General features: G+C 38.9%; 1 pseudogene; it reads left to right on the top strand.

Moving 5' to 3' along the window:
* Positions 1-40,968: 40,968 nt before the first annotated feature.
* Positions 40,969-52,175, top strand: LOC149125064 (7-methylguanosine phosphate-specific 5'-nucleotidase pseudogene; annotated as a pseudogene).
* Positions 52,176-72,089: the final 19,914 nt, after the last annotated feature.

The following is a 72,089-nucleotide window of genomic DNA, read 5'->3' as shown; positions in this document are numbered from 1 at the left end:
GTATCTTTTTTCTGGTTTTGGAATTAAGGTAGTGCTGGCCTCATAGAAGGAGTTTGGAAGGATTCACTCCCTTTTACTTGTTTTGAATAATTTAAGAAAAATTGAGTTTAGTTATTTTTTAGAAGTTTGGTAGAATTCAGCAGTGAAGACATCTGGTCCTTGGCTTTTCTTTTCTTGGGAGTGTCCTTTTAACTGATTCAGTCTCCATCTTGGTTATTGGAATATTTATGTTTTCAATGTCTTTGTGACTCAATTTTGGTAAATTGTAGGTATTCAGAAATCTATCCGTTTCTTCTATATTTTCCAATTTGTTGGCATATAACTGTAGTAATTTCTGATGATTGTTTTTATTTCTATAGTATCTATTATAAGATCTTATTTTTCATTCCTGATTTTATTAATTTGGGTCTTCCCCCCACCATTTTTTGTTAGTTGGGTCAATAGCATGTCTGTTTAGTTTATTTTTTAAAGAAATTGGCTCTTCATTTTATTGATCTTTTTTCATGTTTTTTTTTTTTTTTAAATTTCAGTTCTGCTTATTTCTTCTCTGTTTTATTATTTCTTTGCCTTACTAATTTTGAGTTTAGTTTGTTCTTTTTTCTAGGGTCTTGATATGTACTGTTAGATAATTTATTTGATGCTTTTCCAATTTCTTGATATAGACACTTATTGGTATAAACTTCCCTGTTAACACTGGTTTTGCTATATCCCATAAGTTTTGTTATATTGTCTTGTCATTGTCATTCATTTCTAGGAATTTTTTATTTCCATTTTAATTTATTCTCATCAGTCATTTCTACAGTCAATAATTTCACACTGATGCATTTGATGCCATTACAAATTAGTACATCAAAATACTACAATTTTAGACCGCATATCATTTTAAAATATGTTAAATGTTGGAACAGGAATTTGGCCTTGTGTTTAAGATATAGGTTGGGAGGCTCCATTTCATATTAATATGCCAGGGTTAGAATCTCAGTTCTGCTTCCAGTTCCAACTTCCTTCTAGTGCACACACCATGAGGCAGTAGATATTTCAAGTGATATTTTAGACTTCCCAACTGGGAGACCTGGAGTATGTTTCTAGAACCTGGCTTCTGCGTCTGGGGAGTAACCCAATGGATGAAGCTCTCTCTTTGTCTCACTCTCTCTTTGTCTCTATCACTTGCATATAAATAAATTTTTTAAAAAATATCTTATTTATTTAATAGGTCTATTTTGAAAAGATGCAGAACAAAACCCCTGTACTTTTACAGTACTATTGTTAATAAAAATCTTTTTTAACATAAAAATGTTATTATTTATTAAAATTAAACATTTGAATTACTTCTTAAGATAGATGTGAATTCAATGAAATGAAGGTTAAAATCAGTTCTGGTCTTTCTTTGTCTCATAAGTGAGGACTACTGTTTCTATGGCAACTGTAGCTGGAGAAAATAACTATTATTTCGAGTATTAAAATATCCATGATATTACAAAATCAGAATATTTTGCATTTTAGTAATAGAAACATTTTAACATTTAAAATATATTGTATAGTGTGCACAACACATGTTTTACAGCTTCTTTTGTCTTAAAATGAATGATAAACTCAGTGATCATCCAAACATCTACTATATGTTATTTTTAAGAAAAAATACTTGATCATTATGGATACTATTTGGTAGTACTTTGAAAATAAAAAAAGCACCTTCGACCAAAATTAGCTGTGTGACACTTCCATGAAAGAGACAAAACATGACAACAAAACAACATTATCCAAAAAAAGGAGCTGATGATAGATATGACTATTTGTGTCAGGATAATCTCTATACACAACTTTTAACAGACTAAATACAGCACCATTGTTTTTGTGTACTCAAATCCTGTAAAAGGCTGTGTTTCATTTAACCAGATATGACCTGTGATCTGCTAAATGAATATGACCTACATCCATGCTGCTCTACAGGAGCTCTTGCTTTACTTCCACATCTTCTGTGGTACCCGATGGAAACCACAACTGTCTCCTTGAAAGACATGAAACTATGTCTCTGCAGCAGCCCCCACAGCTGCATATCGACTACTCTCTTCCATAGTCTGATGGTTATATTTCCTTATATGCCTCTCCACCACTCTAGAGGGGTGAGGCTCTTAGGGGGAAGCCATGATGGTGGTTTTATGAGAAGAATATGCTTGCTCCTCAAGGAGCTGTATATTTTAAAAAGTTGAGAAGGGTGAGTTGACTGGTTGTTAAAACAAGGAGAGATTTGTCTCCTTTAAAGGAGTCTTCCTTCCTTGGGTATTTTACAGCTTTGAGCATTTAAGAAGTCATTTTCTTATTACTTTGGTTCAAAGGCTTTGAGATATATGAACAATACATCAAGCATCCTTTCCGTCCACTTTAGCTACTTTCTACTTTCTCTATTCCTTTTTTCTCATTTGTTAATAATGAATTGAGAAGAGAGACTGTGCCACATCCTATGGAAAGTCATCCCAGCTGGAATAAAACTGACATCTTGGAGTGGAATCAGCAGAGATTTTTAGCTAAAGGCTAAAGTAAACCTCTATACTGAGGCAAGTGTTCCTATGTAAAATCAGTAACTCATTTAGGGCAATGCTTCTTTGACCTAAAACATATCCCTCTTTGACAAAGTAATTCTTAATGAATCACATGAGTTAGCAAGGTACCACATGAAAGAACAAAACCAGAACCCAATCCAAACAAAACCAAATAAGATTATGTTAACAACTTATCTCCAAGAAGCTTACATTAGAAAACATTTAAGGGGATGTGCTTGATTTCTGGGTTGCAAGCTTTATTTTCCACATCTATGCTGACTGGTAATTCAGAGTGGGATATTTAAGTTCTGTCTGCTGCTTCTTACACTTTCACTTTCAAAATGGAATATGAGAAAAAACCATATTTCTGATGCTTTAATCTCTTTAAAGAGTATATTATATAGGATAGGCATTTGATGCAGTGGTTAAGATACTACTTGAGATGCCCACATCCCATATCAGAATGCCTGGCTTTGAGTCCCAGCTCCACTTCAGATCCAGCTTCCCGCTAATGTACAACCAAGCAGATGACAGATGATGGCTCAAGTACTTGGTCCCTGCCACCCACAAAGCATGGTGTGTTTCAGTGTCCTGGCTTCAGCCTGGTCCAACCTTGGTTGTTCAGGGCATTTGTGCAGTGAACCAGTAGATGAAAATTTACTCTCTGTCTCTTTTTCAATAAATAAAAGTGAATAGAAAACTTAAAAAATCAGTTTATTATATAGAAAAAATATAGTTGTATTAGAAAATATTGAAAAATATAAGGAATAATGTATTAATTACCTAGGGTACCTCAGTGCAGAGGTAAGTGTTGTTACTGTTCTCAGCTGAGATTATATTATGTGTGTTGTGACCTTCTGTATCACACACTTTTAGATGACATTATAGTCTGAGGAGCTTTTAAGCATATCTAAAAGCTGGGTATATTTCAATATATATATTTTATCTTAACTTACTAAATGAACAACATATTTTTAAATATTTAGATTGCTTCTGATTTGCAGATGGTGGAGAAAAAACTTGTCATTGTAAAATATATTAGAATGCAAGAAAATACATATAGGAAGCAGAATCAGTGTTTTTGTTCTCTGCTTTAAACTTAACATACAGAGCAGGAACTCAATGTATATCGGTTAAATGAAAGAAAAATTAATACATAAACTTGATTATTTCTTCTTAAAGATCCTGATAGAATAAGATTTCTGCCTCCTATGTGAAAATGAAAGAAGGTCATGAATTCATGTTAGTATTGGCAACTCAAAGGTGGTATTTCTAATAGAATAGTGCAGAATTCCTACAGAATGAAAGGTGCAGAGTAAATTGAATTGAGACCTAATAGGGCAAAGAACCCAAAATAGACAACTAAGAGGACAATAAAACATGGGAGTTTTCCCAGTGGAGTTCTGAAATAATCTCAAGGTCAGAGAGTATATTCCAGGGAGATGTAACAAAAGAGAGTGGAGCAGCAAGATCAATGTCTTCCTCAGGATGCCTGACGCCTGCATTGGTACAGAGGTGAGAACAGCGTGTGAAGGGAGAGTTCTGGCAGAAGGGCTTCCAGACTGTGCATGACAAGAGGAAAGCTCTTACTTGATGGTTGTATTTTGCCACACTTTGGAAACAACTGTGGAATCTAGAGTGTAAGGAGTCCACATCCCACACTGTAAAATTCTGATTTAATAGTTTTGGGATTGTTTGAACATTGAAGTTTTAAATTTTAAGATATTCCTCTCTAAATAACTACTTTTGAGTTACCAAGATACCTTTCTACAACATATCCACTTAGACATCCCAAGCACAGTCACTGAAAGGCTCTTGTATTCAGAACTGTATTCATTTACAGTTTAATTCTCTAGGGGTTATGAGTTAAACACATCCAGCCATAAAAGTATTCAAACATAGGCCTTATTGTTTTACAGAAATGAACAGAAAATAAAGAATTATTAAACCCATCAAAGGAAAAATCCTGGTGAACAGAATTAATAAAGGAAACAAAAGAAAATATTAAAATTCAGTTAATATTCCTAGTGAAACATAACACCAAACAAAGAAACCAAAACAGTTGTTCTGAAAATAAATCATAAAAATTTAAAATGTGATTTCTAGAAGTAAAAATATATGACAATTAAGTAGATCAAATATTTTGAGAATAACCACAGAAGACTCCATTAGTGACCAGCAAGACCAAGCCAGGGCAAAAGCCTGGTCTACTGTGCCTTGTGATAAAAGTTGGAAAGCCTGAGAAAGTAGAAATGTGATATATGAATCTAGAAGTTCCAGAATTGATCTGGAAGAAAATAAGCTCTGAGACAGAGAGAGAGAGAGAGAGAGAGAGAGAGAGAGAGAGAATCTTCCATTGCTGGTTCACTCCCCAAATGGCTGTAATAGGTAGGGTAGGCCAGGTAAAAACCTTGAGCCTAGAACTCCATCCAGGTCTTCTACATGGGTGGCATGCACCCAAGTATTTGTGCTACCATTTACTGCTTTCCTAGGGTCACTAACAGGGAGTTGGGTCAGAAGCTGAGCAACTGGGATAAGAAGCAGCATTCCAATATGGGATGTGGATGTCATAAGCACCAACTTACCCTGCTGTGCCACAACAACTGCCCCAAGTTGTCTCCTTTTTGGCAATTTACTGCCATGCAATATATTTTTATTATCTTGATCCAAAACTCTGAAACTTTGTTTGCTCTCTGCATGACACAACTCTTTTTTTTGAGATTTATTTATTTATTTGGAATAGTTACAGAGAGAGGGAGAAACACACACACACACACACACAGAGAGAGAGAGAGAGAGAGAGAGAAGGAGAAGGCATGGGAGAGATCTTCTGTCTGCCGTTTCACTCTCCAGATGACCACATGGCTGGGGCTAGGCCAGGCTGAGGTCAAGAGCCAGGAGCTTCTTTCAGGTCTTCAGTGTGGGTTGTATGGGCCCAAGTACTTCAGCCGCCTTCTGCTTTTTCTCTCAGGCCATTAGCAGGGAGCTAGATTGGAACTGGAGCATCAGAGACTCAAACCAGCACACATAGGAAATGCCAGTGGCATTGCAAGCGCAGCTTTACCCTCTAAAGTCACAACACCATCCCCATGACACAGCTCTTACTACTCACCATGTCAATGTTTTTATCTTGCTAAATATTAATATGATAATAGTGTTCTTTTCTTATTTATAGTGACATTTCACAACATAAAGGACCAGACCCCAAATATTGTTACCATACATCTTTACGTAAAACTGAGCTTGCTTATAGCTATTGGCATTTTTGAGTGCAGGGTCTACGAATAGACACAGAAATGGGAAATTCTGGCTGTCACAGATTTATTTCTCAGCTTGAAACTTTCTTTCGTTTGGATAATCTGAAGAAACTCCAGACTTTATAATATAAAGACTTCTCCTCTCTTTATTTGTGTTTGATGGAAGAAGAATATTGAATCTTGCAAATAAATATAATGAAAGGTCAACCTTTATTTGCTTTTTGTTCCATTAACAATGAAACAAAGCTTTGTGCAAACAGGGAGTCATTAGATTATTATGGAAACTTTTGGTATGAAGTATATAATGAAAAGTTTCTTCCTCTGCACCGGCTGTTTTCTCAGGAGATTTTTACGATGTTCAAGTCTCTCTAGAAGTATTAATTACTTTATAAATATGGAGTGCTTGTGACAGGCACAGTGTAATGTCTTTTATTTAAAGTCCAGAAACAGTTTTTTAATGAGGATTCAGTCATTATTCCCACCTTTTTGATGAGGAACCTGAAGAAGCTGCAAGAGATTATATAGCAGAGATGCGATTTTAACTCATTACTATCTGTCCTCCCACTGTGTTCTCCTGCCTCCTTTAAGCTAAGTGCAATGTCTGTTTTACAGGTCTGATTAGGAACCTCTCCCAAAGAGATTGTTGCTGAAGAGCTTCTCAGCTATAAAGAAGTTTCTAAGAGCCCTATTTAGGTTCATGAGCTACCCTACAAGTTCAGATCTCATTTTGAAATTTTTTATTGTTCACCCAAAACATCAAAACAATTACCAAATCCTATTGCTTACTGTCTTCCATTGAAGAACATTCATTTTTTGAAAGCAAGCAGCTTTTTGGTTCAGTTGTATCTCTTGTGTCTATGAAACTGCTTTGCCCAGAGGAGTTACTCAACAAATATTTATTAATGCAATGATGTTTTCCTTTTATTTCTGACACTTTATTCTTTTCATATTAATTGGCATTGCTACAAATTTAGTTTTGTCAGACTTTGTTTTATATCTTTGTCAAACTAATGTTTAAGAATGTTATCCTATTATAGTTTTAGTGATCTGTGATTATTTAAAACTTTGTTGTATAAGGGTAAAATGGTCATCTTTCCATTTGATTATTGTTCATTGCCCTTACCTATATTTCCGCTGAACTAGAGTCCTATTATTGAAATGTTTCTTTAAAAGACTTATTTATTTATTTGAAAGTCACAGTTAAGAAGGGAGGGACAGTAAGATCTTCCATCTGTCGCTCCCCCTCTTCGTGGAGGAACGACACAGGACCCTGCGCTGTTCTTTCGTCTGCTCGGCCCTCCCCGGGTTTGCTGCTGGTTCTTCCCGGGTTGGCTACCGTCCCTTCCACCTCCGTGGAAGGGCGATTCCCCCTGCCACTTTCCCCACTTCCGCGGGGGAGCGGCACACCCCGGCCGGCTCTCTCGGGGGCTGCACAGGTGTTCCCTCAGATGTTCCTGGTGCATGTTGTCTCTCTTCTCCTTTATAGTCCTCTTCCACCAATCCCAGCTCTGCTACCCACACGCCGAGTATGCTGCTCTCCTCCAATCAGGAGCAGCTCCTGTCAAGTTGGTGAGAGGCAGCTGGGTAGAAGCTGTTTCCTCCTCTCCCAGCGCCATATTGTGGGAGAGCAGATGCATAGAATAAGTCTTAATTCCAGTAACTTAGTCTAGTCTGAGTTGCTCCCCACAGATCCCCCTTTCTTTTTATTTTTGGCGTTGATACGTGCCTGTCTTCGGTGCCCCGTGGCACACACTCTGCTCTGCTTGCTAGAGTTGCCCACAGGTGCTTACAAGCCCTACCAATCAGGCAAACCGAATCCGGGTCCTCTCTTCGCCGTGTTGTGAGGAGGTTTTTAGGCGCTGATGTGTGCCTGTGTTCGGTGCCCTGCAGCGCATGCTCTGCTCTGCTAGAACTGCCTGCAGGTGCTTACAAGCTCTATCAATCAGGCAAACCGAATCCGAGCCTTCTCATTGCCGTATTGTGGGGAGACTTATTGGTGTTGATAACGTGCCTATCTTCGGTGACCTGCAGCTCATACTCTGGTCGAGCTGCCTGCTGGTGCTTATCGCCTAATCAGGCAGACCGAATCCAAGCTCTCTCATTGCCATGTTGTGGGGAGGCCTTATTTTTCTCTATTTCTGTATCTCCGGGCATTCCTATTTCTCCTATTTTACTTCTATCTGCCAACATTCCTATTTCTCTCATTTTACTTCTATACTTCTGTTTCTCTTATCCCCGCGGCTTCCCGGCGCCCGCCCCGAGGCTGCTTCTCGGCACCTCTCCCGCGGCGCCTTCCCCGCTCTGCGCGGCTTACCGGCTTCTATTCGCGCCCCGTGCACTCTCCCCGTTCGTGCCCTGCGCGCTCTCTGCGCACGGCAGCTTCCGCGAATCACACAGCCTAGCTCACGTTTCCACCACCGGTATTCAGTCTAAGTTCCCCAGGCTAACCTGGCGAATTCAACCTAGCTCATGTCTGCGCCTTTCGGTTTTGCTTCCTGTCTTTTGCTCCCCTGGCTAATCTGACGGATTCCAACCTAGCTCACGCGTCTCCGCCTCTGGTTTAGCGTTTCGCCTTTTGTTCCCCGGGCTGACTTGAAGAATTCCAACATAGCTTACGTCTCCGCCTCGGCCTGCCCCCGCGGCTTCATCCTCCCTAACGTATTTTTCTCTACCCGGTATGTTTCCTAACTTTTCTTCCAACAATATTCCCCTCTCATTTCTCCTGGCTTCTCCCCACAGTCCGTATCCAAGTCTATTTGTTCTAGGTTTCACTTTCGTTTTCAACCTTAGAGATTTCTCCCAGCTTTCACTTTCGCTTTCAATCCTAACGTCCAATCCTAACTTCTTTCCCACAGTCCGTATCCGAGTCTATGTTTCTTCTAGGTTTCACTTTCACTTTTAATCTCCTAGCTTCCCCACCATAGTCCGCATCCGAGTCTATGCCTAGGCTTTCGATAGCTTCTTCCGGCACCTTTTCTGTCCGGCTTTTCCCTAGGCTCTTTGCTAGTCTCTCTCTCCGGTATTTTCCCACTTCTTCCCGTTTCTTCCCTCCTAGGTTTTCTATCCGAGTCATGGCACCATTATGTCGCTCCCCCTCTTCGTGGAGGAACGACACGGGACCCTGCGCTGTTCTTTTGTTTGCTTGGCCCTCCCCGGGTTTGCTGCTGGTTCTTCCCGGGTTGGCTACCGTCCTTTCCACCTCTGTGGAAGGGCGATTCCCCCTGCCACTTTCCCCACTTCCGCGGGGGAGCGGCACACCGCCGGCCGGCTCTCTTGGGGGCTGCACAGGTGTTCCCTCAGATGTTCCTGGTGCATGTTGTCTCTCTCCTCCTTTATAGTCCTCTTCCACCAATCCCAACTCTGCTACCCACACGCCGAGTACGCTGCTCTCCTCCAATCAGGAGCAGCTCCTGCAGCTTGTCAAGTTAGTGAGAGGCAGCTGGGTAGAAGCTGTTTCCTCCTCTCCCAGCGCCATATTGTGGGAGAGCAGATGCATAGAATAAGTCTTAATTCCAGTAACTTAGTCTAGTCTGAGTTGCTCCCCACAGCATCCACTGGTTTATTCCCCAGATGACCGAAACAGCCTTGCTTAGGCTAAGCAGAAGCCAGGAGCCAGGAGCTTCATCTGGTCCCCCATATAGGTGGCAGGGGCCCAACATTTGGGCCATTAGCAGGGAGCTGGGTCAGAAGTGCAGCAACCGGGACATGAACTGGTGCCATATGGAATGCAGCAATGATGTTTTACTTATGTCTTCTTTTCAATTACTGTTTACACTAAAGCAGATAAATCTTCCACTTTTCACCTAGGCACTTAGGTTGATCTTCCAATCTTCAACCTCCTCATTCTCCAATCTGCCAAATACATTGCTGTCCCGGCTGCTCCTCTTCCGATCCAGCTCTCTGCTGATGGCCTGAGAAAGCAGTGGAAGATGGCCCAAGTCTTTGGACTCCTGCACCCATGTGGGAGACCTGAAAGAAGCTTCTGGCTCCTGGCTTTGGATAAGCCCAGCTCCAGCCGTTGCAGCCATCTGGGGAGTGAACCGGCAGATGGAAGACCTTTCTCTCTGTCTCTCCCTCTCACTGTTTGTAACTCTGTCAAATAAAAAAAAAAAAGAATTGTGTTCTGAGAAACTGGAAAAGTGGAATTTTAATATTTTAATTTACTAAGTTGAGGAAAACTTTAAAGAAACAATTTTCAAAGGTAAGATGAAGCTTTCAATTAGGCATGTTAGATTTGAAAACCCTATTTGATATCCAGATACAATGTGATTATAACCAAATACAAGGATCAATAGGGAGTCACATGTAGAGTCTGGCATTTAAGAAATAAATCCAGGCTGTTAGTAGACACTGTTAGTACAGTCAGTACTTTTTGTCTGTGAGTTCTGCTTCTGTAGATCAGTCGATAATTTGAAATATTAAAGAAAGTGTGTCTGTACTGAACATGTACAGATGTTTGCTTGTAATTATTCCTTAAACAATATACTAAAGCTATTTATGTGGTATTTATATTGTGTTGTAACAGAAAGCTGGATTTGAGAAATTCCCTTAGTCCAAAAAGGCACCAGAGGCAGGTGGAGGATCAGCAGAACCAGTTTATTGAAGTTGATGGGCCCAGTGGAATCACTTCCCAAGACTGGATAGCCAACCAGGTTCTTTAAAATATTTATAGTTTTATCAGCATCATGCATTAACAGGTACAACATTGGTGGGCTTAGTTGTAGCCTGTGGGACTCAGGACTACCCAGGAGGAATTTGAGATCACCCTACGGGGAACTTAAGTGAGGTGGGGGTGGGGTTGCAGAGAACAGAGGTTAGGACACCTACCCAGACACGTCTACACCTATGGGGAACAGAGATTTGGATGAGTGCCCAGATATGCCAATACCTATGGGGAACTGGAACAGGGGTTACAGTAAACAGAGGTTAGGACATTTGCCCTCCTCAGGGGTCTTGTCTCTCTCGTCTCTGGTCACAGCCTAACTTCATCTTCAGTGTTAGGTATTGCAAGAAATTTAGAGATGGTTTCTAGTTTACAGGAGGATATGTGTACATTCTATTTAAACATTGCTCCATTTTATAGAAGGACCATGAGCATCTGCAGAATTCAGTATCTGTAGGGTTTGGGACCAGGCCTCTATAGCACTGAGGGCCAGTGGTGTATCTGTGGTGTGTAAAGCTGGTGAGCTCATTGGGAAGTGAGAGCTAAGAGGGCAGGGTCCAGGACTGAGCCCTGGGATGCTCCAAGTTGTAGAGGTTGGGAAAATGAGGAGAAACTAGCACAGGAGATGAGAAAGCAATGAGTATGTTGGGAACAGACCCAGAAGAGTGAGCTGTCTCAGATGGCAAGAGGGGAAAGTGTTTCAAGGAGGCAGGGGTTGTGTCAGTGCTTCTGATGACTTCAAAAGGGTGAGAACTATAAGATGACCTTTGACATTTGAAGCATCTAGGCCATTTTTAACCTGTAAAAGAGCAGTTTGATGGGAGCGACAAAAACCTGGGTTCAAATGAGAAGCTATTGAGAGTACATTCTAAAAGAAAAAAAAAAAAAGAGTGGCATGCACATGAGGCAGGTGTAAAGGACAAATAATTTCCTTTGTAGTAAGTAATGGTTGGTTCTTGACCATTGAAGACTCTTCTCTGTCTTACATGTGTGTATGGATGTGTGCATGTGTGTGTATGTGGGTTTGTGTGCATGCAGGCACGTGTGTCTGTCCAAACAGACCCATCCAAATTTATGGCCAGGAGAGTTACATATACAATCTAATACATTATAGAAATTAAGGTGGCATGGGTATGAGTACCATGTTTAGGAGAGATTATTCTAAGGCAATAGCATGTTGAATTAAAAAGAGAAATTGTGGGGCCAGCACTCCGGCACAGCTGGTTAACATCCTGGCCTGAAGCGCCCGCATCCCATATGGGCGCCGGTTCATGACCCGGCTGCTCCTCTTCCAACCCAGCTCTCTGCTGTGACCTGGAAAAGTCCTTGGGCCCCTGCACCTGCGTGGGAGACCCAGAAGAAGATCCTGGCTCCTGGCTTTGGATTGGCACAGCTCCGGCCATTGTGGCCATCTAGGGAGTGAACCAGCAGATGGAAGACCTCTCTGTCTCTACCATTCTCTGCAACTCTGTCTTTCAAAAAAATAAAAAAAATCTTTAAAAAAAGAGAGAGAGAGAAATTGTTTACCTGAATACTTAGAATATTTTTAGATGTCTACCCAAATGGACAGTTATCATAAAACATTCATGAGAAATTTGAGTAGTGAAACAATAATTAAAAGTAAATATTTTAAACATGGAATTAAAAAAATGAAATCATGATTCAGTGCATGCTTTATAAAATCTCAGAATTACTTTGAAAGCATTCATCTTAAAATACTTTTGAAAACTGGACGTCATAATTTGTGGCAAAGATGTTTAATAGTTCACATAATATCAAAATATATGTTTAACTACAAAAATGTTTTATTTATGGTCTGGTAAAACTTCTGTGATATATCCAAATCTTATATGTTTATGCTTTTATTTTCATGATCTATAAAGAACTAATGTAAAATAGGCTTAAATAGTCCATCTATACTTGACACAACTGTATAGGGCTAATGCAAAACTTGTGGATATGTAGACAATCAGTGATGTGATCATTTGATGCACATATTTAGTATTTAGTAACTCATGCCCCCGACTTGTTGATATTATAAATTTGATTTCCCAGGGTCATAATATAATAATTGGAATGTTGGATTAACTGGAATTTGGTTTCATTTTCTCAAGAAAATAGTATTCACTCTGCTTTCTAAAGTGAAAAGATGGAACAAAACCAAAAAATGATAGATTTTCCTACAATGCATCATTAATATTCATTAATATTTTATATTATTTTAATACTTATAAAATATTACTTTCATTAATATACTCAGAATTATAAATAGTAACAAGATCCTGTATATTAAAATTTGAGTGTGCATGTGTGTGTGTATTAAAGAAATCTTAGTGAAACAAGGAAGAATATTTTGATATTTCATTTTATTTTTTTGTCTCATTCCTTCCCTCCTCTGTGGTTGAATGCCACTTACTTGTTCATTATTTATATTGAACACAAGATGATCAGTTTTCATTTTGCCCTAATAGATTCAACATATATCCTTCATATAATGTGTAGACACAAACAAGTGGATGATGATCTTTAATGGGTGCCTTTTCACAAGAAGATTTATGAGTATTTTAAAAAGTCATGAAAACGGCTGGCGCCATGGCTCAATAGGCTAATACTCCACCTTGCAGCGCCAGCACACCGGGTTCTAGTCCTGGTCGGGGCGCCAGATTCTGTCCCGGTTGCCCCTCTTCCAGGCCAGCTCTCTGCTGTGGCCAGGGAGTGCAGTGGAGGATGGCCCAAGTGCTTGGGCCCTGCACCCCATGGGAGACTAAGAGAGGCACCTGGCTCCTGCCTTCGGATTAGCGTGGTGCGCCGGCCGCAGCGCGCCAGCCATGGCGGCCATTGGAGGGTGAACCAATGGCAAAGGAAGACCTTTCTCTGTCTCTGTCTGTCTCACTATCCACTCTGCCTGTCAAAAACAAACAAACAAACAAACAAACAAACAAAAACACCACACACACACACACACAAAGTCATGAAAACATGAACTATATGAGATAGAGGGCAAGCATGTAATGCTTGTTGAAGAATCATTGCAAGAGCCTGGACTGTATCACAGTCTACTACATTGCCAAGACTAGACCCATTCCTAGATAACACAAATTCTTGGATTTTTTTTCCCCAATGGATGTGGCTGCTATAAGACAACTGCAGTATTCTTATAAGATTTACCTTGGGAAACTTCCATGGGAAATCATGAATAAGGCATTGACTAATATTTGTGATCTTCCTGCCTTGGATTTGGTTTATAAGACTATTGTTTAAGGCAATGCCATCAGGAGATCATGTTGTTCTCAGATGGCTGTGGAGCAACCTCCAGAGTGAGGTTACCACTACTTACTCTGGGAGCTGCCAGAGGGATCAACGTTCCTTACTTTCATGTGCCAGGTTGGCAGTTATCCCTATGATGTGAGTCATTCATTTAGAAAAGGCAATGATTGTTTACAACCCTTGTCTCTTCCATCGAGGAATAGTGTTTTTTTTCTTCATGCTATGTGTTGAACCCTTTTATTTAGTGCAGGGTTAACTTTAAGATCATTAAGTAAACAAAATAGATCTTTGTAAAAATTAAAAGAGGGAGTGAGAGAGGGAGAAGGAAGAAGGGTTGGAGCATTGGCAGGAGAGAGGTTAGGATGGGAAGTATCACTATGTTCCTACATCTATATACATGAAACTTGTATATCTTCAATAAAATTTAAAAAGATTGAAAAGAAATATGTCCCAGACTTCAGCTGAAGCCCTGGACAGCATTCCTGTGAGCGTTACCTCACTGGCAAGGACTCCTGTGCTTATAGGCTTAACCCCTGCTGGACAAGGGGCAGTATCCATCACCACCATTTACCACCATATCCTGTTGTACTTGTATTAATTCTCACACCAAGTGACACACAAAGTTAAGGAGAAAGACACCTCACTTTCTGTTATGGGCTCAATTGTGTCCCTCCTGAATTCATACGCTGATGTCCTAATTCCCAGAACCTTAGAATGTGACTGGATTTGGAGATAACTTCTTTAAAGATCCGTTTAAGTTAAATGAAGTCATTGGAGAAAACCCTAACACAATATAACTTTTGTTCTTATAAAATAAGGAGATTAGGAAACATACATAGAAACATCATATGAAGCGTCAGCCATTGAGGCCAGTGTTGTGGTGCAGTGGATTAAACCACTGCTCACAACACTGTCATTCCCCCTTGGAGTGCTGGTTCAAGCTGCAGCTGCTCCACTTTTTTTTTTTTCTTAAGGGAAAGGGTTTATTGGTGGGGAAACCCGACAGATTGGAGGCAAGGGGAGAAGAAGGAAAAGAAGAAGGAGAGTGTAAAAGAGAGAGAGAGAGAGCAAGAGAACCATGTGTTCAGGAACAGATCCTGTTAAACCTTTGCCGAGGGGCAGGCAAGGTAGTAGGAGCAGTGAATTCCACGAGGATGGGGGTGGAGCTGACACCAGTGGTTGGACCATGGGGTGCACCATTTTACTAACACAGCCCCCCTTTGTTTTTTATTTTTAAAAAATTTTTAAATTTATTTTTAATTTATTTGACAGAGTTAGACAGTGAGAGAGAGAGAAACAGAAAGAAAGGTCTTTCTTCCATTGTTTCACCCCCCAAATGGCCACCACGGCCGAAGCTACGCCGATCCGAAGCCAGGAGCCAGGTGTTTCCTCCTGGTCTCCCATGTAGGTGCAGAGGCCCAAGTACTTAGGCCATCCTCCACTACCCTCCTGGGCCACAGCAGAGAGCTGGACTGGAAGAGGAGCAGCCAGGACTAGAACCTGGCACCCATATGGGATGCTGGCGCCGCAGGCAGAGGATTAACCAAGTGAGCCATGGCGCCTGCCCCGTCCCTTTTGTTTTTTATAAAGCAAGAGTTGTATGGGATTACATCAGCCCCAGAAGTCCAGGAGGGGTAGGGGGACAATGATCTGTCTTTAGCGCTATTTCCTGCTGACATGAGGGTGACGAGTTACTTTCAGCTGGCGTCAGGCGCTGTCTCAAGCTGGGTGGGGAGCCGAGTATATCCCTGTAGCAGCATTTGGTTGACTGCTTGGTTAGTGAAGGCCTTGGTTCATTCCATTATCACCTGCTGTAAACACTTAAACAGACACAGTAGTATTAAAGACAGAGTGAGAGTAGCAACCAATGATCCTAAGAGTGACATTAACCAAGTAATGAGAGGCTCTCATAGAGGAGAGGAGAGGACCCTTGTGAAGACTGTTTGATGGATGTGGTTTAAAGCTGATCCCAACCAAGACTGAGAGAAAGGCCACTCATTTTGCAGGTAGAGGGGTTTGTATGTAGAGAAATTCTGAACAATCATACAATGTTACGTGGGGGAGAGGACCATCAGTACCCACAGGTCAGGAGTAGAGCCATTGATGGTATAGTAGAAGCTATGATGACAAAGGAATGAGGCCCCAGATGGGCTAGATAGGATCTAGAATAGAGGACAGAGTCATTATTGGAGAACCTAAGAGAGCTGCTGTCTAAACACAAATAAGTTTTCCGATTGAGAGGTAAATAAAAACTGACAGAAGGGATTTGATAATGAACTGGTGGGCTTTAAGGCCTTGCCAGTTATGAGGCGCAGATCTATCAATCTCTTCACATGGGGTACATCCTAAGGGAGGTGTGAACCTCCTTGTGGAAGGCACCCTGTTGACTTCCATTACCTGGATGGCCCGGGAGGAGAGCTGTCTAGGTGAATGCAGGTGGCAACTCTAACAGGAAATTTATAGTTCTGCCTGTAATGTTACTGACCCTACTTGGCAGTCCCCTCAGCAACAGTGGTTTCCACATTGAACACTGCAGTGGACTGGCATGTAGGGTCTCTGTGGGCAGATCACTGTACAGAGCAGCGGTTAATAGCCTGCTCTCTATCTTTACATTGCTTCTGATGCCTAGCTTTCTTTTCCTCCTGGTTTTTGTTAAAGCACACCAGAGGATGCAAGCCTAGGGGTGCTCAAGTTTCATCTCTAATATTTACATGTTCTGATAGTGATTTTTTGTGAGGTAGACAATGCCCATGAAGAAAGCTATACCCTCACTTTAAAACTTTCTCTCCCTTTGTTTTGTCTGAAAGGGAGGTTTTGCCTGTTTACTGTGCTGATGGCAAAGTTAATCAAGCTGTGAAATTATAATTTAAGCTCTCATTTTGGCTATACTATTACAGAAAATGTTAGCCATCCCTTTTATAAGGTCCAAAAATCAGATTATACATCCTAGAGATTCCTTCAGAGCAGAATTAGTTCCCTATCTTGAAGAGATTAGAGAAATGAGGGAACAAGTCAGGCTTAGAATAGTGCAGCTGCTCCACTTCTGATCTACACACCTGCTGATGTGCCTGGGAAAGCAGCAGAAGATAGCCCAAGTACAAGGGCACCTAATACCCATGTGGGAGATGGGGATGGAGTTCCAGGCTCCTGCCCTGGCCATTGTGGCCATTTGGGGAATGAACCAGTGGATACAAAGACTCTCTCTCTCTCTCTCTCTCTCTCTCTCTCTCTCCCTCCCCCTTTCTTTTTCCCCCCTTGACTCCCCCCATCTTGTCATTCTGTCAAATAATAAACAAATAAATCTTATGTTAAAAATGTTAGCCATATATAATCCAAGGGGAGGGGCTCTTGGAAGAAACCAAATCTGCCATCACCTTGATGTTATCCTTAGGTAAAAATGGTACTATTTCACTCAGACTCTGATCAATTATGACCTCCTTACAAGAAAAGGGAGAAGCACCCAGGATGCCTGACTGAAGAGGAAAGACCGTGTGAGGACACAGCAAGAGAGCAGTCATCTGCTAGCAAAGAGAAAGGCCTCAGAAGAAACCACTCCTGCTTACACCTGATCTTGGACTTCCAGTTTCCAGCACTGTAAGAAAGAAGCCACCCAGTCTGTGCTACTTTGATTGAATAGTCCTACCGGAATAATAAACTTGTTAAGGTACACTCTAAGAGTTATAGCATTTATTAATAAGTTTGGGTCCAGGACCCTAAAAGCCTGGTTGAGATCAGTAGTGCTGGTCACTCTCACTGTGATAGCAGCATTAATTAAATTTTGTATAGAACAAATTGGATGGATTTTGTTTCAGCATCTGTGGGTCAGAATAGTCAGAGAGGGCATTGGGATGGTGGATCATTGTCCTCATCTACTCAAAACCTTCAGCAGACCCCAGGTGGACACAGGAGTGGGAAGTCAGGTTGCCCATGGTTCAGAGCATCTTGTGAGCACACTGCAGCTTTTATAGGAACAGCCCTGGGAGACAGAGTGTATAGCGCCCTGGAGCCAAGGACGGTGCTGTGTCCTCACAAACGCTTTCTTCTCAGCTCGTACTGCTGTTCACTGGTCACAATAAGTGATTGGAGGTCCCTAAGCTCAAGGTTTCTCTTCCATATGCTAAATCTCTCTGTATACAGGTGTTCAATGTTCATGTCACCCTCTGGAGAAAGGAACTGCAGGAATTGCCACCAACCAGACCTGTACTCCTGCTGTTCCCCATGCCCTATCGAGTCCTTGTGCTGACCCAGGAGGTGCCTGTCTTCTGGTGGCATCCATGTCGCTGCAGCAGGCTAAACTGTTCACTTACAAGCAGAATAAAATCTCAGACTTCATAGCACTTGAAAATCTGAGAAAATTTATTTTTTATTAGTGGGAACAAAAATATAGGAAAGCACTGAAATCTATTGCAAATAAACCAATGGTCAGTTTGTTAGGCAGATTTTTAATCCCACCCTGCTTTCTGCACATTTCTACATCAACTGACACAGATGCCTTCTGGATCCTGAATAACTAGATCTACTCTCTGAATGTGTTTCCTATCTTGGCTGTGGGAATACTTTTGTCATGATACACCATAATGAATAAAATTGTGTGCTTTACGTAGATGCAGTTTTTCTATCAATCATAATTCTGTGAAAAAAGAAAAAAAATATTTGTGTCTGTAATATTGGACTGCACATCACAAAATTTACTATCATTAGAACTTCAATAGAGAGAGATACATGTAAAACTGATAATTTATTAACTTTTTTCCTTTTTATTTAATTGCTTGATTAAAGGACAGGATATCGAGATGAAGAGAAAAGTGCAACAAGGACTCAAAAGATTAATGAGTATGTGCAGGAAACCAGAAGACAGTAACTGACATTTTGGCCACTTTTTAATGCTCTGTATGTGTTAGATATACACATGTCCACCACTAAATAGGTTGTTTTTAATTTTGCTTTGGACCTTCCATTATCTTATTTAAAAAAAGGAAATCAATCAAAACATCTTTCATATGTACCCACCTTTTAGACATGTCTGGTGTTCATCATTCTTCTGAGTGAATCGAGCTTTTCATCTATTATCACCTTCCTTTTGCCACAAAGGGCACATGCATATATATATATATATATATATATATATATATATATGTATAAAATTTACCAGCAAAGGGGCTGGCACTGTGGTGTAGTGGGTAAAGCCACCGCTTGCAGTGCCGGCATCCCATATAGGCACTAGTTCAAGTCTTGGCTGCTCCACTTCCTATCCAGCTCTCTGCTATGGCCTGGGAAAGCAGCAGAGGATAGTCCAAGTCCTTGGGCCCCTGCACCCATGTGGGAGACCCAAAAGAAGCTCCTGGCTCCTGGCTTCAGATTGTCCCAGCTCTGGTCTAAATGGCCATTTGGGGAAGTGAGCCAGAGATGGAAGACCCCCCCCACCCCGCCTCTCTCTAACTCTCCCTTTCAAATAAAAAAATAAATAAATCTTTGAAAAAAATTTAGCAGTGAAGGTCACCTGTGAAGCTTTTATACATCTGGAAAAAAATCATCCTTTTTGGAAATTATTTTCAAAGAACAGAGAATTTTAGTTGACTTTTCTTTCAGTACTTTAGAAATATTGCTCTGAGTTTTCTGGATTGCTGTATTCTGATATGAAATCCTGGTTATTTGTTTTTCCCTTGCTGCTTTTAAGATTTCTTTTCATGTTGTTTTTAAGTCATTTTGATGCGCCTTGCTGTCGTTTTCTTACTGTTTCTGTGCTTGAGATTTATTTGGCATCTCAGCATCTATGGATTAATTTCTTTCACTTTCAATAATTTTAGACCATCGCCTCTTCATATTTTTGTTCTATATCTGCCCTTCATCTTCCTTTGAGAACTTGAATTCTATGCACATGAAGCCACTTGAAGTTCTCCTTTAGCTCACAGTTCTTTTCCTTTTATTTTCCATCTTTTTTCCTTGCTATTTTTAAATTTTGGACCATGTCTTAAAATTCACTAATCTCTTTCTTAGTGTCTGATCTGCTGTTTGTCACACATAGTTTATTTTTCTTTTAGGTATTGTCTTTTTCTTCTCTACAAGTTTGATTTGGGATCTTTGTAAGCATCTTCCATGTTTATATTAACATCCTCGCACTTTTCTCTGTGTTTGTGTTTGAAAAAGGTATGATTGCTTTAATGTCCTTACCTAATCTCATCTGCCTATTACTTCCATTATTTCTGAGTGTGCATCTGTAATATAGATTTTTCCCCTCCTCCTTAAGCGTTGTGTTTTCCTGATTCTTTGTGTGGCTGAAGATTTTTATATGGATGGCAGGCACAGAAGTTTACCTTATTGGGTATTTTGGGCTTTGCTCTGGGAAGTAGTTGCTCTATGGAAACAGTTTGATCTTTTTGTGGTGTGACAAAGAGTGTTTACCATTTTAAAGCTAACTTACTGCACCATTTAGGTCTCTATCTGATGCCTTGTGAATCTGGGGGCTTTTCCAATCTTGCTGGTGAAAGTATGAGAACGTAAAACACTCCTGGCCCTCTATGAGCTCCAGGAGTTGATCTTATTAACACTTTTTTTTTCTGGTTGATTTCCTCAGGTGAACACACTCTTCAGGGAGTGCCAGGAATTCTGTCTCCCTGTGCAGGTCTCTTCGTTTTCATACTTTGCTTACAACTCTTGCCTTGGAATTTCTGGACTCCCAATACTCTCTCTTCCTCCCAAGGACACCTTTGGTTTCTTGCTTGATTCTCCTGCCTGGGCTGCCACCTCAAAATTCTCTACAGGTCATCATTGGGGTAATTGTAGGTTTATTTCATGGACTTCGATGTGTTTGTTTCCTAGATTTTCACTCAGTTCTTTCATTGTTTCTGGCAGGATGATTAATCCGATCCCTGTAGATCTGTCTTAGCTAGAAGAAAACACTACAATTTAAAAGCCTGTATTATACATTTTCTGTTCTTCAGACGTTGCTTTCTGGCTCCCTTGCCACTGAATCTTCCTCTTTTTTACCCCTCTTGCTCTTGCTTTAGGGTATTTGTTTTTGCTCTTTTTCTCAAATGCTCTCAGTTTGTTTCCACATAGCAATTGCTTGCTCTCTCTAAATCCTTGATCCTAACTGGTCTACAAATTCCCAGCTACTTCCTACCAAATGGTAGTTTCCAAAGAGATATCTTTTCCTAAAAATTATTAAGCCAACTTTTTCTTTTAAAAAAAATAAATTCACTGCACAAGGCCATGAACAATCAGCTTCCATCCCTGTCATCCTCCCTCCTATTCCTCATCTTCCCTTTAGTCCCTGTATTTTGGTTTGACTTTTTATTACTTGCGTTTTAAAAAAAAACTGTGAAAGAGGAGGTAGAAATGTGTTTAAACCAATGCAGAAGCCCAAGAATTATGGTAAAAGAGAATGAATGGTTTGCCCATGTTTCTATTCAAATTCCTGTCCTTATCTTATATATGCAAAATATTTTCCTTCCAATGATCTCTTTTCTCCATGAGAACAGGAACTCAGCATTCAATCTTTCACCACTGATCGCTACTTTCATATTATATACTTTGTCTTTTCTCCTGGATCTCCTCAGTAGAACCCAATCCCTACTGTGGCAGAGGCTCTCCTTCATATGTGTACATCCAGCCCCTTTAGGAGGTTTTTTGCTCATGATTGGCACCCAGTAACATTCACTGAGTGTTGAGTGGCTGCGTGTGCTCGGCACCGTGCTTGTCTTAGAGGGGGCAAATGGAGATGCATAAGGATGTAAAATAGACTGTCCTCTTTCTTGAGGTTTATGTCTGCACTCCAAAAAGTGAAATACTATCATTATTTGGATATTCCACCTGTTATAAGATGAAAAAAAAAAGTCTTATTTTGTTCTACAAATTTATAGCTTGGAGGAATTAACACTGTTGCCTCTGACAGACAGCAGGGAAAAGTGGAAAGAAGAAAGCAGTCAGAGGTAATAATCATGTTTTTAAACTCACTGTGTTGGTTTCTTTGTTTCTTCCCGTATTCCCTCACACATACAATAAATTCAGAAAATGACAATTTTCAAAGAAACTCACTGGAGCATATGATTAATGAATATAAATCAGATTTCTTATTTCTTTTTCAATACTTCTGAAAGAGCAGCTCAACCAATAGATGGTTATTAATATTGACTGTAATTCAAATGTACTATTAATACCAACCTGTAGATTTGTAAACTTTCAGATTTTATGTTCTTTCAAGTGAACAAAGTCACATACATTAGTAATTAATCTTAAGTTTGAGACACATTCTTTCACACCATATTCACCAAGAACACGCCATTAATGGCACTGAGGTCACTCATTTGGAGTTCATTGAATTTCCAATTTTTTTATGCTTGCTAAAACTCCTCACAGTAAAATTTAATAAATAAGGTAGTCATCAGTTTTGACATAGCTTTCCTCATGGGCATGGTCTAATTCAAAACCACTATCAGATCTTGCCTGTGACTACAGATTTCTAGTTTAGGCCACCAAAGCTTAGGGATGGAGCACTCCCTTGACTTGCATTCTCTTAAAGGTTTCCTCTGTTCTGCTTAACAAAAACCAGGAGGAAGAGGAAACTAGGCCGCAGAAGCAATATGAAGACATGTGGCAGGCCAATGAATGGCTACTTTTACACAGTGATCTGCCATCAAAGACACCCAACAAGCCGGTCCACTGCATTGGTTTTCAATGTGGAAAGCTGGGCTTCAGCAGAAGTCAGCATATGAAGAGCCCTGGCAGCTATGCCAGCCAAGAGTTGGGTCACTGGAAACAGATCTGCCCTGGAGTCGAAGGACTCCAGGTCAGAGCCACAGACTTTGTTTGCTCTAAGCTGAAAAGCCCTTCACTCAGACCAGTTTCCGAAGCAACCACTGCTGTTGAGGGGATGGCCACGTAGGGTCAACAGCACTGCAGGCAGAACTGTATGTTAACTAAAAATGTTTTCCTTTTAGAAATGCCACCTACCTTCTCTTCAAGCCAGCTCTCCTCCCAGGCCAGCTAGATAATGGAAGTCAACAGGGTACTTCCCTTATAATGTAACACATGTGAAGAGATAGATAGGTCTGAGCCTCATAACTGACAAGGCCTTAAATCCCACCTGATTATTTTCAAGCCCTTTCTGTCAGTTTGTATTTGCCTCTCAATGAAAAACTTGCTCATAGTTTAGACACTTTTCTTAGGGCCTCTGATAATGACTCTTTCCTCAGTTTTAGATTCTGTGATTTTAGATCCTGTGTTTAAACTGTTTATTAGTTTCATTTTCTCTGGACTAAAAAAAGTAAAATTTAGGTGGCCATGCACATGAAACCTCTGATGGAAGCAGTTTCTGCAAGCTGACACTGCATCCCCTGGAGAAGCCACTCCTGCTGGAACCCTGTCTTGACCCCCCTTCCCAAAGATGCCCCCTTTCAGCATGAAGCAGCCAGAGCAATTATTGCCAAGTTCCCCTAACAGATGTTAGGGTTCCCATCTCTGGGAGGTGGGAATGTGAGGAGTCAGATGGATTAATAGTTAGGGGATCCCAATGAAAGTTGGGGTGTAAAATATTTGCTTCCTTATCTTTAGCAAGAAGAAACAGGCCTCCCTCCTTCCTAGAATCTCCGAATTTACCATGAGAATAGTAAGGGAACTCTTCTGAGCTCACAGCTTATTGTGAAAACAAATTACCTCTCCTACCCTTAGCAGGCCAGACAGGAGGGAGAATTGTAAATGGGGCCTATTGATGAGTTTTTGTCTCTGTTTGGTAACTGAATGCTAATCAGATTGTCAATTTTTTTGCCTTCAAAATTGTACTTAAAAAGCCAACTGCTACCAATCCCTTTGGGTTTTTTCTCTCTTGGAAGCCCCTCCTCCATGCTGCTCTCTCTGGAGGCCTTTGACTCTAATAAATACTTTTTATATCTCAAAAACAAAACAAAATAAAACTCTTCATAGTCAGTAGACTGTGAATAGGGATGTAAACGTGCCTTGCCCAGAGTGTACAAGCAAGACGATTTAATCTTACTGAGCCTTACTCTGTGTTAAATACTTTACTCAGATACCCACACTGAGTCCTTGGAGAGCCAGGTAAAATATTGTCACCTCTATTCTGCAAATAGATACACAGATGCTAATTGTTTTAACTGTTATACAGAATCATGGAGATAGAAAAATTTCTTTTTCCTTTTTTCGGAATCAACTATTAAATATTGCTTTTACTTGGGAGCTGATATTATAAAAATATATATTTAAGGTAACAGAGTTTTAGTAAGATAGGAAAACATCTTTTAAGACCTATTGCACAGCATGGCAATTATAGTTAATTATAACGGCTTACATATTTCAAAATTGCTGAAAGTAAATTTTAAATATTCTTACCACAAAATAAATTGTGTCTAAAAAATAGCCTTTGCTTATGGCCACCCATACTGCTGTATTTTTACGGAATATCAGTGAAAAAATACATCTGTATGTAAGAATTATTTTAAATTAGCTGTGATTTATTTCACTAAATTACTACTCAACCTTTTCCCCCTAAAGTCTGAAAAGAATGATGATGCTAGGATTCTCTTGTAAAACATACTGAACAGAGAACAGAAAGCATAATTAATGAAATACAGAAAAAGGATTTTTAATGTAAAATAACATTGTAGAATGGTTATAAAAAGGCTCATTAGACCAAACAGAGATTCTGTTAACTCCTTTATTAAATAATTTCTTTGAATTGAATACTTTTGGAAAAATGTTCTGTAATGTCCCTCAGAGACGGTCTAATTTTTCAGTGCTGATTTTGAGCTTTGTGGTTTACTGCAGATGGTCATGCTGGCTGTTAACTGCCTTCACACATTTTTCTGTGTGCTCTGTTCCCTGTAACTCTCTCAGATGACTCTTCCCAGCGTTTGTCTATTATCCTGGAGCTCATAGCAGGCTCAACAGCTCCCTGAGGTCATCTTCAATCATTAAGCCATGTTTGCAATGATTCCTTTTTGTTGCTTTATAAATGAGCAGACAAGAATGGGTAAGAAAAAACTCTTTGTAAAATGTACATTTCCTTTACCACAGTGGCCTAAATTCCATTGAATATTACTCAATTTTGTCATAAACCACTTGCTTCATTTTGTACTATGTAATTTTTACTCATAAAATCCACTGGAGTACACTTATTTTTCATATTTTCTGTATATTTTAGGTGAATCTCCCAATGTTAATTTTTATGTTCCTAGGTTTCTGTATATATTTTCACCTTTCATTAGTAGTTAAAAATGAAATTAGAATTCCATTGAGGATTATATGCAGTAACTGATTCTTTGTGTTGAATCCTTATTAAAAAGTATAGGTATATGTGCTTGCACTAAGAATATTTAGAATAGAGGACAAAGAGAGACACTCTGGGCAAATTATTAGACATTTTGGCATCAATGGAATATGGCATATGCATGGATTAAGACATACATTATGGCTCTGTATTTGTTATTTAGATGGTGTAAGCAATAATAATCCAATTGAAAGACAAGCTTTTGAACCCTGGGTTCTTTAAAAATAAAGACATATGTTATGTTTTGTCTTTCACAGTTAAGTAAATACTAGATTGTTTCACCCTGTATTTAAAACTCACCACATAGTGGCACATATGGAATATGAATCTATTATGTTAAGTCTGCAGTACACCAAAGAAGGATTTGATTAAAAAAAAATAAGCAGAGGACTTCTTCCAAGTCATCCCAGACTGTGCACTACAGTCATTACACAGCTCTGGAAGGCCTGTGGGATGTTCTAGCATACCAAGGAATGGTAGTTTCTAGTTACCCATATGTCAGTTTTATAAAGGCAAATTATTCTGGCAAGAAATGAAGCAGAAAGCTTTAAAGGCAAGGAGGTTGATTTTTATGAACATATAAAAGAACATTCCAGGGAAGTTACTAAGGTCTTAGTGATGAAAGAGAAGCCTAAACCCAGAGGGATCAGGGCAGGCATTGTGGTGCAGAGTTGGACTGCTGTTATGGATACATGCTTTCCATACCAGGGTACCTGGTTTGAGTCCCGAATTCCTTTCCAATCCAGCTTCCTGCCAGTGTACACTCTGGGAAGCAGTGGGTGATGATGGTCCAAGTGCTTGGGTCCCTGCAACCTCTGTGGGAAATCTGGATGGAATTCCTGGCTCCTGGGTTTGACCTGGCCTGTTCTAGTTTTGGCAAACATTTGGGGAGTGAACAAAAGAATGAACGAATGATCTCTCTCTAGCTCTGACCTTCAAAGAAAATTAAGTAAATAAATAATAAGTAGATAAATCCAGAAGGGTCCAACTGATCATATGTTATGACAAAATTATGGATAGTCACTGTCTACCTCAATCTTCTGCTTCATAACTGTGTTGAAAAGCTTCCTGTATTTATGGCCTAGAATTGTGTAAAGAAAATAGAAGAGTTCAAGAGAAGTCTTGGTCATTCACAAGTGAAAGCTTGTGCTGTAAAGAGGAAGCAAGAGTTATGGATTAAGTAACAAAGTGTTACTCAAACTTCAAAATCAATTTAACACATTGATTCACCACTGTGGAGCAGGTACTGGAAACTTGAAACAGTGGTCAAGGATGTGGACTCTAGTGCCAGACTTAGTTGTTTTCAAACCCTGACTTTACTGCTTTGTAGCTATGTGACCCTGGACAAGTTAACCACATCATCTGTGCTTCAGTTTTTATAGCTGTAACAGGAGTCATAAGAGTATCTACCTTTTCAGCTTATTGTGCAGAGTAAATGAGTGCACCGATGCAAAGCACTTAAAACAATTTGGTACAATTATGATGCAATTATTAATGTTTAGCTTTGACTATTATTATATATTAATCATAAAATATGATTCATGAGGGCCAGTGTTGTGGCATAGTGGGTAAAGAGACTGTCTGCAACACTGGCATTCAATATTTCTGGCACCAGTTCATATCCTAACTGCTCCACTTCTGATCCAGCTCTCTGCTGAGGGCTTGGGAAACAGTAGAAGATGGCCTAACCACTTGGGTCCCTGCCACCCACATGGGATACCCAGATAAAGCTTCCAGTTCCTGGCTTCAGCCTGGCCTAGCCCTGGCCATTGCGGTCATCTGGGGAATGAACCGGTGGATGGAAGATCTCTGTTTCTCTGCCTCTCCCTCTCTTTATGTAACTCTAACTTTCAAATATACATAAATAAATCTTTTAAAAAATAAAATATGATTCATTACTTGTGGGGAGCAACCGGACTAGACTGAGTTACTGGAATTAAGACTTATTCTATGCATCTGCTCTCCCACAACATGGCGCTGGGAGAGAAGTAAACAGCTTCCGCACAGCTGCCTCCAGTTCAACTAATAAACTGTAGGACTTGCTATTGATTGGAGGAGAGCAGCGTACTCAGCGTGTGGGCAGCCGAGTTAGGATTGGCGGAGGAGGACTATAAAGGAGGAGAGAGACGGCATGCACCAGGAACATCTATGGGGAACATCTAAGGGAACCCGTGCAGCCCCCGAGAAAGCCGGCCGGCGGTGTGCCGCTCCCCTGCGGAAGTGGGGAATGCGGCCAGGGGGAACTGCCCTTCCACGGAGGTGGAAGGGATAGTAGCCAACCCGGGAAGAACCAGCAGCAAACCCGGGGAGGGCCGAGCAGACGACAGAACAGCGCAGGGTCCTGTGTCGTTCCTCCACGAAGAGGGGGAGCGACAATTACTGAAACCTCATTTCTTGTTAGACATCTTTCTTTGTTGCCTAGGAACAATTAGTGTATTCTTTACAAAATTACCTCATATACTTGAACTTCAATATCATAAGAATGGGTGGGGGATATACTTAACTCACCTGAGAAGCTTAATATTCTCTGGAGACACTGATAGTACCTTTTGTTGGTAGGATCTGCCAAAGTTGTGACAGTGGACATTGGATCAGGAGACAAAATACCTGAGTTCTAATTCTGATTTTGTCAGTGACTACTTACTGGCTTAGAATAAATAACTGAATTTAATTTCATTACATAATCATTATGACCATAATAAGCTATCCAGCCTCTCTTTCTAAGACATTTATACAAATACATATGATGAACTATTTGTAACCTTCAGCCCAATAATAACAGGTTTTCAAAAATAGAATTTTCAATGCTGACACTATAAGTTTTTGGATTTATTTCAAATTGATTTTATGGTAATTTTTATTAATTTAAATTTCTATTAAATTTATTAAATCTTTAACCCTAAAATTTATGCATTATCATTTTAGCTTAAGTAAAGTAATAATTTTGCATTAATACCTTCATCCAATTTTATAAACTCTCCCCACCCTCTCTTACATGTTCAATAACACTGAATTATGCCACAGGGTCAAGAACTACCATGTCAAGATATATATTAAATATGTTCAGTTTTCAAAACAGTTTCTAATTCTCACGAGGGTAGGGTGTTGAAAAATAATTAAGGGTAATGTTAATATAAGACAGAAGAAGATAGCACAGGAGAGATTGCACAGTGGTTAAAATTCTACTTAGGATGCCCACGTCCCATACCAGAAATTCTGGTTGAAGCCCTGATTCCTCTTATTCTGATTCAGTTTCTTACTCATGTGCACTCTGGAGGGAGCATGTGATGGCTCAAGTACTAGGTTTCTGCTATCCTTTTTGGAGACCCAGATGTACTTCCTTGCTCTGGACTTCAGTCTGGCCCAGTCCTGGCTGTTGTGGTCATTTAGGGAGTGAAATAACTGATGGAAAAATCTCTCTCTGTCTTATCTCTGTTTGATTCAATCGGTTCTCTCCCTCTCCCTTTATGTGATTCTCTGCCTTAATAAAATGAGGCGAGGTGGTGGGGGTGGGAGAAGAAGATAGAATATATAATTTATTTTATTTTTTAAAAACTTTTATTTAATAAATATAAATTTCCAAAGTACAGCTTTTGGATTACAGTGGCTTTTCCCCCCCATATCCTCCCTCCCACCCGCAACTCTCCCCTCTCCCGCTCCCTCTCTGATCCCATTCACATCAAGTTTCATTTTCAATTATCTTTATATACAGAAGATCAGTTTAGCATATACTAAGTAAAGATTTCAACAGTTTGCACCCACACAGAAACAAAGTTTAAAGTACTGTTTGAGTACTAGTTATACCGTTAATTCACATAGTACAACACATTAAGGACAGAAGTCCTACATGGGGAGCAAGTGCACAGTGACTCCTGTTGTTGATTTAACAATTGACACTCTTGTTTATGGCGTCAGTAATCACCATAGGCTCTTGTCATGAGTTGCCAAGGCTATGGAAGCCTTTTGAGTTTGCCAACGCCAATCTTATTTAGACAAGGCCATAGTCAAAGTGGAAGTTCTCTCCTCCCTTCAGAGAAAGGTACCTTCTTTGATGGCCCTGTTCTTTCCCCTGGGATCTCACCCACAGGGATCTTTCATTTAGGGTTTTTTTTTTTTTTTTTTTCTACAGTGTCTTGGCTTTCCATGCCTGAAATACTCTCATTGGCTTTTTAGCTGGATCCAAATGCCTTAAGCGCTGATTCTGAGGCCAGAGTGCTGTTTAGGACATCTGCCATTCTATGAGTCTGCTGTGTATCCTGCTTCCCATGTTGGATAGTTCTCTCCCTTTTTGATTCTATCAGTTAGTATTAGCAGACATTAGTCTTGTTTATGTGATTCCTTTGACTCTTAATCCTATTATTATGATCAATTATGAACTAGTGAGATGGCATTGGTACATGCCACCTTGATGGGATTGAACTGGAATCCCCTGGCACGTTTCTAGCTCTACCATAAAGGGTAAGTCTGATTGAGCATGTGCTGAATTGTACATCTCCTCCTTATCTTATTCCCACTCTTATATTTAGCAGGGATCACTTTTCAGTTAAATTTAAACACCTAAGAATAATTGTGTATTAATTAAAGAGTATATTTTATTTTTTACAGCTTTATTTATTTATTTATTTGAAAGGCAGAGTTACAGAGAGGCAGAGGCAGAGAGAGGTCTTCCATCTTCTGGTTTACTCCCCAGATGGCCACAACAGCTGGAGCTGCACTGGTCTAAAGTCAGGAGCCAGGAGCCTCTTCTGGATCTCCCATGTGAGTGCAGGGGTCCAAGTAGTTGGGCCATCTTCCACTGCTTTCCCAGGCCACAGCAGAGTGCTGGATCAGAAGTGGAGCAGCTGGGACTCCAACTGGCACTCATATGGGATGCAGGCTGCACCTTTACCCACTATGCCACAGCGTCGTTCCATGTTCCATATATATATATATATATATATATATATATATATGTAATAAACTTGCATATCAAAGCTAAAATTAAAAAAAAATAAAGAAATGCTCCTGTGTATCAGTTTTGCTGCTAATATCAAGCTTTGTCAAATTTGTACTAAATTATTGTCAAACAAAATGATAGGAATAATGTTCTAATATAATTTTAGTGATTTTATGACTATTTTAAAATATATTTTATAATAGTGAAATTGAACACCTTTTCATTTGATTATTGTTTATAGCCCTCATCTATTTTCCTGCTGGCCTGTGGTCTTTTTATGTTTTATATATTGAATTCCTTATTTAGTAGAGCTATTAAACCTTTGACTATAAAATAAATAAAAAATGTGTTACCTAAACATAAATTAAATATTAAGGTAAAAAATAAATAAACTTGGATTTTGTACATGAAGGGATCTTTGAATTTCTGTAAGAAAAAAATAGACAAGTATTTTTACAGAAAGAATGGCAGGGATTAAAAATCTCTAGCATTTAAAAATTCTAAACATGTTGCTTTACTCACAATTTTCAGGCTTTAAAACAAGAGTCTGTAAATGTTACTTACAAGATCTGATTAAAAATTGACACAGACCACAGGCATTTGATGGCTGGCACCCACACTGCTCTTAATTTTGTTTCTCAGAAAAGTACAAGGAGGAAACCTTACTGAATGAAATCAAGGCCAAGAAAACATATGGCAGTGGGATTTCTTTCAGATGAGGTAATTTTGAACAGAGATTTCTCAGAGAAGAATTTTTTCCCCTGTAGACTTTTATAACAGTATCTTTAAAATCTGGTCATGACAAACTGGAGAAAATGATCCTCTAAAACCTGAGAATATGCTCAATTCTTTTTTTTTTTTTTTCTGAAATCAATTCTGGGAAGATATCCATATCATTTTGGAATAGCAAACAGATTTGGCAGAATTTTTCCAGGAGAGAAGAAATGTTGACATGTTGTATTTCATTGCAGAAACATGAAACATTCCTCTCTGCTTGTGATTCATGAACAGGAAGATGATGCATCATTTTCCTGCCCTTCTGAAACTGGAAAATCCCATTGTTGATATCACTGTGTGTGCACACCAGTTTGAATGTTTTGCTGTTGTATATTATTAGGCAAAATGGTAGAATCCTATTTGAATAAATAAAACAAATGCCATCATACCACACATTATTAAGAATGTATCTATTAAAAAAAAAAAAAAAAGCCGGCGCCAGGGCTCACTAGGCTAATCCTCCGCCTTGCGGCGCTGGCACACCGGGTTCTAGTCCCGCCTGGGCACCGGATTCTTTCCCGGTTGCCCCTCTTCCAGGCCAGATCTCTGCTGTGGCCTGGGAGTGCAGTGGAGGATGGCCCAAGTGCTTGGGCCCTGCACCCCATGGGAGATCAGGATAAGTACCTGGCTCCTGCCATCAGATCAGTGTGGTGCACCGGCCACAGCGCGCTGGCCACGGTGGCCATTGGAGGGTGAACCAACAGCAAAGGAAGACCTTTCTCTCTGTCTCTCTCTCACTGTCCACTCTGCCTGTCAAAAAAAAAAAAAAAAAAAAAAAAAAGAATGTATCTATTCATTCTATCCAAGTTCCCATTTCAATTTTACATTTGTATCAATAATTGGTTAAATTTTATTAAACAACCAAAATTTTGTTACAATTACTTAATTCTCTGCCAATTTAATTGTTGGACATTTTTATTAGAATGGATAGTGTCAGTAATAACATTGATCAGATAATGGTCTCTTGTAAAAACACGGCAATTATGTCCATTTTATAGTACTAAATAAGGCAGTTTGCTTCCATGATCTTAATCTTTAAATGCGTTGTACTACTCTTCACTAGGATACTGAGTCATAGAAAGGTTAAGCAATGTGCTCAAAGTCACACAGCTAACATCAGAGCTGGGATTCAAATTCAGGTCAACTTTAAACAGGTGAGAGGGATTGAAGACTCATTGGAGGAAATGACAAAGAAACTATATTTTAAAGACTAGTCATGATTTGATGTGATTTCTGGTATATGGAATAAAATTGTAACCAAAGAGGAATTCCCTGAATGAGGATTTGCAGGAAAAAATGCATTAAAGGGCAAAGTGGAGAGACAGATATTAAAGAATGCAGGGAATATCCTATTCCACTCAAGGAATAAAAATCATGTTTGAATAAGAAAAAATCAGTAATATTAGGGTGTAATGCAGTTCCCTGGGAAAAAAAAAAAAATCACTGAAAGTATTATAGGAGTGGACATTTGACCTGGCAGTTGAGACACTGTTTAAGACCCCCGCCAAAATCATATATCCATTTACCTGGGTTTGATGCTTGGTTTCAGCCCCTGATTCCAGTTGCCTGCTAATGTGCATCCTGGAAAGCAGTAGATAGTGGCTCAAGTGCTTGAGTCCCTGCAACCCACATATGTCTGAGGCCTGGATCGTGTTTCCAGCTTCCAAATTTGGCCTAGCTTTAACAGTTGCAGGCATTTGGGAGTGAACTGATGGATAGTAGCTTTCCTTCTCTGAGTCTCTCTAATTAACAAACCAATAAATAAATTATAGTTATGTTGTGAGGTAAAGATATTATTACTCTAGAAAGATGAGCAGGCTATTGTTCATGTGTTAGAGCAACTGAAAGATGTTTGCAGCCACATGAGAACTGAAGAGGAATACTGTTCCCATAATTTCTCTGGGAAAAAAAGAGGGGAGAGCCTAAATCCTGATATCAGAGTTGTATCTTGTATTCTTTATGGATACCTTGTATATAACCATGGATCATAAATTGCATATAATCCTTAATGAAAGTGTAGGTTCAGTTAGAATTAAAATACTTGTTTTAAGTAGGGAGATAAACAGAAAGGACCTTCCCTAATAAGGCAGCAATTCTACTGCCAAGAGGGAGGAAAAACTAGCTCCACAATACTCCTTGAAGACCATTTGTGATGAAGCTCTTCTGTTACGACTTTCATTCTCTGCCTCATTTCATCAGTAAAGACGACAAAGAGTGTTCTAAGGCCAGTTATTTGATATTCAAGAACTGATGAGCTAGAATGGAAGGTTGTGGACAAGCTTGATCTTTTCTTGTAATAGAACTTGGCTCCTTCTTGTGTCTGCTATTGAAGTAAGCAGTCACTCTTTTCAGCCCATAAAACCTCAGTTCATCCAACCTCCCTAACACTAGAGCTGTCACATTGAGACTGTTCTGGAAAGACGTGTTCTCTATGGCCCTTGATGAGGAACTTAAATCAAGGAATTCACAGAAAAGTTCAAAGTCTGAGTTTAGCATTTCTCACACTGTAGAGAGAGAATTGATTTTAAAGCAATTTTGGAAAATGCAAAAGCAAATGGCTCATTTTCTATGTGTTGGGTGTAGGAATGTACCCTATGTAGCATAAAACAATTCCTTTGCAGAATTTTCAAGTTTATAGTATCCAAGTGCTGTATTTTTCTTCAAATGTAAAAGACTGCTAATTATTCATATATAAAGAAAATATTGAAGATTAGAGACAAAATTTGAACAATTTTTCTTGATAGACCAGGTAAAATTTTTATGACAATATGCAGCTACACGTGCATACAGTATAATATTGTAAACTTATACTGTGTGATGGTTAAAAGAACAGAAGAAAAGATGTGCCTCTATCAAATACAAATTTCAATTTGATTTTGTAAGAGTGTGTGTGAAATTGAAATTATTAATACATTGAGATTTAGTTTCATATTTTAGCTCCAATATCTCTCCATGAATAAGTAGGGTTAACTGAAAAGAAAACACAATTTGAAATTAGTAACATTCACATTTAAGGACACATTTGTTCTTGAACATGTATTTTTCACTGCAGGATGAAAAGAAATTTCAGTATTTCTGTTTATAGTTATTCTATTGACATTCTCTAATTACTGCCGTCTCCATTATCAAACAAAAGCAAACTTTGCACATAAATATATCCTGTGACTTTTTAAAAATTATTAGTTTCTTTGCATTAATTTCTCTGTTGGACTGAAATCACCTCAGATACAATCCACTAACTTGTGCTTCCTTTACAATTTAAAAAGTGGCATTTTCAGTGGTAAACCTTTCAACTCCTATCTATTAAATTTAATATGGCTCTTGATGACTGTTCAAAGGTGTAGCCATTTTCTAATATGTACTTTACTAACATGCCATAATATATAATCCCAGAAAATGAGGAAAAATGTGAAATAGCATGAAATTAACTTGTTAAGGCTTTCCATTCATCAGTATGTGTCTATGTGTGTATGTCACCCTGGTGACTCTGTTTCAACAATGTGACATCATGGAGGATTGATTTTTTTATACTCAGTAAATAATGTTTTAATATTGTAAATTCTTGTGACAAACTGTATACATTTGTGCTGGACTCTCTTTAATATGCTAAGAGAATGTTGTAGGAAAAATATTTTCCTTGTATTATTGACCACAACTTACACATTTCAAATTCACCATTACTTTGGACTTAAATATTTATCATTTTTTTCCTTTAACGCAGGCTGCTGAGATTAGAGATAATATCTTGAAAACTTTTTTATTCAGTTTGCAGATTCAAAAATGTTTGAGGCTTTAGTTCTAATGCATTTAAATTTTCATTCTCAAAGCAAACAACCACATACTTTAGGAGTGATTAATATTATGTACAAAACTTTAAATAGAGAAGGGGAATTTTTTTCTCCAAGCAATGAATGCTGTTTCCTTGTATTTTTTAAGTGATTTTAATCAGAAACAGAAACCAAGAGTTCAGAATCAGAGTTTCATTCTGAGAGAGGATATCGAAAATGTGGTATGGTAATCTGTAGACACTCCCATAATGCTGCATAATAAAATCTTACAAGTATATTATTTAATTTTGTGAAATATTTATTACTTATATAATTAATCATATATACTCCTTAATTCTGCAATAAAACAACAAAGAATGATCAACAGTAAAGAAAAAATACTGTAATCTGCAATATAATTGAAAAAACTGCAGGACATGATAAGTCAGCACTATATTTGAATAGATTTGAGAAGGCAAGGGGAAAGAAAAAGTCAGTCCCAAATAATCTCCTTTTCGCAGTGGATTGCCATTTGGGGAGCATGTCTGTGAGGTCTCTCTCCACATTAACATATACATAGGCCAGAAATTAGGGCTTCACACCAAACTCTCAGTTGATTTTATGTCATCCTCAAAGTACTCATGTAATTCTTTCAAAAATATGTTGCTATCTTAGGAAACTAAGTGCTTCACTCAAGATTTATTTATTTCTGTAATAGACCTTGCTATGTATTTTAGGGTCATCCTTTTGATTACTACCTCACCTTTAAATTAGTTGTGATATAAACTTGTGTTTGGTAATTTTATTTTTTTTTATTTTTTTATTTTTTTTGACAGGCAGAGTGGACAGTGAGAGAGAGAGAGAGAGAGGAAGGTCTTCCTTTGCCGTTGGTTCACCCTCCAATGGCCGCCGCGGCCAGCGCGCTGTGGCCAACGCACCGCGCTGATCCGATGGCAGGAGCCAGGTGCTTCTCCTGGTCTCCCATGGGGTGCAGGGCCCAAGCACTTGGGCCATCCTCCACTGCACTCCCAGGCCACAGCAGAGAGCTGGCCTGGAAGAGGGGCAACCAGGACAGAATCCGGCGCCCCGACCGGGACTAGAACCCAGTGTGCCGGCGCCGCAAGGTGGAGGATTAGTCTAGTGAGCCACAGTGCTGGCCGTGTTTGGTAATTTTAAACATTTTATTTGTTTCAACTCAAGAAAGTACAATTAGGTAAAGGTCATGAGATTTGGAATCAGAAATTCTCTGTGAACTCTTAATTATTCACCAGTGAAATGTTGGGTTTCATTGTTCTTGTCTCCACTTGTCCCAGTTTTGACTATTTTGCCAATTTTTCTGCCCTAAATGTGACAGTTGGCTGAGAATGGCCCCTCCTTTACTGTGCCCTGCAGAAGACTGGCCATTGCCAGTAAGCACGCCCTTGCAGAGCACGTAGATGATGAAGGATCATGCACAATTCAGCCTTTTGGCGTTTAGCAAGGGTACTGGCCTTGAGAAGAGCATTTTCCTCCAATCCTGTGCAACTTGCAGTGTTCACAGACAGATCTTCATGCCTCTCTACTGCTAGCTTCTACCAGTGGGTGTGTTCAGTGCATGCAAACATGGAATAAGATGATCATGGCCAGCTGCCTCTCTCGCCCACAGAACATGAAGATTTTTTTTTTTTTTTGACATGCAGAGTGGACAGTGAGAGAGAGAGAGACAGAGAGAAAGGTCTTCCTTTTGCCGTTGGTTCACCCTCCAATGGCCACTGCGGCCGGCGCGCTGTGACCGGCGCACCACGCTGATCCAAAGGCAGGAGCCAGGTGCTTCAGAATCCGGCACCCCCAGAACATGAAGATTTTACTCAATGGGCTTCTACAACTCCAGCAATAACAATTGAGTTAATCTCTTAAAGACCAAGTTCCTTAACCATAAAGCATAGACATTTCTTAAACATTAAAATTTAAATTTTTTAAGTTGACACATAATACTAGTTCATATTTATAGAGTGCATGTGCTATTTGGATACATGCATACATTGTGTAATGATCAAATTAAGGTAATTAATATATTCATTGGCTTACACACTTCTTATTTAGTTGTAATGAATAGATTCAAAATCCTCTCCTCCAGCTGTTTTGAAATATACAATACTTGATTGTTAAATATGATCCACTTATCTGTGTAACAGAACACCAGTACTGATTCCTCCTATCTAGTTGTAACTTTGTATCTGTTGAACAAGCTCTTATCATCCTCCCCTCCACCCTCCATTCACTCTCTAGTAATCACTAGAGAGTGTTCTTCCTTCCTTTTTATTTTTCAAAGATTTTATTTGTTTATTTATTAATTTGAAATGCAGAGTCACGGAGTGAGAGGGAGAAAGATCTTCCATATGCTGTTCATTCCCCAAATGGCCACAAAGGTTGAGGCTGGGCCAGGCTGAAGCCAGGAGCCAGGAACTCCATCCAGGTCTCCCATATGGGTGCAGGAGCCCGAGCACTTGGACAATCTTCTTTTGCTTTCCCAGACACATAGGCAGGGAGCTGGATCAGAAGTGGAGTTGCTGGGACTTGAACCAATGTCAACATGGGGTGCCAGCATTGCAGGTGGCAGCTTAACATGCTAGGCCACAGCGCCAGCCCCTCTATTCTTTATTTCTATGAGAACAACGTTTTAAAATTATATATGAGTGAGATCATATAGTATTTATCTTTTCATTTCTGGCTTATTTCACTTAATGTAATGTCTTCCAGATTTATCCACATTGTCACAAATTATAGAATTCCATTCCTTTTTATGGCTGGGCAGATTTTATTACATACATAAACAGTATTTTATTTATCTATTCATGGGCATAGATTGTTTGCATAACTAGGCTTTTGTGAATAATGTTATGATAAAACATGCGAGTCCACATATTTCTTTGTCACACTGACCTCCTTTCCTTGGGATACAAGCCCAGTTGTGGGATGGTTGGGTCATATGTTGTCTTATTTTTACACTTTTGAGGATTCTGTACACTCTTCCACAATGGCTGTATTAATTTACATTCCTATTTATAGTGTGCACGGGTACCCTTTTTTCCATGTATTTTTCAGCAAGTCTTATCTTGCCTTTTAGATAGTAGGCATTCTAATTGGAGTGGTGAGGTGATATTATGGTTTTGATTTGTGTTTGCCTGATGACTAGTAATGTTGAGCATTTCTTCACATAATTTTGGCTGTTTGTATGTCTTCATTTGAGAAATATCTATTAAGACTTTTTGTTCATTTTAAAGTTGCATTACTTATTTTTGGCTATAAAGTTGTTTGAATTTCTTGCATATTCTGGATAATAACCTCGTGTCATATGTATAGCTTGCAAACGCTTACTCTCAATCTGTAGATTGTCTCTTAACCCTGTTGATTTTTTCCTTTGCTATGCAATTTCAATGAGATATAAAACTAGTTGTGTATTTTGCTTTTGTTGCCTGTGCTTCCGAGGTCATATATCATTCACTAATACTGAACCACAACCTATAAACAGACTTCACAAGTTATTGTTAAGATTAATTGCTACCCTGAATCTCTTTTTTTCTGTATTTCCGAAAATACACCAGATGTTTTATATTGTTATTTCCCCATTAATAGTGCTCTGGTTTATTGTAACTATTTTAAAGTTGAGAAATAGAAAAAACAGATTACTCATTTAAGTAATTTGAAAAGAATACTAGTTAGAAGCACAGACTGAAACTCATTTCTGTTAGAATCCCAAGTCTTGTCCTTGCTAGCATACCAAACAACAGATGACAATATACAAAGTCCCTTGGAATTACAAAATTTTATGTCAAATAATATTTCTGAATGAACCGGATGTGTCTTTAGTCCAGACCTTCATGGTGAACTTCGAAAATCCAGTGTTACAGAATGAGAAACTATTTTAGTGTATGTGCCCACAAACCATTATATATGGTCAAGTCTCTTAATGTGCATCAAAAAGATCATTTCATGCTCATGTAATTTCTGCCAGTATGATATGCTTGCATTCTTTTTAAAGAGAAAACAAAAATGTGTATCTTTCTTATTAAAAAATAAATAACCATACTTGAAAAAGAAATCCATATCTAATTTTAAAAAATTTTTGAGAAAATAAAAAGGCTCATAATTCACGATATTCACCAAAGATTCTTACCACCAAAATGATCATTTTGATATATTTGCTTTTAATAGAAAGTACATATTGACAAAGGAAAAAAGTCTAGCATCATAAAACAAATACACCCCTGTGATTTGCCTTTGTTAAAATACTTTTGATAAAATACTTTTCCTATGTCAATAAATATCATATTATTCTGTTTTTTTATAACATCATATTGTAAGTATACAATTAGTTAATTCTCTAATGCAGGCATTTAAGTTATTTTAGAACTGTAAATAATGCACAGACATTTATTTTAGAAAGTATATAGACTTTTGCTCACTTATCTCATTATTTCTTTTGGATCAATTTATGGGAAAAGAATACTAAGTTAACTATATGAGTACTTTTTTAATAGTGGAAATCTACTTAGTTTAGAGTTGGTCTTCTGTATATAAAGTGAATTAAAAAGGAATCTTAATGATTCCTTTTTTTTCCCCAATCTTAATGGATTGGAAGAGGGAGTAGGAGGTGGGATGGGAGTGGGGGTGGGAGGTTGGGAATGGGGAGAAGAAACACTATATTCCTAAAAGCTGTACATATGAAATTTGTATTCATTAAATAAAAACCTTCAAAAAACAAAAAGTTTTTAAAAGATACAGATCTTGGTAAGTTGTTTAACAAAAAGATTTAAGCAATTTCTGCTCCCACCACTTCATCACAGGGTGTAAAGGTGCCCACTCCCTTAACCCCTTTGCTAGTTTGATATATTATCTCATTTAATGCATTTATTTTATTAGAGAAGTTTTATTTTATTAGATATGTTTACAGGCCAGTGATTTTTGGATTTTTATGAATAATGTATTAACTCCATTTTCATATATTTATATTGGTGCACTCATCAACTCATGTTGATTTATTTCTTATTCATGAAGTATACTAAAGTTTATATGATTCTTAGTTTTCTATTTTTGATCATCTTGATCAAATACCGATATTTCACATTTTAATGCTGTTAAATCTATTGCATTTTTTGTTAATGTTCTCTGACATTATTTTGTCTCAAAAGTCCTTTTCTATTCCATAATTATATAAACAGTTAAATTTTCTTTTAGTTTTTTTATCTCTCTTTTTTATTTTTTAATTTTGTTTAAGGTGTACAAGCTTCATGCATCTCATATATACAAATTTAGGAACATAGGGATTCTTCCCACCCTGTCCTCCCCTTTGCCTGCACATTGCCTGAGTTCAAACAGAATGCTTGAGACTGCGTAATGTGTAGCAAGCAGACATTTCTTGAGTCACAGTTGGAGGTTAGCAGGTTCAAAAATCAACAGCCTGGGATCTGACAAGGGCCTTCTTGCTGCATTAACTTATGATGGAAGGCAGAAGGGCAAGAAAGGTCAAAACAGCAAACTGAGAGCCTCAAGTTCCTCTCATACTTGACATTAAGCCATTCATTAAGGCAGAGTCCTCACTACCTAAACACCTCTTCTTGGGCCCTACCTCCTCCTGTTATTACAATGGGGATTAAGTTTCCTGCATGCCCTTTCTGAGGAACACTTCCAACCACAGAATTCATTAGAATTTTTAGTCTACACATGTCTTACTGGAAAAAACAAATGGACCAGTTTCATTAAGTCTCTGTCCTTTAGCTTCTGAATCAGACACACCTTTTATTTGTGTTTCATGATAGCTGGTTTGGTATTGACTGACTTTATGTACTTTATCCCTTCTTAGAATCTCCAGAAATATTACTATACTAATGGAAGAGTCAGTCTTACTCACCTCCATAAAAATAATTTCAGCTGAATTAAAGAAATAAACTTAGTAAAGAAAAATGTGACAAATATTAGTTTTACTGTGCTTTATTATTAATACTAGATATTTCATGAAGTCTTTATTCTTATAGTATGAACATCTTTATGAAAATCAAACATTACAGCAGCAATGAGATGGGAGCTGCTTGAGTTCTGGTGCACTAGATACCACCTATCTGTCCTGCTAAGGCCCTTCAAGGTCATGCTCTTTCTAATTCTTGAACATGAATTGTCTTCCTCCCTGATTACAAAGCAAATTTCAAAAACAGCATTGCTCAAGGTGTGGTTGGTTTGTTTGTTTAATGGCAACTATTATCTTCTGTGCTTTCCCATTTCCACCATCCTGGGTCCTTCTTTTCAGCTTTCCATCTTTGTAAAGTGAGTTTTGCATTTCTAAAGAACATCAGCTGGTTTCATCTTTGGAAAGCATAAGAGCCACAGCCAGTTAGGAAACAGAAAAACCTGACATATTTGAATAGAGAATCTAATATGAAAATCATTATTGAGGCCCGAAGTTGTTAGCTCAGCAAAGTTTAAAAAAGAATAGTGTAAGCTCTCATGGAGGTAGCAACTACAAGAACAGCTCTCATCTTTAAGGAAGAGATTGGAATCTTAAAACTTAGAAACTTTAAGGAGGGTTCAGTGAGGGCTGGGAACCAGCCCTTGGAACAGAAGTACCGGCCAGTGGATGAGGAATCAGGCTCTGCAGATGTTGGGAAAGTGAAACGTGGACTCAGTGTTTTCAGTGGGAATGAGCTGCCCTTGTTGGGGTGGAAGGCATATTGTGAGGATGATAGTCACAAAAACAAGAGGAAGCAAATTGTATCAGTCCCTTCTCCCTTCTCCAGGCTCCCAGTTTCCTCTGGGGCTTCCCATTGGTAGAGCCAAATCTAGATCCAGCTGGCAAAGTAGAACTGTTTTAGACTGCAGTCTGAACTTCGGTAGCAGAACGTGGCAAGGAAGAAGATGGCTTTGGAGCCTGTCTGGGCCCACTGGGGCTGCTTTGTCAAAATATTTGAGACTGGGTACTTGTAAACAACAGAAACGCATTGCTCACAGAACTGCAGACCGAGAAGTCCAATAGGAAAGTGCTGGAAGATTTGATGTCTGGTGAGCGCCTGTTCCTCAAAGATGTTGCCTTCTATGTGTCCTCGCTTAGCGGAAGAGGAAAAAAGCATCCCTCAGACCTTAGTCCCATTCACAAATGTTCCATCCTCAGGAGTAGTCACCTCCCAAAGTCTATCTTCACAGCAACCTACTGTGGATTAGATTTCAACATAGGAATTTCAGAGGGACACAGACATTCAGACCATAGCAGAGCTCAAAGGTACCATTCACTGGTTCACACTTAATACTGACCTCTTACCTTCCCATTCACACTTACCACTCTCATGCCTGCTTTGCAGAAACCATGATTACCATGCTTCATTTGTTGCTTTTAGCTACTTCTTTGTGACTTTTCAATTAAATGTTTTATGGGGCTGGTGTTGTGGCATAGTGGCACATAGTGGGTTAAGATACTACTTGTGGGTGGCATGTGCCAATGCCATCTCACTACTCCAAGTGATCAATTTCAGTTCACAATTGATCATAATGAAAGGACTAAGAGTCAAAGGGAGCACATAAACAAGTCTAGTATCTGCTAACACCAACCGATAGAATAAATAAAGGGGAGAGTGATCCAACATGGGAAGTGAGATACTCAGCAGACTCATAGAATGGCGGATGTCCTAAATAGCACTCTGGCCTCAGAATCAGCCCTAAAGGCACTCGGATCTGGCTGAAAAGCCCATGAGAGTATTTCAGGCATGGAAAGCCAAGACACTCTGGCAAAAAGATCTCTGTGAGTGAGATCCCAGTGGAAAGAACAGGTCTTCAAAGAGGGAGGTACCTTTCTCTGAAGGGAGGAGAGAACCTCCACTTTGACTATGACCGTGTCTAAATAAGATAAGAGTCGGAGAACTCAAGGGGCTTCCATAGCCTTGGAAACTCATAACTGGTGCATAGGGAGATTACTGATGCCATAAACAGGAGTGTCAATTGGTAAAGTCAACAACAGGAGTCACTGTGCACTTACTCCTCATGTAGGATCTCTGTCCTTAATGTGCTGTACACTGAGGCTTAATGCTATAACGAGTACTCAAACAGTATATTTCACTTTGTGTTTCTATGGGGGTGCAAACGACTGAAATCTTTACTTAATGTACACTAAACTGATCTTCTGTAAAAAAAAAAAAAAAAGAAAGAAAGAAATTATCAATTCCAAAAAAAAAAAAAAAAGATACTACTTGTGATGCCTGCATCTCATATGGGTGAGTCCCTGCTGTTCCACTTCTAATCCAGCTTCCTACCTTTCAAATCGATCAATAAATCTTTTTTTAGAAAAATTTCATAATCACCTGCTTAACAATATAAAAAAATCCATTCTATCCTCAGTGTGGGAATAAAATTAGGCTTATTTAATGTTGATGGATTTACAAAATTCTCAGACAGATTACCAGAGAAATAACAAAGGATGATATCACAGAATAGAGTATTGAGTTAATGCAGTAGGACACTGATCAAACAACAATATCTCTTTTAGTTAATTATCTGTATAAATTCTACCCTGTATGAATAAAAATGTGGATCATGCAAAGGAGGTACATAATTTTGCTCAGTGTCAAGATGTCAATTTGTTCTCCAGCTAGAGAAGGAGTCACCACTACACAAGTTAGATGATTTTTCTAGGGGAACATGATGTGTAAGTAGGAGCAAGGAACCTGTCATGGAAAAATTTTCCAAGTCTTGTGCAAAGAAAATAACCAAAATCATTAGCAGCTGAACTCATAACTGCAATAAAATGATAAAATGTAACAAAACTATAGCAATTATCATATCAATTTACCCATAAACTTTTCTAAGCTTTTTAACATGCGTTATTCTAGCAAAATACCCAGATGTCATAATTACAGGAAATGTCCAAGTCTGTTGGCAAAAACTCCGAAGTCTTTGGCTCCGTGAAAACCTTACTGCATTAGCAGAAGCCGTGTAAATGGGCCATTCTATACTTACAACACAAGCCCTTTTGGCTTCGGTTCAATTTTTAAGTGACTGTAAGGGAAATTTCTTACTGGGTTTTATTGACTATGAATTGCTATTCCTGTTTAACCAGAGCACATGATTTTTGTAAAATGTAATGCTCCAGGGTATATAGTTAATTATTATTCAGCTGCAAAAGAGGGGCGTCAACACCCTTGCTTAACATGGAAATAAAAATCGGATACTTTCTGAATTAAGAGTATTTCATTTTTTATATAAATATGGGATATATGCAGATTATATCACATAAAATATGTTGTTGCTTATAAAATTTGTAATGCCATATCATTTAATGTTTTAAATTATTTAAAAATAGCATCTAACTGTTTGTTAATTGACAAATAATCAATGTGTTGGGATTCTGTAAGTAAATCAAGTCTGAGTGCTTAGTTGCTCAGGGAAATGGAGGAAAACTGTACTATTTATAAAAATTACTTTATATAATGCAAAAGTGGGAAGAGTATTCTTTGGCCTTCTACTTCTGTTACATAGCTCTTTAAAACTCTGAACTTGTTCATGGGAAGAACTATTTTTTTTTTTTTTTTGCTTTGAGGAGGAATTTGAGAAAGGTGGATAAAATATGCATATATTTTCATTTTAAATTCAGAACCACCAATGGTGTTAAAGGCCCACTGAGAACACTGCACTTAAGTCTACCACCTTACAGTTGAAACAAAGCTGAGAAATCTAAATATATATATATATATATATGTTAATATAATGATTTGGGTATCTATCAGTCAAGGTATAAATAGGAAAATGCTAAGAATTCAAAATGGAATAAGTTTAATATAGATAATTGTTTACAGAGGTGATACATTAATTAAGAATAACATTGTTGGGGCTAGCACTGTGGCATAGCAGCTAAAGTGGTATTAGCATCCCATATGGGTACTGGTTCAAGTCCTGGCTGCTCCATTTCTAATCCAACTCTCTGCTATGGCCTGGGAAAGCAGTAGAAGATGGCCCAAGTCCTTGGACCCCTGCAACTGCGGGGGAAGACCCTTAGGAAGCTCCTGGTTCCTGGCTTCAGATCGGCACAGCTCCCACCATTGCGGTCAATTGGGGAGTGAACCAGCAGATGGAAGACCTCTCTCTCTCTCTCTCTTTCTCTCCCCCTCCCTCTCTGCCTCTCCTTCTCTCTCTGTGTAACTCTTCCAAATAAATAAATAAATCTTTAAAAAAAATAACATTGTTGAAACAAACCTGAATTGCCCAAATCGCAAGAAGTCACCAATCCCAGGCTGAAAGGACAAAAAGTAGAGGTTATTTTACCAAAGCCCAGACCACAGAATCAGCTATGTAAAGACGTAAATCGTGCTACATTTAAAATCTGAGATGATGAAGTTTCTGGAAGAAAAAATGGGAGAGACACTCCAAGACACTGGTGAGGGGACAGCTTCTTGGACAAGATCCCCAAAGTACAGGCAACAAAAACAAAACTAAACAAACGGGACTATATCAAACTCAGAAGCTTCTGCACAGCAAAAGAAATGATCCTTAGACGGAAGAGATACCCAACAGAATGGGGAAAAATATTGGCGAGCTATCTATCTGACAAAAGATTAATATCCAGAATATATGAGCAACTTTAAAAATTCAATAACAAAAAATCAGTTAGTTAAGAAATGGGCAAAGGACTACAAGAGACAGTTTCCAAAGAAGAAATACAAATTACTAACAAATATGTAAAAAATGCTTAACATCAGTTAGCCATCAGAGAAATGCAAATCAAAACCACAATGAAATATCAACTCACCCCTATTGGAATTGCTAAAATCCAAAAGACGGTATCAGATGTTGGCAAGGATGCAGAGAAAAGGCGATGGGGTTGTAAATTAATGTAGCCACTGTGACAGTGTATAGATTTCTTAAAAAACTGGAACTAGACTTGCCATATGATCCGGCAATCTCACTACTAGGTATATACCCCAATGACCTGAACATACTGTATCAAAGAGTTACCTGCGCCAGAATGTTTATAGCAGCACTGTTCCCAATATCCATCACATGGAATCAACCAAGGTGTTCAGCATCAGATGAATGGGTAAGGAAAATGAGGTACTTATATATAATGGGATATTATTCGTCTATAAAAAAGAATGAAATTCTACCATTTGTATCAAAATGGATGCAACTGGAGGACACCACGTTGAATGAAGTAAGTAGGACACCCAGAGACAAATACCACATGTTCTTTCTTATGTGTTTGAGTAACATTTTTTTAAAAAGAAAAAGAAACAAAGAAATATCTCTGTGTATTAGTATCCATGCAAATATAGCTTTGTAAACCTTTGTTTTATACCTTATCAAACCAGTGGTTAAGAATGTTATAGTACTATAGTTTTAAACATCTGTAATTACTTTTAAATATATTCTATATGAGTGAAATCTCATTTTTTCATTAAATTATTGTTTGTAGCCCTTGTCTATGTTTCCACTAAACTAGAGTCTTCCTGCTTTTTACTTGTTAAATTTCTTATTTCATGAAGTACTAGCCTTTATACCGTAATATAAATTTAAAATATGTTATCTTAGAAAGAAAGGCAGAGAAAGAAGGGGGAAGGGAGGGATAGAAAGAATGTCATTATACTATTAGAATTGTATCTATGAACTATTTTGAATTTGTTAAAAACTAATTAAAATTAAAAAATCCTAAAGTATATAAAAAAAACAGTATTCTGTCATTAACTCTTTAAATAAAGATGTAGTCATAATGTGCCCATCAGGAGGGAGTGGGAGTCAGCAAATAATTATACCATAAGTCTACTGCTTCTTTCACCTCCTAATGTCCCACCAGCACCTTGAGTCAGAACCAGCTAGAATCCAAGATATAGGGAAGCGAGGAGAGTGCAGCTGGACAGCTCTTAGTCCCTCCTTCCCCCACACCTTTTGCCCCTGTTCTCCATGATTCAGAGATAAGCAAAGAAAAAGTGGCAAAAATATGGCTACAATTATTAGATAAATCATACAATTTGTGAATCAAGATCAAATATGTTATGCATCTGTTATATGTGAGCTCTTTATTGTACTTGTTCATTCAGAATATGGTCGTAAACTTTCCAGGAAATCTATCGTTTCACCTATAGATTACTTAAACACATTTTAAAAAGGGAGTAAATACTGATTTCACAAAATATGGAGGAAAAGCCCATAAATTTAGTCATTAAGTTTTTATAAACATTTCCAAACATTCTATTGGAAATGTGATTTATTTCTCTTTGGTTGAAGAGAAGTAAATCTCTTAAATTGGAAGGCTAAGGGGAGACCACAGGCCTAAGCACAGATATACGGTTTTGCTACTGCATTAAAAACAAGCTATTTGATAGGGTCATAGCCTCACTATGGAAAGCACAGGCTGATACAGATTGTCTTTGACCTGGATGGTATCATAACTGGAAAGGAAGACATGTTGATCATATCCCTTTCTTGGCGGAGAGAGTTGGACAGCAGAAACATTGGAAACCAGACTGAGAAATTGAGGTACAGCGTCACTAAAGAGAGGAGTGTGCCTATGGAGACCCCGCTCCCCTTCAAAGGCCCAGGCTTCTTGAGGCTCCCCAGGCTCCCCAAACTGGGGAAGTATAATTTTATCCACCAGCCCCTAATGGAAGCCTCAGTCTGAGAACAGGGTTCTAATAGCAACCAGGTGGTCAGTGAATGGTTCCAAGAGTCCTCTGTCCTGTTTACTGCCAACATCTGGCCTGGATCGAGCTCTCTCTAGGATGAGTCAACAGAGGAAAAACATACCCTTGTAAACAGGTCTAGGGAAATAATCTTCAACATTAAAAGGAATATAGTGTAGAGTTTAATATGTGGGAAAATAAGTACTCAAGCAAGATTTACTATAGGAAAACTGAAGTGAAAGCCCTTTACAGCCAGTGGATTTTGGGAAAGAGAAGAGAGAAAGAGAAATGGTGGAAACACCTGTTCACATACTTCCCCCACCCCCGCCCTGCTTCCTACCCCTGGGGTTAGAGGCAGGAGTATTCTAAGATTGAGGGAAAGACACAGACAGTGGGGATCTGCAGAAATGTACTCCTGCACAAACACAGCAAAGCATGGAGGGGAGGCATGGTGGCACCACGAGAGAAAGGGTGTGATTAGACTCCTGAGTGACAGAATCCATTCATAATTTCCTGTATGTCTTGTAGAGATAGGAAAATAGTTGAGGTGAAAATGAGCTGGCCTTCCATTGAGGCTGGAAGGGGAATCCTAAGATGTGTGGATTGTGGACTGAGCACAGGTCAGGTGGCCAAGGGGAGATTTCCCAGAGAACAAGAAGGATGCATAGCCCAGGTAGAACCAAAGCAGGTTTCAGTCAAAAAGGGAAGTTCATTTGATCTGACAGAGCAAAGAAAATAATAAACAATTCTTCAAAGCGAACTTTAGCAAGGAAAGGCAGTGGGGATACTCAGGGAAATGAGAAACAACTCCCAGGAACCCAGATGACCCAGGGAATGGGGACAGGAGCTCACATAACCCTCTCTAAGGAGGCTCCATATCAAGTGGGGGTTGGAAGGGAGGAAAGTGCATGGAGTGCATAAAATCTTAAAGCAAAGCATTTTTGTGGAATAAATTGAGTTATCAGAAAGAAACAGCTTTAACTGAAAGCAATGGATTTAACAGGAGCTTTGCTGGAAGGATTAGATCAGTTTTAGAAACATACAATTATGTTATCTTTATACTGCTGAGTAGCAGCATGATAATATTTCCTCACAAATTGTGTATTTCAACTTCTATTTAAGATTCAATCAATGCCTTTTATTGTCACAATTTGAAAAATGAAAATTTTGTCTCTTTTGCGTTTCCCTCTACCTTTCCCTCACTGTTCAGCACCCATACCTGTCCTTTGAGCATTTGTCTATAAATGGATAGAATGGACAGAGTGGTTTATAATTGCAATCTGATTTGTAACCATTAAATATTCATCACTTTTCCTAAAGATTGATTGTAAGGGTTGAAAAAAATTCAGAATATATATATATATATATATGTGTGTGTGTATATATATATATATATATATATCACTTGGAAGGTCATTCATTCCCCTAATTAAAAGCCATTGAATTTCTTTTGCAATGTGGGAAGTGTCTTTATGTGTCTTTATGGTTGAATTCTGAGTAGTTCCTATTGCTTTTTACTATCCTGGAGTTTTGCATGCTGAACAGGTATACAACTGGGACCCCATTTATTGCTGTCCTTGGTTAGATCCAGTGTCAACTGCTTTATAAATTTCTTAAAAGGTTTATTTATTTATTTGAAAGGCAGAGTTAGAGAGAGAGAGAGAGGAGAGATCTCTCTCTCAGAGAGAGAGTAAGATCTTCCTTCTGCTAGTTCACTCCCCAAATGGTTGCAATGACTGGGGCTGGGCCAATCTGATGCAGGAGCCAGGAGCCTCTTCCAGGTCTCCCACATGGATAGCAGGGACCCAAATACTTGGGCCATCTTCCACTGCTGTTCTCAAGCCATAAAACAAGGAGCTGGATCAGAAGTGAAGCAGCCCGAACTCAAGTCAGCACCCACAAGGATTGCCTGTGCATTCATGGATTAACCTGCTAGGCCACAGCATGGACCCCTACTATTTTTTAAAGAGCAAAATCCTTAAGTAAGTTATCAAGAAAAGAGATATAGGGGATAAATATTCTAATGCTTTGCATGTATCTCATCTTGCTTAACTACAGATTTATCAGTGATGTGGATAGATACAGACTCTGAGCTAAAGAAACTTTTTCATTTTGAAATCATTGCTTTATTGTGCTCTATCTGCAGTATATCAGAAGGAAAGCACAATGCCAATGTGTTCTCATTGCTTTGAACATAACCTGCTTTCTTATTTTTCTGGATTCTTTTATTCTTGCAGTACTTAAGCCACACATTCTTGTAATGAATTCTGGCTCTACCTTCATCTGTCCTGCTATTGCTTGGCAATCTTTCTCAATCTGAAGGTTTGTTTTCAGCTTTGATATCATATTTTTAAAAATGATTTCATCTTCTCCATTTTCTGGGTTTTCTTGTTTGCCATATCTCTTATATTTACCAGGTTCAAACTGAGACTATCCAATTACCCAGCAACAGGATTTGTGCCATACAGTGGAATTTGCACGGTAGAATTTGATGGAATGCAATGCTATGGATAAATTTCAGAAATATAATATTGAATGAAAAACAACATGAAAGAGCACAGTATAATTCCAATTATATGAGGTTATATAAAGAAAACTAGGCTATGCTGTAGAAGTCCGAATATTGATTACCTTTGCAGAGAGAATAAGGTCTGGAAGGAGCAACACGTTCTCTGAGTGCCTTGTTGTTGTGTTTCTGTATGTCAGGTGTGCTCACTTTATAAAAAATCATCAAGATGTGCACTTTATAATCATTGCTCTTATCTGTGACCACATTATACTTGAGTAAAGAGTTTGAAAGGGTTGTAGTATACTGCTGAAATATGTGCAATATATTTGACATGAAATACTAATTATTTAATAGATTATTCTTAAAATGAAGAAGAGAAAGACTGACACCCTCTTAAAATATATAAACCACAAGAATTTTTAAAACAGAATAGTGTCTGCAAATACTAGCTGATAGAATCAAAAAGGGAGAGAATGATCCAACATGGGAAGTGAGATACACAGCAGACCCATAGAATGGCAAATGTCCTAACAGCACTCTGGCCTCATAATCAGCCCTTAAGGCATGTGGATCCAGCTGAAATGCCCATGAGAGTATTTCAGGCATGGAAAGCCAAGACACTCTTGGGGGGGAAAAAAACCTAAATGAAAGATCTCTGTGAGTGAGATCCCAGTGCAAAGAATGGGTCATCAAAGAAGGAGGTACCTTTCTCTGAAGGGAGGAGAGAACTTCCACTTTGACCATGGCCTTGTCTAAATATGATCAGAGTCAGTGAACTCAGGGGGCTTCCATAGCCTTGGCAGCTCATGACAAGAGCCTAGGATGATTACTGATGCCATAAACAAGAGTGTCAATTTGTAAAGTCAACAACAGGAGTCACTGTGCACTTACTCCTCATGTAGGATCTCTGTCCTTAGTGTGCTGTACATTGAGATTTAATGCTATAACTAGTACTCAAACAGTATTTTTCACTTTATGTTTCTGTGTGGGAGCAAACTATTGAAATCTTTACTTAATGTATGCTAAACTGATATTCTGTATATAAAGAGAATCGAAAATGAATCTTGATGTGAATGGAAGGGGAGAGGGAGTGGGAAAGGGGAGGGTTGCGGGTGGGAGGGACGTTATGGGGGGGAAGCCATTGTAATCCATATTCTGTACTTTGGAAATTTATATTCATTAAATAAAATTTAAAAAAAAGAATTTTTAAAATATAAAAATCATGCTAGTACATATAAGTGCCTAGTAAACATTTAAAAAGGTTAAATAAAGCTCGGTGATAAATAAACGCACAGTAAAATATGATATACCTGTATACCTTCAGCTGGTAAGAATGAGGGCATAAGCTCCATGCTCATGACGCTTTAAGAACACGAACACTCAGAAATATGGCAGAGGAGATTAGTATCAGAGACTTTCTGGAGGTTGAATTGACTTCAACAAAAATCCACTAAAGCGCATTGTCTGTGGCCTGCTATTACATTCTGAGAGCTCCATTGAAATAATTAATTGTGAATGTTCATAAATATTCTACTACAACAAGCGTCCATCAAAACCAATTTACCATTTCTTCGAAGTTTTTAATAACTAAGCCCAGCACTGAGAGATGAGTTGGACAGTCTGCGATAAAGCTTGACAATGAAGTCTCAAGCAGCCCTTAAGAAGCTGTCCTGAGTTCTTCCCGGAGCCGCCCAGCAGGCGGCGAGCGCGGCGGCAGAGGAGGTGAGCGCCTTGGTGAAAGGCCGTGGTCCAGAAGCAGTGCCGCAGACCCTCAGCGCCCTGCCCCCGGGGGCTGGGAGGGAGAACGGCTCCAGGTGCTTCCGATGTTGACTTGACCTTGAGCAGGTTTCCATATAGTGGAAAGCGATTCCCATCTTCTCAGGATGTTCTGGGGAACAGTAAGATTACCAGCGAGGCGAGCCGGAAAGAGGCGTTTCTTCACCACCATTACCTCCTTGAGATCGACCCACACCGGGGCGTCAAAGGGAAGTTCTCTCACGTGGTAGGTAGAGCGGCCGAAGGGCAGGACCTTGTGTCAGCTGAGGATGCGCAAGCGCCCGATGGCTCAGGTGGTCAGGCCTGCTCGAAGACACCTGCAAGACGTTCCTCCACGCTCTCCACTGTGACGATTCCGGAGGTTGAGGGCATCCTGGTAGCGATCCTCCAACACCTGAGCGCACCACACCCGGACGTCCATGTGATGTCTAATAACCGTGTGGACTTGAAGGAAGACCCTTTCCTACGGGGGTTCAAGGCGAGCTCACCCACGCGTTCAGCAAGAACAGCTCCGTGTGTGAGAACTCTGGTTACTTCCAGAAGTCTCAGGGCAGAGCCCACATGCTCCTGAGGGGAGGCTCCACGGGGGACCTCACTACAGACAGGGGTTCCTGATGTGCAGAACATTCTCGAGATGGGCTTCTTGAACGACAAGGTGGAGGAGTGGCGGGAGCACTAACTACGTGGATGTCTAGCACATTGTCCTGCCGTGGGACGAGACGCTGGACGTGGTGGACGGGCTGCTGCGGCACATGGAGATGCAGGGCTCCTGAGGATGCAGGCCGGGACCCTGCGGGCACCGACGAGGCAGACATCTCCCCGTGGGCCAAGCACAGAGGACAGGCCAGGGCCGCCAAGAGCGCTGGGCCGTGCTGTGCCCCTGCCTTCTGCTTTCCACTAGCACCAGCGCTGTCTCCCTCGTCGTGCTCCTGGAGGCTTGAGGGCTGCTGGGTGGAGAGATGTGCCTGCTATCTTGAAGAAGAACCGAAGGCCGAGGCTTGTTAGCTGCCTTCAGGTCGCCTTGTCTAGGGGACACTTAAAAAAAATTTGTAACAGAGGAAGCTGTTCTTTAAATATGTATGACATGGATTAAAAAAAAAAAAAAAAAACTGAAACAGAAAACAAAAGATCCTGTGGGTGACTATTTCATTACACTGAAAGATGTTCAGAATATGTTACTAAGGAAAAAATTTCAAAACTTTAGAAACCTGGGTTCTTTTATTTATTTATTTATTGTTGACAGGCAGAGTTAGACAGTGAGAGAGTGAGAGAGACAGAGAGAAAAGGTCTTCCTTTTCCATTGGTTCACCCCCCAAGTGGCCGCTGGGGCTTGCGCCTTGCGTCCAGCACTCTGCACCGATCTGAAGCCAGGAGCCAGGTGCTTCCTCCTGGTCTCCCATGCGGGTGCAGGGCCCAGGGACCTGGGCCATCCTCCACTGCACTCCCAGGCCACAGCAGAGAGCTGGACTGGAAGAGGAGCAACCAGGACACAATCTGGTGCCCCAACCAGGACTAGAACCCAGAGTGCTGGTGCTGCAGGCGGAGGATTAGCCTAGTGAGCTGCGGTGCCGGCCATGGGTTATTTTCTTTTAAAAAATGCTTTTTTGTATGTACTTTTTTTTTTTACCCTCAAATGGAATTGGAATCAAATAGAACTCTCAAAATGCTAATTGACCACAGGTGTATTACCAGTTATATTAATTTATTTTATGGATTTTAGATGTTTCTATAATCAGCAAAAATTTGTTATTTTAGAAAGATAATCTTTTAAAAATATTGATATTTTTCTTTAAAATATAAATGATTTAGGTTAATCTTTCCTTTTTCCTTCCAATAGCAAAATATTGTGATCATTTTCATTCATATAGCTCTTGTCACTACTAAGTAAATCAGTTTAGTTTTTGTATACTAGAGAACCAATTTTATTTCATTAAAATTTAAGTGATTATTTTTAGTAAAAATAAGTAACAAGAAAGAAAATTTTGTCTCATATACAGGGAGAAAGTCAAATAATACAGTTCCAACACAGAAACACTGAACAGAAAGATTAACTTTTGGTCTCTTGGCCATTTAAGCAGGAACCATAAGTACTCTACACAACTATAGAAAAGGAGACCAGACATGACACCAGCTAATGCACAGGCTAACAAAAAGCAGGGCTAGGAAATTACTAAAAGTGTTGGGGTCTCTGTTTCTTCCCTTCAATGATTTAGGACAGAGTCAATGGCATAATTCAGGTCCAAGAGGGAATGGCATTCCTAACTAAAGGCTGAAGATTTTGTTATGCAGTCTTGGCAACAGCAGCAAGTATGATATTTAAAGTTAAGTATTCTAAGTGGAAGTCTAATTTTTTAAAGACTTTTTGCATCATATAAATTCCACTTAACTTTCCATTTATGTGCAATAAAACTACTGATGTAAAACAGTCATGCTACTTCACAGATGCTTTTGCAAATGTATTCTACAGGTGCATAAAAACCAAAACAGTCTCCAGGGAGAGGTAAGAGAAAGGATAGGAAGTAATATTGGTAAGATCATTGCTTAGAAATTTCTATGTATTCCAATAGAAGTTGACAACACTAAATTATGACAACTGAGTATATGGTCTCTCTCCTGAATGATCCCATTTTTTCTAATTTTGTGAAGTATAACACTTATGTAAATATAGTTGAATTTACACCAACCTTCAAATAGTTAGCTTAACACTTAATCTCAATTTACATTTGTATAGCAGATAGGACTCTTGGTCTATGTAATGTCTTACTTTGAATATTGCTTATGTTGGAAGTGGTGCAGCCAGGGCTCAAATTGGCACTCTGATTTGAGATGTCAGTGTTGCAAGCAAACGTGATAAGAGATCAGATTAAAAACTGTACTTAATCTGAACAGCAGAGATAAAAAACTGAAAAAAAAATATGAACAGAGGGCTCCACATTGTGGCACGACACGTTAAGCTGCCACCTGTGATGCTGGCCTTCCATATGGGGGTTGGTTCCAGTCCCCGCTGCTACATTTCCCGTCTGGCTCCCTGCTAATGTGACTTGGAAAGCAGTGGAAGATGGTCCAAATCCTTGGGTCCTGCACTGATATGGGAGACCTAGAGGGAGCTCCAGGCTCCTGGCTTTGGCAGGGCCTAGCACTGCCATAGCAGTCATTTGGATAGTGAAGCAGCAGATGGAAAATCTGTCTCTCCTTCTTTCTGTAACTCTGCCTTTCAAATAAAGAAATAATTCTTTAAAAAATGAAGAGAGCTTCAAGAACCTCTCAGATATTAATAAAAGCTTTATTTGTATCATTAGGATTCTCGAAAGAGAAGAAAAAGAATATGAAAATGAAAAACATTGAAGGAAATAATGATTGAAATATCCAAATTAGGTAAAATAAAAATCTTTGATAAATCTACAATAAGTCTTGCTTAAAGAACCTAAAAAAATTTCAACCAGGATAAACGTGAAGAAATATCCCCCAAGATAAAATATAATTAATCTTCTGAAAACTAAATACAAAGATAAAAATCTTCAAAACAGCTAGAGAGAAATGACATGCTATGCATATGGTAGCAGATTTCTGACCAAAAACCCTGGAGGCGAAAAAAATGAAGATATTTCACATGCTGAAAGAGGAGACGATCTGATTCCTACATCTGACTAAATAGTATTTCAAGAAAGAAAAAAAAATGTTCTCCTACAGAGCAAAACTAACAGGATGTGTTGTTTACAAACATATGCTTCGAGAATGGCTAAAGATAGTTCTCCAAACACAAAGACATAATGGAGGAAGGGGATCCTTTTAAAAATGAAAGGACAATGGAGTATGTAAGAGCAAAAGTACACAAAAGAGACTACTCTTTATCTTATGGGCTTTTAAAATTGTATTTTATGATTGAAGTAAAAGTTATAAGATTATATGATGTAACTTTAACTCTATGTAGAGAAAATGCTATGATGATTACATTTAAAATTGTGAAGAGTAAAGAGACCTCAATGGAGGTAAGATTGCTATAATTTACCAGAAGTTGTAAAATATCAACATCAGTAAGCTGTGATAAGTTGTGTATGTGTGCATGCTACTATCTAAAATAACAAATAAGAAAATTTGGCAAATATATATATATAAACAAAAAAATTATACTGGAATTCTAAAAATTGCTCAAGTAACCCGTCAGAAGACAAGAAAAAGGAAAAAGATAAATAAAAAAAGGATAAAGATTGATGGAGTGGATAAACAAAAATGACTTAATTATATGTTGCATACCAGAAACTCACTTCAAACCCCACATTACTAAGTTGAAAGTAAGAAAATTAAAATTAAGTATCATAGAAACATAAGCCGTTTAACAACAGAATGACTATATTAATATCAGAAAAAATAGCCCCAAAAGACAAAACAATTACAATGGACAATGAGGAATATTTTATAATGGCTGATGGATCTCTTTACCAAGAAGATTTAGTGATCTTAAATTTGTATTGTCAAACCACAGAGCTTCCAAATATAGGAAAGAAATGGATCTGAGAGAAGAAATAAAGAAGTCTATAATTATATTTAGGGACAGCAAATACGCAAAGACATGGAAGAACTGAAAAACACCAATAACCAATAAGGTATCATTGACTTTTATAGAACCCTCTGTCCCACAAAAGCAGAATGCACTTTCTTTTGAAATGCCTATGGAACATTCAGCATGATAAACCATATCCAGGGTTATAAAACAAACAACAGATTAAAAGCCCCAAAATCATATAGAATATGTTTTCTAGCAAGGTGGAATCAAGCAAGAAATAAATAACAAAAACAAATGAATAGTATCCACATAGTTGGAAAGTAAATTATGCGTTTTTTAAAAGATTTATTTATTTATTTGAAAAGCAGAGCTACAGAGAGGCAGAGGCAGAGAGAAATCTTCCATCTGCTGGTTCATTCCTCAAATGGCTGCAATCTGAAGCCAGGAGCCTGGAGCTTCTTCCGGGTCTCCCACATGGTTGCAGGGGACCAAGAGGCTGGGTTATCTTCTATAACTTTCCCAAGCCACAGCAGAGAGCTGGATAGGAAGTGAAACAGCCAGGACTCAAACGGGTGCCCATATGGAATGTTGGCACTGCAGGCGGCCGGTTTACCCGTGATGCCACAGCACCGGCCCAAATGACACATATTCAAGTAATGCATGGGTCAAGCAGGAAATGTAAAATTAAATAGAAAATAAATTTAATGATTTAAATTAATACACAATATACCAAAATCCATGTGCAATACAGGTAAAACAATGCTGATTGAAAAATTTACAACAATGATTTCATTTAAAAATGAAAAAACTTCAAGTCACTAAGATAAGTGTTTGCAGCCGGCGCCATGGCTCACTAGGCTAATCCTCCGCCTGCAGCGCCGGCACACCAGGTTCTAGTCCCGGTCAGGGCGCCGGATTCTGTCCTGGTTGCTCCTCTTCCAGTCCAGCTCTCTGCAGTGGCCCGGGAAGGCAGTGGAAGATGGCCCAAGTCCTTGGGCCCTGCACCCTCAAGGGAGACCAGGAGAAAGCACCTGGCTCCTGCCTTCAGATCGGTGCAGCGCGCTGGACTCAATGCGCAGGCCATAGCAGCCACTTTGGGGGTGAACCATCAGAAAAGGAAGACCTTTCTCTCTGTCTGTCTCTCTCTCACTGTCTAACTCTGCCTGTCAAAAAAAAGATAAGTGTTTCCTTAAAGTACTTAGAAAATTAGAGAAATTAAGCCAAAGTAAGTAAAAGGAAGTTCTTTGAAAGATAATAATTGAAATAAATAGCATTAAAATTAGAAAATCAACTGAGGACTTTAATAAAATTAATGCCTAGTTCTAGAAAGAAAGAAAGAGAGAGAGAAGGAAAAAGAAAAAAAGAGGAAGGAAGGAAGGAAGGGAGGAAGGGAAGAAGGAAGGAAGGAAGGAAGGGAGGAAGGGAAGAAGGAAGGAAGGAAGGAAGGAAAAAGAAAGAGTGCAACTGATAAACTTCTATCAAGAGTAATTGATGAAATGTTGTGCTTTTAACATTCATCTTCATTTATGTTACTGTGAATATGCACACAAAGAGTGCTGAATCAGAGAAAGATTTCTTCTTTAGTATCTTTCAACAAATAAGTCTATTTTGCCTCCTTCTACTTTGCCCTTGTCCTTACAATGATGTGATAATAGGCAAACTGCTGTGCAAGAGTAGCTGGATATTGCACAGCTGAGAGGCAAGGCAAGATGATTTTTTACTGCTCTATAAAAGGGAAGGAAGCAGCTGTCCTATTTACTTTAAAGGATGTCTTCTTGGGGCCGGAGCTGTGGCATAGCAGGTAGGGCCACCATCTGGGGTGCTGGCATCCCATATGAGCTCCGGTTCCAGTCCTGGCTGCTCTTCTTCTGATCCAGCTCTCTGCTGTGGCCTGGGAAAGCAGTGGAAGATGACCCAAGTCCTTGGGCCCCTGCACTCACATGATATAGACTTGGAGGAAGCTCCTGGCTCCTGGCTTTGGATCAGCCCAGCTCTGGTGGCAACAGCCATGTGGGGAGTGAACCAGAGAATGGAAGACACACACACACACACTCTCTCTCTCTTTCTCCTTTCTCTCTGCCTCTGCCTCTCTGAAACTCTGCCTAAATAAATAAATATTTTAAAAAAGCAAATAAAGTGTGTCCTCTTAACTCAGATTTCTTACTATATATCTCACTATATATTTTTATAAAAAACATCTTTGCACAAGTCATATAGCCCTATTTCTGTCACTATTATATATGCCTCTAAGTTTCTGGCTCCATTCTTCCTATAAATGTATGTATCTAAAGAAAAATGTTCCAGAATCTCTGATAACTTGAACTTTAACTTCAGAACCTAATTCAGAACAGTAACCCTTGATCCTATATAGAAAATGTCTTACTATTTTTTATGATCACTATAATTTATGATCACAAGGAAAAATGGGTACAAGCATTATTTTTATGATATGCAGAAAATATGAAGCTAAGAGCTTTTTGCAGGAACATTGAGAACCAGGAAAATTGCATTTCCCTGCAGAAAATGAAAAATTCACAAATAGTCAATGTCAAGAATGAAATAGGATAGTAGAACAAATTCGGCAGTCATTAGAATAAGAGGATATTGCCAATAACTTTATGCTTTAGATTTGACAACTTTGAGGGAAAAAATAAACTTCTTTAAAACCACAAACTACCCAAAATGAAATCGATAATCTGACTAGTCCTGTTACTATTATGGAAATTAAATTTATAGTTTAGAAGCAACTGAAAAAAAATATTCAGGCCTAGATGTTTTCAATGGAGAATTTTACCAACTACTCAAAGAAGAATGAATAACAGTATTGTGCATCTTTTCTAGAAAACAGAATTGGAAGGAAAACTCCCTAACTTCCAATTTTATAATGGTAATATTACCCTAATCACAAATATAAGCGTGCACATGCATACACACACACATACACAGAGAGAGAGAGAGAGAGAGAGAGAGAGAGAGAGAGAGAGAGAAAGAGAGAAAGGGAGAGAGAGAAAGAGAGAAAGGGAGGGAGCTGTAGAAAAATATATCTCATGAGCGTTGTTGCAAAAGTTCTCTATAAGATTTTAGCTTTCAGCAGTGACATCATGGGAAATGCCAAGATAAAAAGCTTTAAAAATATTCTCTTCCTTCAAAGCAACAACAAATTTTGTAACATTGTCAATATCAACATTTCAGAATTATGGAAATTAGGAAGACATAACCACTTATGGAGAATTTATTTAAGAAAATTGTTGAATCTAGGTAGGAGGTTTTCAGCATCTTATTTTTCTGTATTTCCCCCAACCTGCATCCCAGTTCTGTCCTGAAAACCAACAACCACAATCAGAGTGAAAACCACCCGACACTCAGTGGAGGACTCAAAAGAGAAAGGAGAACAGTTTCAAAGCCTCGTCTCAGAAAATTGTCCTTATTTGTCTAGCCCGGCAGTTCCATGGAAATCCCCACTTGCAAATCTTATCTTCATTTGATTTACTTGACTCAGAGTTCATCAACTGCGAACAGTCTTTTCTCCTAAGGATGTCTGTTAAAAATAATTACTGACAAGTGTGTAACCCCTATTTTACTGAGGAGGCAGTAAGATTCGGGATAGAGCAAGCTAGTTAAGAAACCTACAAGAAAAGCTGGTGGTTAAGATTTTCGTAGGAAGTTTGAGAAGTTCTGACATATTCTTGGGACCATAGAAAGCCACATATATGTATAGGGTTCTGTGCATGATCAGGAAAGGCCAGAGGAGTTCCTAAGCTCTCTGCCTCAGATGATCATGAAGCTCTATAGGAAAATAAGGTTAAGCCAGAAGAGTAAATTCCCTGGCTGAGGTACCAAAGGTATAGTGCATCAAGTAAATATTCCCCCTCAGCGAAGATTGGTAGATAACATTAGTTCCAGACTTTTAAGGGTAGCTAACAAGCTAACCAATTAGGAGACTTCAGCGATCACACACACAGCTGATTATTTTTTATAAACATTATAAAATTAACTCAAGAAAGTCATTAAACAAACTACAACAAATACTGGAGAGACAGAGGAAATGAATCTCTGGATTTTCTACATACATTATTTTCAACAAAATGTGATTAATACATAGGAAAAAATAATGTCTTTGAGGAAGGCTTGGTGTCCAAGTTGCTACTCAAGACTTTAAGTCAGCAAAAGATTAAAGGAAAACATGAGAACAAATAGAGACTGTCAATAAAGAAGTGATCTTAAATATATATAAATATATTATATATATATAAGCAGGTGTTTGGCATAGTAATTAAGTCATAGGTGGATGCTCTTATCCCAGATTGCAGAGAGAAGTTCAAGTCCTGGATACCCTGCATCAGATCCAGCTTCTTGTTAAAGTGCATGCTAAGAGACAGAAGATGGCTCAAATAACTTGAGTTCATGCTACCATGTGGGAGATCTGGACTGAGTTCAGGTTTTCTGGCTTCAACCTAGCAAAGCACTGGCTATTGCAATCTTTTGGGAAGTGAACCAGCAGATGGGAGATCTCTCTCTGTAATTCAAATAAAATTACAATTTAAAAAAAACATACTGTAGAATTAAAAAGTATAAATAACTAAAAGGAAAAATTCACTATAGTGGCTCAACAGCAAATTTGAAATAGCAGAATAAAAAAGTCAGCAAACTGGAAGATAAGGCTATTGAAATTATCCAGTCTGACAGAAGAGTAAAGAAAAGTTAAAAGAGATCCAGAGATCAAACATACTAAAATAAGGATAATAACAGTCAAAGAAAAAGACAGAAAGGGGCTGAAAGAATATGTGATGATTACAGTTGACAACTTCTCAGATTTGATGAACATTGATCTACCTGAACAAAAAGCTCCATGAACTCAAGTAGAATAAATTCAAAGTGATCCACATCTGACATAATAAACTATAGAAAATTAAAAACAAAGGAATCTTGAAAGAAGCAACTCATCGCATGCAAATAACAAGACTGATAACTATTTTAGAGATTTATTTAATTATTTGGAAGTTAGAGTTACAGAGCGAAAGAAGGGGGTAGGGTGAAGAGAAAGTGAGAGAGAGAGAGAGAGAGAGTGTCTACCAATGGCCAGTGTTGAGCAAGACTTAAGCCAAGAGCCAGGAGCTTCATCCAGGTCTCTCATATGGCTGCAGGGACCCAGGAACTTGGGCCATCTTCTGCTGCTTTGTCCCAGGCCCTTAGCAGGGACCTGGATTGGAAGGGGAGCAACTGGGACATGAACTGTCACCCATGTGGGATACTGGCATCATAGGCAGTGGCTTTACCCACTACACCAAAATGCCTGTCACAAAACTGATGACTATTTTATAACCAGCAGCCACGAAAGCCAAAAGGCAGCAGAATACATATTCAAAGTGCCAGAAGTTGTGAAGATTACATGAAGCTATCTGCATGATAAAATTCCAGACAGCTATACTCTTTCCTTCACTCCCCCCCCGCCCCCCACACACACAACCCACAAGTATGTGCACTTGTGTAACTGGAAAAATATGAATAAACTCTATGGTTTGTCCTAATGTTAATTTTTTTGTTTTGAGATTGAACTACAGTTATGCAAGATGAGAAGCTGGATGATGGGTGCATGAGACCTAACTGTATTTTTTTTTACAATTTTTTTTTTTTTGACAGGCAGAGTGGACAGTGAGAGAGAAAGACAGAAAGGTCTTCCTTTTCTGATGGTTCACCCTCCAATGGCCGCTGTGGCCAGCGTGCTGCGGCCAGCGCACAGCGCTGATCCGAAGCCAGGAGCCAGGTGCTTCTCCTGGTCTCCCATGGGGTGCAGGGCCCAAGAACTTGGGCCATCCTCCAATGCCTTCCCAGGCCACTGCAGAGAGCTGGGCTGGAAGAGGAGCAACCAGGACAGAATCCGGCGCCCCGACCGGGACTAAAACCCGGGGTGCCGGCACTGCAGGCAGAGGATTAGTCTAGTGAGCTGTGGTGCCGGCCTTGTTTTACAATCTTAAGTGAGTCTATATTTATTACAAAATAGAAAGTTAAAAAAGAATAACTCTTAAGCTCATGAGTATGCAGCAAAACATGACTTCTAAGCAGGTGATTATCTAAGTTCCTGAAGCTAACATAAGTAGTTGTAATTTTACTTTTCTATTTCCCAAAGCAGCAGTGTTACCATTAACTTGGTGTCAAGTTAACCCACTGTTGCATTTCTGAATCTTTCCTGGAATTATGGTGGAATTTCAGCAAGCCATGGAAGTTGTGTATGTACTCATGAGAATTGTCAGCTGTTGCCTGACAAAGGTATTCAGTATGTAACATTGAATGCATGTTTCAGTTCTTTGAAGAGCAAGTGACATTTTATAAAAGAGCAGGAATGTGAAAAAGTTTTCTAATTCAAATTATTTATAACTATGTTAAAAGGTAGTCAAACAATGTGTGCATTAAATAAAGGCTTTATGAACTAATGTATCTCAATGTATTTCAAATCACATTAAATTGAAATGCTTGTTATCTCATTGGTTGTTCTCTTATTCATAAAGAGCAAAGCAGGTCACAGGAAAACTGTGATCAATGCCTAATATCATGGATAGCTATAAAAACTATGGGGACAGGCATTTGGCTCGGCAGTTAAAATGTTCTTAGATCCAACTCCTGACTGTACCTTCCTGCTAATGTACACAATAAGGAACCAATGGTGATAATTAAGTAGTTGGGTTCTTGCCACCCATGTGGGAGATCAAAATTCAGCTCCTGTGTATTTCAGTCTCAATCCTGCTATGGCTATTTTATGTATTTGGGTAGCTTGTTAGCTTTTTCTCTCTCTCCCTCCAGGAACCCATGTGTATATTAAAAAAAAAATACAGGGTTTGCCTGGTGTCATGGACAGTATTTGATGGTTTATATTGAGACCTGAAAATTATTTGAGTAATTTTGGAGATTTGGAAAATTCCATGATTGATTTGCATGATCAAGCTATATGAATGCCATGGACTGATCGTGGTTATTGGATTTTCTCATGAGAACAGCAACTTCAATATGTTGAAATATGTAAGTCCTAGGAGTAAAATGCCTATTACTTAGATCACACTTAGTGTGGAATAAGGTAGATACCATTCAATAGTATTCAAACAGTGAAAGATTAAAATGTTTAGGGTCATCTCTCTAGTGCCTTCTCCTTTGTGATATAACAAATTTTCCTTTCTTGTGTGAGCCTTAGATACAGACTTCCAGTTACGCAGAAATCTTGATGAAATGGCTGTTGTGAGTAAGTCAGATTTGAGTTTCAGGATCAGAAAAGGAAAGGATAAAAACTCAGGGATGATGGATTTTACAGTTTTAATGAAGAAAACTCAACACAGGCTTTCCTATGGAAGGGCTTTCCTATGGACTTTTTGAGGAAAGTCTCTTGAGCAAATGTTTTACTTCACATATTTTAGAATTCTTGTCTGCTTCAGATTTAATTCATTTTTCTGACCACATCAGAGAAGTAGCACAACAAAGCAGTTATTTCTGGTGAAAATACAATCCAGACTTAGGACAAGATCCAGGAGCTCTGATAGGTGGTCTCATAGGAAGCCAACTGTGAAGTTTGTATTAGTAATCTACTTTCAGTGAGCACAGGGGTTTGTTTCGGCTGGAAACAAATTGGGTTTTTAACACTGAAGGATTCTGAGAACTTAAGAAGACTGTGTTTTCAAGAGGATCTGTGTGAATTGTGACTCCTTATTGGAAAAAAGAGAAAGATTTGTGATGCATATTTCTCCCCTAGGATGACATTTTGTTACAGCCTGAGAATGTGACTAGAATTCCATTCACTGAGGGCATTAAAACCAAAATATCCTTTTACATGCCACTGTGAAGGTTTACAAAATTCTAGGTTCTTTAGAAATTGTGTTAAGCAATACTAGACTTCCTTTTCATTAGGTGACAATATCTCACCACATTAGCTAGTATAATCTACCTATTTATTTCCTTTGTGGTTGAAATCAGGAAAAGCTTGACCTATTAATATGTCTCAAGCTGTGTTATAGAATTGATTTTATGTTGTCAAAAGCCTGATACAAATAGATTTTGACTCTATAAGACAATGTTAGCCTTCTATTTACTTTTATTTTATTATCTTTGGTAAATTTCCCTCCCTCTCACAAGACAAAGGTGAAAAGTTCATCGGGTTCATGCTCACTTATTTAAAAAATGCATACATTATGTAATCAGAATTAAAAATAAGTAATAAGTATCGGTTCATAACATGCTGCCACCATCAAGCTATGTACGACCACAATTTCATGAAACTGCGACTCAACCTGAGATCTGTAAGACTGACACCGACTTCCAAAGCAGAGGTGTTCTTCCACGTCTTCTGATCCTGTCTTCACTGCTTTTACCAAGATCTAGCTGCCAAACTGAATTTTATTTTAATTGTACATTGTATCACTTCAAAAGTAGTTTTATCACATATCTACAAGTATAATATGCTATCATGATATTGTTGGGTTTAAATGTCTTTAAACTTACTAAAATTTTTACTAGGTAGAAGCAATGGAAATCCCCTATTGGGATGATGTTTCCAGTAGAACTTATCAATTAATTGAAGAAAGTTTCATTTTATCAAGTTTACCAAGAATTTTTTCAAGCATTTATACTACATTTTATCAAATTCTTGGTGTAAAATTTCTATTTTTTCTCTTTTTATTCAGATGATCAATGATTGATAATATTTATATATAAAATATTATGCTACTTTTAAAGGTTTATTTATTTGAAAGAGAGAGAGAGAGAGAGAGAGAGAGAGAGAGAGAGAGATCTTGCATCCACTGGTTCACTCCCCAAATGGCCACACACTGGAGCTGGGCCAGGCCAAAGCCAGGAGCCTGGAACTCCATCCAGTCTTCCATGTGTGTGGCAGGTACTTAAGTATCTGGGCCATCTTTCACTGCCTTCCCAGGTGCATCAGCAGGTAGACAAAACCAGAAGCTAAGGAGCAAAGAATTGAACCAGTATTCAGAAAAGATGCTGGCGTTGCAGATCGTGACTTAACTGGATGTGCTACAACACTGACCACTGACTCCATTATATTCCACTACTCTAATATTAACTCATCTTTACATTCCTGGGATAAACTCTATCTGATCTCACAGACACACACACAAACACACACACACACACCAAACACACACACACACACACCATATACACAGAGTCATGAACTGGTTTAACTTACAATAATCCAATGTCGATTTCCAAAACTTGTCTTCTGCTCAAGTCAAACAGGTGAATTGTGGAAATATAGTGGAATCACCACACTGAACATTTTTTAAATCCTTGATGATGACATCCATCTCTGAAATTACTGTAGAAATGAGGAATTGGTTTTTTTTTGTTTGTTTGTTTGTTTACTGCTTGCTTAGTAGAAGCATTTCTAGTGGCTTCCACTTGACCTTTCCCACCTCATAGTCCATGCTCTACAGGTCAGTAAACCAAGGAGGGAATTCTGCCACCTGCAGGGATTTTGATTGCCTTCCTTTCCTCAAGATAACACATTTATATTTTGAATCAATGAAATTGCACTAATTAGACCTAATGATCAAAATATAGTGAATACTCTGGACATCAGAAAGGCATTTGAGTTTATTGGTGGAGATATACGTTCAACACACTTCAGGGGACTTCCACTTCAGTGAAATTCCTGGGGGTTCAGTGGTGTGAGCATGTAGAGATTTCCTTTCTTTTAAAAAAATATTTATTTGAAATGCAGAGTTATGGGGAGAGGGTCTTCTCTCTGATTCACTCCCCAGATGGCTACAATAGCCAGATCTGGGCCAGGCTGAAGCCAGGAACCAGTAAACCCTGCTGGGTCTCCAACATAGGTGGCAAGAGCCCCAGCCATACCTGCTGCCTCCCAAGCATATTAGCATGGAGCTAGATTGAAAGTGGAGCAGCCAGGCACTGATGTGGGACGATGGTGTAGTAGACAGTGGATTAACACTGTGCATCACAAAGCTGGCACCTCGAGATACCCTTTCTAAGGTGAAGGATGAGTTGCTGCTTTTGATCCCTACCACAACTTAAAGAGAGAAAGATGGATAGAGAGAGACACAATGCCTAGTAGGCCTTTACATTTTAGAGGGAATGCATTTCTCTTTTAGGTGTGTTACTCTAGTTAATTTACTGAGAAATCAAAAACCTGCTTGTTTTGTCAAGGATATAGAAAAAGATGAGGCTTCTCAACAGGTCCAGGGTGCCTTGCAAGCTACTCTGCCACTTGGGACACATCATCAGCAGACCCTATGCTGCTTGAAGTGTCTGTGGCAGTCAGGGATGCTGTTTGCAGCCTTTGGTAAGCATGTGTAGGTGAATTCCAGTGCAGACCATTAGGATTTTGGAGCAGAGACCATAACTCTTATGTGCATAACCACTGCTGTTTTGAGAGACACCTCTTGATCTGCTCCTTGGCCTTAGTGGAGACTAAACACTTAATCATGGGCCATTGAATTACTGAGCAAGCTGCTCATTATGAATTGAACGTTATCTGATCTGCCAAGACATAAAGCTCCATCATCAAATCGAAGTGGTATGTAGGAGATCAGGCCTAAGCAAGACAAGATCAAGCGCAAGTAAGTCACGTGGAGAATTAACCTAATGCCCACTGTCCTTGCTGCTGGCACATTACTTTCTCTCTTTTCAGTCCATATCAAAGGTTTGATGTGGAGTTCCCTATCATCACCTACTAGAGGAACTTATATCTTTAAACTCTTTGGTGGGGTGGCGCTGTTTCATTGGAAGATGGGAAAAGTACTTGGGGCAAGTACTTGGGCCCCTGTACCCACATGTGTGACCCGAAAGAAAGCTCCTGGCCCAGCCCTGGGCCATGGCAGCCATCTGGGGAATGAACCAATGAATGGTTAATATTGTGTTAACAGATTCACTTCTCTTTTGCACATATGCATAAAAACACAAATATGTATAGATCTACATCTATATACATTTACCTTAAAAAGAGACTCTAATAATACTACTCAGAAGTTAAACAAGGTGTTCTTCTCCCTATGTATGTATTTATTGTTGTTGCTTTTGCTTCATCATCATTCTTATTGATTGCCAATTTGTTTTCCTTGGCTTTGCCACCCTAAAGATTGATTCTGTTTTGGGGTCTAATTACCCAAGCTTTTCCCAATTACATTTTCAATGTATTTTTTTCTAAGATGCCTGCACCGTATGGCACAGCCCCAAATTGCTTGTTTATCCGACATGCTTGCTCAGCAAATCTCATCTGCATGAGCTTGTCACCTTCAATGAAGTCTCACTTTCCCTGCAGAATACTTTTTATTTGCATTTACATATGTCAGCCAAATCCTGTCCTTCTTTTGCACTTGGTATTTTAATTGAAGTCTCTTTACCATGAAGTAGCCATAATTTATGGGGAGTTGGTCAGAAAATACAAAGAAAAAATTAATGGGAAGACATATTTTAGTGTACATTCTAATTATTTCTTTCAAGTATTTCTTATTAAACCATATAAATTATGTTTTCCATATAAAATGATTATGCTATTTATTAGTAATTGGACCTGTACCAGGAGTACTTCTCAGTTAAATAACACACTTAAGGATTCTTTTATTAAAAAATAATGATGCAAACAGAATAGCTTGTTGTATTTTTATCTTCCCAAAGGGACAATTCAAGATACCCTTAGGTCTATTTCATAAACAGTATTTAAGAATATTTAGAAAAAATTAAAAGCAGGAAAGATATAGCCTTGAGTGAACATAAGCTTGGCTTCTGGATTCTGGAAGGTGCTGCTTGTGCCACTCTCTCGCTGTGATGCGACTAACAGTGCTGGTCCTCACGCTAGGAGGATATATTGGGCATGAGAATTGCAAATGTATAGGAAATTGAATAGCAAGATCAATAAGCTTATATGTTTACATATACCTATATATAAACACAAGTATCTACATATTCATACATATATCAACATATATACACATGTATCTATATATACACAATTTATTTTTATTCACAATTACATAATTCATGTTCATTTCAAAAACACACAGAATATTTGCAAACACTGAAAATATATTAGTTCCCCTTGCCACAAAACTAACAATTTCCAAAAGATTAATATTGTACAGGCTAGATTCCATAGGCAGAATGGGTAATAAATGAATAAAATATTCACATAAAGCATTTATGTAAATAGAACTTATGGTAGGATAGTAACTATGACTCAATACATTAATTGTAACATTTTTGACCTGAATAGTGAGAAAAATATGGCATATAAAAATATGTGAAACATGAATTAATGCACCACTTATGAGTTAAATGTTCCTTTAAAGAAGATCAAAGGAGTGGGCTTTGTGGCCTAGAGAATTGAGCTTGGGACACCCACACACCATATCAGAGTGCCTGGTTCAAGTTCCACCTATTCTTTGCTTATGATCCAGTTTCCTGCTGGTGCACCTGGGAGCCAGGGGATGATTGCTAAATTACTGGGTTCCTGCCACCCAGTAAGAGACCGTGATGGAATTCCTAGCACTTGTTTACTTCTTGGCCTAACTCAGATTCCTGTGGGCTTTGGGGGAACCAACTGGTAGAAGATCTCTGTCTTTCCCTCAATACCTGTTACTCTGCTATTCAAATAAATAAACGAATAAACATTAACAAAAACAAGATATGGAGAGGTCAGCATTGTGGAGTAGCAAGTAAAGCTGCTACCTGCCACACTGGTATCTCATATGGGTGCTGGTTAATGTCCTGACTGCTCCATTTCAGATCCAATTCCCTGCTAATGTCTTGGGAAGAGCAGCAGATGATAGCCCAAGTATTTGGGTTCTTGCCACCCATGTGGGAGATCCGGATCAAGCTCCTGGCTCCTGGCTTCGATTTGGCTCAGCTCTGGCCATTGCAGCCACTTGGGGAGTGAACCAGCAGATGGAAGATCTTTCTATCTGTCTCTACCTCTTTCTCTGTAACTCTGACTTTCAAATAAATAAATATTAAAAAAGAATATGGAAAAAGAATACAGAATAGATAATAATAAATAAGTGAATTTAAAACAAACAGAAAATCACAAAAAATAAAATGAGTATAAGTAGCATCAGTGGTTACCAATCTCGCTTAACAAGATTGACAAAAAATTAAAAAATGAATAATATCAAGTATTGTGAATGATGTAGGCAACTGGGATCCTCATTGACAGATGATGAGAATAGATTTATCTAAATATATAGGTGATGGATGAGAAATTTTATTAATACAAAGGCAGGCCAGTCTGAATTATCAAAGAATTCAAATATAACAGAGACTCAAACTAGATCAAAGTTTATTTCTTCAATAAAACCCAGAGGTGAATAGTTATGTACTGACTGAATGACATTACCATAGTACTTGCCTTCCAAGGATATTCTACATCCTCTTGGAGATAAGTGTAAGTGTATGCAACTTCACAAACATAAGAAAGCGAGCAGGCTTCTTCCACCTTCCAGCAGGACCCATAAGCATGTTTCTTTGTTTAAGTTGGTATAATTTTATCTATAATGTGTTGTAATGATTGAATTACTCTCAATAATGACCATCTAAGTATAATTCATTTCTTCTATATTTTCTTTCCTATGAAAACCAGCATTAAATAATTTTAATCTACAATGCTTTGACATTTTATGTACATTTATTCATTTAATTTGAGAAAATAAATGTGAACCATTCTTAATGTCTAAGTCATAATGAAAATACTAGAAAAAAATCTGCTAGCAGTATTTAACCAAATAATATACCTCATCCTTCAGCTAAAATAGGTCCTATTTCTAGGGCAGATGTTTGTCTTCATAGGACAGACATCATTTGGATAGAATTAAAAATCTTTCTGGTAGTCACAGACTCGTCAGACATTGAGACAGAAATCCTGCTTTGAACAGAAGCTAGGTTCTGTCTAGCTGGTGGTATGATTCTTGTTGTGTCACAGTGTTTGAGAGAAAGTGGCTGGTATTAAGTCCATCCTGGATATATCAACTCATTAATCCACCAACTGGCAGATGACTGTTTGTTTCACTGGTGGAGAGTACAATAGGTTGGTAGTTCTCCACGCTCTGTCTGTCTGAAATTTAAGCACCTTATTACTATGTCAGAGGACACAAATAAATGGGTGTGGAGGGTGGGAAGTTCCAGAAAATTCACACATGTGAGAAGCAATCAAGGAAAAATCTTTGCAAATTTTTCAAAGTTTACTTATAGGACACAAGGAATCTTTTCTTACAGTACTGCATTTAATGTTTAAATTATTTAATTCACTGATATTTCTCTTTGAAGAATACACAAGCATGAACCAGGATTGAGTCTTATTTTATTTCTGTTTGTACCATGATTAATAATACAAAAATTATTCCCTTCATTTTCTCAGAATATGTTTGATAAGTGTATTCTGATGGTGTGATATGAATCTCATTTCTTGCCTTTTTTTCTGGGTACTGTCACTCTTAAGCAAAAATGAGATTTGTATACTAACCGTCCTGTTCTGTACACATTGCAAAACAATGAAGATGACCTATAGAAACCCCCTTCCCACATGGGAGTGCAGATTTCCCTGTATTTTACCTATTAGTGATTTTATAATTCATTTTGGTTTCAACAAAAGCCATCATAATACATGGACATTGAAGGCTGAAGTGCTATTTTGCATAATAAAATGGAAAAAGGGGCAGGTGCCACGGCACAGTGGATTAAACCACTGTTTGGGAGGCTTACATCCCATATTGGAGAGCTGGATCAAGTCCTGGTAGCTCCATTTTGAATCTATCTCCTTGCTAATGTGGCTGAGAAAAAATGAATAATGGGTGAAATACTTGAGTTTGCCTTCCACTGCCTTCCCAGGCCACAGCAGAAAGCTGGACTAGAACTGGCGCCCCAGGCAGAGGATTAACCTAGTGCGCCACGGCACCAGCCCCCTCATGGTTTCTTTAATGTATTAATTGCAGATTATGTGTCTTCCATCATCCTTGTCTTTGAAACTGAGGAAATGGACATGTGTTGAGCTTTTCCAGGGTGTCAGAATGTGATAGGTGTAGGTAGTGGCAGCCTGGCTCTGCGAAAGTCCTGGCATCAGAGACAATGCTGACACTAGAATGAGCATTGCTGTCAGCACGCATTGGGATGTGGTTGGGCAAGGGGATAGTGGGTCCCAGTGATGAATTACATGAGCAGCCTGCTGATGACAGAGGAGCTGCATCAAGCAGATCAGCCAGGAAGCAGTCGTTTGCAATAAGGGTAGACTCAACAGAGCACCAAGCAGTTCTGACCAGAAAGAACAGGGATTCAGTCAGAGACTGAACAGGCACCAGGGAAAATGGGGGGATGCAGCAGGATTGCAGAGGCTTTGCAGGGCAACAGACAGTGAAGCCTGTCACTGGTGTAGAAAATAAGGTTAAATCCCCAGAGAAAAGCAAGACTGGAACAAAAAAAGCTAGGTTGGTTCCTCAAGTGCCCATTTTGCAAGTCCAGGAAGAAACAAACCCAAATTTCCTGGTTAAAATTTGGAAAGTTTTCAAGTGACAGATAGAGGGTGAAGTAGTAAAGGGTTATTAAAGCTGAAAAACTAATCACAAGTCACTCCTGGCATGAACTTTGTGAACCAAGTCCTTACTCCACTATGCTGCAGAGGACATCGATTATCTGTCCTTCTACATCTCTATTTGTTTGTCTATTTATCCAACCATCTATCTTTTTGTCTTCTATGTATTAACTATGTTTCACTGCTCCCAGGATCCCACACGCTTAAAATGTTTAGCCCACTTTTAGGTTCCAAAGAGTTTCCCATCACTGTTGATTGTCAACTGTCCCTGTTCCTGAGCAGGTGTGTTCTGTTTGCAGTTGTTATCCCCAGGTTTCTAGTTTGTGCCTCCTGACCTGTCACAGGCTGGAAAACCATACAGCTGTCTTTGCTACCCTGTCAATAGGACACAGTCAATGAGAACAGTTCAGTGATAACTTACATATCAACAGAACTATTAATCTGGAATATTTAGCAATGCAATAGTTATTCTTAAAGCCCTGTAGGAAAATTCTTTTAGATGCCAAAAGGAATCTCATAAAAATCATGCCCCAAGTCTCCTACTATTTATAGGCGAATCTCTCAGGCTTCTATCCAGATTTCATTACTGTTTACATTTTACCTTCTAAGTATGATCCTTTGATTCAGTAACAAATTCATGCCTTGGCA

This window comes from Oryctolagus cuniculus, chromosome 8 (assembly GCF_051225735.1).
Source record: "Oryctolagus cuniculus isolate XC-2025 breed Fujian yellow rabbit chromosome 8, ASM5122573v1, whole genome shotgun sequence".
NCBI lineage: Eukaryota > Metazoa > Chordata > Mammalia > Lagomorpha > Leporidae > Oryctolagus > Oryctolagus cuniculus.
This window is presented reverse-complemented; position numbering and strand designations above follow the sequence as displayed.